General features: G+C 44.4%; 1 long non-coding RNA gene across 1 annotated transcript; it reads right to left on the reverse strand.

Moving 5' to 3' along the window:
• Positions 1-22039: 22039 nt before the first annotated feature.
• Positions 22040-45570, reverse strand: LOC128330705 (uncharacterized). Its single transcript, XR_008310218.1, has 3 exons — positions 45387-45570; positions 44195-44322; positions 22040-23706 (listed from the first exon to the last, which is right to left on the reverse strand). It is a non-coding gene; the product is annotated as an uncharacterized LOC128330705 (long non-coding RNA).
• Between the last annotated feature and the right edge of the window lie 26519 nt (positions 45571-72089).

Genomic DNA, 72089 nt, shown 5'->3' on the forward strand with positions numbered 1-72089 from the left:
GACATTTTAGTACACTCCACCTGTCCCTGATTTAATCAAGAATATTCCCTATCACCAGATCTGTTACACCATTCTATATTTTTCCCCTTTGAGGAGATTTTGGGGATACCTTGAAAAATATTGGCTGTTGTCTAGACTAACATGGGCATCAAAACATCTTCCGTGCACAGCAGGGGAGGGGTGATTTTCACCAGTCTCCCCTTCCCTCTGCAATGCACTGTGCCTTCTGAAAATGTGTCCCTGAGGGTCTCAAGAACATATTTTCAGGAAGCACAATGGGCTCCTGAGGGAAGGAGAGACTGATGAAAATCACCCCTCGCCTGCTGCACTCTACCCACATTGCAGGTGTGGAATGTTATTTGGCACAAGCAACATTAGTCTGGATGTCAGCCATTGACAGGATAACTATATAGCAGGGCACTGGAATGGAGCCGAGCCACCAGAGCTGTTAATCGGCATCTGTATGCCTTCCTCATTGTTTTGGGGTTAAATTATCCATGAGGCCAGTTTTAATTCTGACTTTCACATGGCTTGGTAGTACTAATGATTTCAGAGCAGATGCACAGCGGGGTTCTTTTCTGCTAAGCTGCACAAGACACTCCTATTTGAAGCAGCTGCTTTCTTCTGCTCTTCAGACCCAAGCAAGGCTTTACAGACCAAACTTGTTTCCCTCTACCTGAAAAACAGTCCAGTCTTTAGGGGGAGCTGGAATATGAACTTCCATTCTCAGAGCTAAATATAGCAGAGCAACTCATCAGTGTGCTCACCCAGCAGAGCAACTCATCAGTGTGCTCAGATGATGGATATTAATACTTTGTTACAGTAGTTCTGTTTATGTAATTTAATCCATATCATGCCACTTTATCCTGGGTGTGCAGAAAGCAAATACAAGGAGGCAGTGGTAACCACTATCCTCTATTCCAGGATAAAGAAAACTCTTTCACAACATGTACTGTATACCCCACAGCACCTTCCTTATTGGAAATATACCTAACGTTGCATCAATCAACTATAGCATTTTCCTGGACTTGCTCATATATTTCCTAACCTGTGATATGCAGATTATCCAAGCTTCTATTGTATTGCTGTTAATATTCGGAAGAGAACTGATCCTCCAGAGCATTCAGTTTTGTTTTAATAAATCCACTCATTTCTAATAATGTTTCTCTTCTGAAATTAAATATGACTGTGTTGGACTTTCTGAGCATCTTCCCACTTATATGCATGTTGAATATGATGGCACTGTGGTCCCTGTTCCAGATTGGTTCAACAAGAAATCTTGCTTCAGATCCTGAATTAATACAAGACTCTATTGTAATGGACTTTATGGCCAGCTGTTCCAAGGCACAATTATTAATACATCTGTAGACATCTTTGTATCCCTATTCTTCAAGTTATATTTTGTATAAATGCGATTTTTAGATATACTGTATTAGCCCAATTCTATGCCAAGTTAGACATACTGAAGCACATTGATTTCAGTGGACTTAAAGTAAAGTTAATTTGCGCCGTCGAGTCGGTGTCGACTCCTAGTGACCACAGAGCCCTGTGGTTGTCTTTGGTAGAATACAGGAGGAGTTTCCCATTGCCATCTCCCGTGCAGTATGAGATGATGCCTTTCAGCATCTTCCTATATCGCTGCTGCATGATATAGGCACTGGCAGAATTATTTATGGAGAGGCAGTAGAGGCAACTGCCTATGGCGGCAAAATCCCCCCAGTGGCATTTCTTTTTCATAATGCCGCCAGAGCTCCATTGCCCCCACCAGCCTGCTTCCCAAATTATGATGGTGGTGGGTCGGGGCAAGACAAACTTGTGGGTGTGCAGCACTGAGAGAGTGGCAATACCCCTCCTAACCCAAGCCCACCCACCTCCCAAATGCAACCACCCGACTTTGGAGCTCTCGTGCTCCTGCACAGCAGCAGTTTTAAACATTAAAAAATATGGATTTGAATTCCCCCCTCCTTCCTCGCTTGCTGCTGGGGAAGCAAATCTTTGGCCGCTTATGGGCAGCAAAGAACTTAATCCACCCCTGGATATAGGTGTTTCCCATAGTCTGGGGAAACATGCCAGCAGGGATTCGAACCAGGAACCTCTGGCTCGGTAGGCAAGTTGCTTCCCTGCTGCGCCATTAGGTGGCTCTTGCAGTGGACTTAAGTGTACATAATTCTGCACAGGATCAAATTGCATGAGTTTAGGAGAGGGAGGGAGATTTAATTAATTGCCAACTAACTTGAACATACTTTGGGGCTATGAATAAATTTAATCATATATAATTTCTTAGACACTTATAGATACTTGTACATAATAGTGGAGCATAGCTGTGATGTGACACTCTCTGTGTTATTAACCCTGCTCTTAATGTAAGGCTGCTGCTAAAATAACCTTGCCCTCCACTTGAGCAAATTACAAACACACTTTCACCACATGAAACGCTTTAATGAGGAAAGCACCCAATTTCTCAATGACAGCTCAGGTAGTCTGCCAGCACAGCTTCTCAGGTAGGCAATTAGCTAATTATGGTAAATGGAGCATAATTTCAGTCCCTTGCGCCCTAAGGTGTACAGTGTGTTTGTAACAGCATTGTGGTATTACATAGAGCAAGTAAGTTTGTGTGTGTGTAGGAATTGGTGATCACACATATGAAATCAAAGACACTCCATTGTTAAATCTCTCGCATGTGCAAGTGATAAAAGAATATCTAATCTAGTTTTTTAAAACCTGATAATATTAATAACAACCTCAAGTTAAATGTAGGTTTGCTTTAATCAAATATTAAACCCCTTACTGCTCCAACCAATGTTATTAGCAACATGCCCCTTTCTTTGCTATTTTTGATAATTTCACACAAGTATCTAATCACATAAATTTCTTGGAAGTGTATAGATAGTTGTACATAAAAGTACAACTGATGTGACATTCATACGGTTTCATCAAGGGAGTGAATGAAGGAAGTACAAATTATATTTATATTGTGTAATGGCTACTTTACTTGACAGACGCCTACAGAATTTGATATTCATCCCATGCCGCTGAAAATGATGGAGCTGCTGATGAAGCTTTTTCCTTGAAGAAAACTCTTACAGCCCAATTCTACAGATCTTTAGTAAGAAGTAAAACGTCCCATCGTAGTCAGTGTCCACCATTCAGACTTATATCAGTGTGGAAGAACATTCTGAATGTGCAGTGGGGGAGGGGGTAATTTTCATTCATTCCCCCTTTCCTCTGCAGCCATCTATGGCTCCAAAATTATGTCCAGGAGGGTCCCACAGAGAGATAAATTCTGGAGACATAGAGGGCTGCAGAGAGAACAAGTGATGGATGTGAAATGTGTCAGTCTAAATTGTGAAAGAAAATAGAGTTCTAACATCTGCATGCTAACTGTTTAGAAGGGAAACAAGAAGCAAGGGGCTAAACTATTCTATTCTAAGACAATCTGTGAGCAGCATCAAAAATGTGCCACACGTTATAAGCAGGAGAAACTTTTTGTGGCATGGAGATAAGTGGCAGTAGATAGTCTAAAGATAGAAAATTAAGACTCACACTACCTGTCAGAGTAGCAGATATTTTTTTTCCTGCCCTTTAAACAAGGTGAAGGTAAAGTGTGCTGTGTCGAGTGTTGTCGACTCCTGGCACTCATAGAGCCCTGTGGTTTTCTTTGGCAGAATACAGGAGGGGTTTACCATTGCCTCCTCCCGTGCAGTATGAGATGATGCCTTTCAAGGTAGAAGAGACAAATTGTGATCCCAGCTGGCCACTTGTGGCACCCCGACTCTGGAATGCCCTTCTCAGAGAAGTTCGCCTGGCTTCAATTATTATGTTGTTTTGGTGTTAGGTAAAGGTGTTTTTATTTGCCCAGGAACTTCAGCATGTGAATTAAGCTGTTTGTTAACTTCCACTGTGCTTCTTTTGAATTTGTAGTTATGATGGAATATATTTGCCATTTTGTTTTTAAGGTATGATTTTATTGTACATACTGTTTTTACTTTTATTGTACCACGTTGGTGGAACGGTGGCTTACAACACTTTTAAATAAATACTTTTAGATAAATAAATAAATACTAAATAAATACTAAAAGGCATGAAGAGCCAGCGTGGTGTAGTGGTTAGAGTGCTGGACTAGGACTGGGGAAACCCCAGTTCAAATCCCCATTCAGCCATGATACTTGCTGGGTGACTCTGGGCCAGTCACTTCTCCCTCAGCCTGGCCTACTTCACAGGGTTGTTGTGAGGAAAAACTTAAATATGTAGTACTATTCTGGGCTCCTTGGAGGAAGAGCAGGATATAAAATGGAATAAATAAATAAGCTTCCTTTAGGAAGCTTATTTACTATCTAAATGGATAGTTTTGCTCACACTTCCTAATCTGGCCAGTTTGCTGTATTTGGAACTGAGAAGGACTTGTCCTCCAGGCTGGATGGGCTAGACCAGGGCTACACAACTTTGGCTCCCTACACTGGTTGTTGAACTACAACTCCCATCATCCCTCAGCCACAGTGGCCAATAGTCAGGGATAATAGGAACTGTATCCAACAATCTGCAGGAGGGCAGATTGTGCAGCCTTGGGCTAGATCCTAGGGGTTGTTTGTGTGTGTGTTGGTTAGCTCATTGGAACATATAGGAAGCTGCTTTATGCTGATGGCCTTTATTACTTCATCTAGTTCAGTATTGGCTATGCTGAGTGGCAGTGGTTCTCCCAGAGTTCCAGACAGGGGTCTTTCATAGCCATAGCTGGAGATGCCATTGACTGAACTGGAGACCTTCTCTAAGCAAATCATGTGTTCTTCCATTCATCTATGGCCATTTTCCTTGGGTGTTCTGGAACTAACTCCTGCATGCATACTCAGCGATACACTTCCTTTCTGCTTGCTTCATACCGTGCTCTGGATTGTATGGGCTATGTTATGATTCCTTTTAGATGAATGATCCTCTATAATGGCAAGAAGCTGAACTGACTATGTTCTGTGAAAGTAATCTGGATCAGGATGATGCTTTTCTTAATGGTGGTATTATGCCTTATAACACACCTTGACATCTTGAACACCCTGTCTAACATCCTGCACAACTTTATGTTAATGCTGTAATCTTGTGTTTGCACTGTTGTGCAAGAGCACAAATTGTGCCATTGCAAAAACTGTGCAACCAGAGTTTTGCAATGATATGGCCATTATTTCCAGTGGCCATATCACTGTGCAACTCCAGTTGCACAATTTTGGCACTGTGCAATTTGCGCTCTTGTGCAATGGGACAAATGCAACATTACAATGTGAAGATAAAGTTGTGCAGTATGTCAGCCATTTTCTATGGGGTGCATTCCACTGAAGCCAAGGGGACTTGCTTCTGAAAAAGGATGCTCCGGATCCGACTGTAATTCAGTATTTAATATCAATAGTCACATGAATTGCTCTTTTATACAATCTATGACTGAAAACATTTGAAAAGAGAAAGCTGGACATGGGCATTCTAAACCAGGGCTGCACCACTTCAGCTATCTGGCACAATAAATCATCTTTATTACGGTCATAGACCAGCATAAAACCAAGGCAATAGGAGATAACTATCTGGCACAGAGGTGCACCTAGGCAATTCTGGAGCCTGAACCTAAAGGCCTTTGGAGCCCCATCCCGCTGCTGCAAGTTAAGCATCATCCCCCCACCGCCACCCCCCACCCCACCCCCCACACACTGTGTCACAAGCCATATTTTAACACACGGGTGCTTGAGGGCACAAACAACAACTGAACTCTCAAGGATGTAAGAATATAAAACAGGTATATTTATGCAAATATGCATTAGCAGAAACATTTCAACATGCAACTTAACATATTCCCATTCCACATATTTCTTTCTTCACTCCCCATTCTGTCACTAAAACAGAGATCAGTTACGCTCAGTGCAGTGTGGGCCAGCAGCGCAACACGGTGACCACACCACCCAGGACAGATTAAAGAGGATTTGAGGGCCCCCAGTGGGTATGGAGTGACTTCCACCCGGAAGTCCAGAGGTAAGAGCCTTTCTGATCTGGCAGTTTTTGGACCACACCTCCCATCATCTCCAGCCATAGTGGCCAATAGTCAGGTATGATGGGAGTTGTAGTCCAACATCTGCAGGAGGGCCAAAGTTGTACAGCCCTGATCTAAACCATAATCCACAAACATTTTGGCACATAGCCTTGTCAGGATAGATGGCATCTGAACATCTGTCTTTGGTTATTGGTCTGAGATCTTACATTATTATTGCTGTTGTTTGTTGTTATTTATTATCTATATAGATGGCACTTTACAAAGAATGCGGGGACAGGCCTCTGCTTTAAGTTTCCTCTCCATCACAAGAACCTCATTTGTATGTTGTAATAGTTGTGCTGGGAAATGCTGATCCCTCTAGTATTCTGAAAGTCTGTTTCTGTCTTTTGTTTAATACTGATGACTCCTTCCTTCGGGTAAAGGCATTTTAATAATACTCTTATAACCAGAAGGGGGGTTGGCACCTGCATCAGCACTGATAAGGGAGAGAGCGCCTGTGCTGTTTGTTGGGCGCATGCAGAGAGAGGCAGCTCGGTGCATCTCTACTGTTAAGTTATGACTATAATTTCTCCAAATTGCAGCCTAGTTTCATTTAATTTGTGCTCAAGGGCTCTTCAGATGCAATGATTTCTACTGGTTGAAAGATCTTGCCACAGCCGAAAGGGCAAAATGTAACTAATTCTATTGCTTCTGATGAATACCCGTAACTGTCTCATACAGGATGCACTCAGGAATTCATTTTGGTTATGAAGCAAAAGAGGGGAAATGGGTGGGTGGCAACATCTTGAAAAATGTATTTGCGGAAACTTGCCATCAGGCACAAGAAGTCTTTGAGCAGCTAGAATTTGCAGTGGCAAAGCCTTTCCTCGTTGCTTTTAAAGGCATTATGGAATTTAAAATTCTCTCCTAGATTTAGATTACATGTACAGTAGCTCTACCGTACCCCAAGAGGACAACCTTCCTATGGCACCTTTTGTTTTTTGTTTGGGTTTTTGGCTATTTGCCTACTATAAAATATGCAAAGTTTGAATTTACTGTAATTCTAAGTCTGGTCCTGAAGGTCCTCCTGGAAGAGAGCGTTTCTCAGATCTTATTAAAAATGCAGCTTTTTGGCAGAGGGACATGAAATTTTCAGTAATGCAAATAAGAGTTCTGCTTGCCTCTGAGCAAATGGTAGAGGACAAGAAAACGAGAAGAATGGAAATACTTCTCCATCCATTTCCCTGTGACCAACCAAGGACCAAACTAGTTTGAGGCTTGAAATACATCATTGTCTTCTGCTTATCCAGTTCCCCCTTTGAAATCATGGGGGTGAGGGAGGGCTGATCCAGATGCCATGAGAGAAGACAGACACTTTGAAGGGGCAATTTTTTGTGTGGTGAAATGACACGGGGCAAAGATCTGGATTGGGTCCCCACAGTTGTAATTTTAGAGGGGAAACTAAGTATGCAGGAGACAATAGACATGTTCACACAATTATATGAATCTAGGTTTAATATTGGTTACCAGCACTAGCATGATTGTGTGATCTATACCAAGGCGGAAATCTTGCACCATAAACCACCTTGGCATGGTTTCACATGATCACCTCAGTGTTGGTAACCCACATTAAACCTAGATTCAAACGACTGTGTGAACAAGCCTAATGATGTATTTAACATATGATGTAGACTGCCCTAAGGCTGGGTCCATGCATGCAGCAGACTGAGATGGCAATAAGATGGTAGAATGAATTGTACTTTGGAACAGTGATGTTTAATACTGCTTAGAAAGCCTTCCATGTGAAGTTGCCGGAGGACCCTCCCTGAAAACAGGAAACTAGGACATTAGAGAGACAGGTTCTAGCACAGCTCTTTACCTGCTGTGCTGGTTTTTTTATCAGTGTGCCTACCAGGGCTGCTCAACTTTGGCCCTCCTGCAGACGGCCTACAATTCCCATAATCCCTAGCTATTGGACATTGTGGTTGAGGATTATGGGAGTTGTAGTTTAAAAACAACTGGGGGGCCTAAGTTGAGCAGGCTTGGCATAAGCCCAGCCTACAGATGCAGCAGAAGGAGATGGCTGAGTTCTGAGATGATAGAATGTCTTGCTCCCTTTCAGTTTCCAAGTGCAGAGCCATATTTCTGAATACTTCTCTGTGTAAAAAAAAAAGCATCTGCAAGAAAACTAGAATAGCAAGAAGCAAACTGGGCAAGAAACTTTCTCCCTTAAAAAAGAAAAGCAGATAATTTTTCATATAGAGAACTATTCAATGGAATTCCCCACATGAAGTCTGAAATGGGCCGCTCTGCCATAATGGGATTCTACCACCTCATTCTGGTGCACATGTAGAAGGCCTAAGATACCTCTATGGAGGCAACATTAGATACCTCTTCCTACATTATGATTTAATGACACAGTAGTACCCTTGCAAGTCATTTCTACGTCTGACTCTGAAAATCAAAAGTGGGGAAGAGGAATGTCTGTCTAGATTTGTGTGTGTGTGTGGGGGGGGCTTTTTCTAGTACCATCATATACATTTTTGGGTAAAATTTGTCATTTTAGGCAATCCACTCCTCGTATGGATGCAATGCAACCCCTGCACAGTGAGATTATAATTGGTCACCACATGTGCTGAGTCATCTAAATCCACCCTTAGTAGAGCATTAATCCTCCTACATTTTCAGGGACAGAGTGACAGGAAAGTGCACTCATGGGTTGTTAAATTACAGCTTGGAAAGCATTGTCAAGACGCTATTTGATTTTATTCATTTTTCTTTTCTGTTTCCTTAAATGTCAGCCATTGTAGCAGTGTGTTAATTTAATTAGGGATATACCATGTGCATTCCTGTGAGAGCAGTGAACCTCACTGGGTTCGATAGAGAAGTTTTAAAAATATTATTTACTACATTTTCTATACCACCTTTCTGCCCAAACACTCAAAGTGGTTTACAGTTTAAACAGTGGTTTACAATCTAAGACACATGACACAAAATGAAAAAAGATTGGGAAGGGAAGAGAAAAACAAGAAAATCCAGGTTAGGGGTATGCATGGACTGGTTGCCATGGTTCGGTCCGACTTTGAATGAATTTGACCAAACCGGTTTGGTCAAACCCAAAAGCTGGGCTGGTCAGGTCGACGAACCAGCTTAAACCGGTTTGAAGGGGCTCATAATCGAACCACATGAACTGTACTGGTTCGCAATGGATCAGTTCGAACCGGACCAGTTCGCAATTGAGCAAGTTCTGCACATCTCTAATTCAGGTACCAACACTTACATTTAGTTACATAATGACCAGATGATTAGTCGTAACAGGAAACAGTTCTGAGAGGGGAGGAGTCGAGTGGGTGCTGGTGGCTCCTGCTGCTGCCTGCCTACTTCTGCTTCCCTACTGCCTGCTGCCTCTGGGTAACATCTGTGGGGAGAGTGTGTTCAGGATTGAGGCCAGGTGTGAGTGACTCAGCAGTTCCTGGGGTCAGCTGCCTAGTTCTGGGTCTTTATAGGAACAGTGCCTGTGGTGGCGGACCTGCCACTGGCAGGGTCACCACCAAAGGGAGTAAAATGGGAGTCGTTACCCATTCAGGGGGATAACAAGGGCAAGGGCCAGGTACTTGGCTCAGGAACCCTTGTGGTGTGTAAAGGTGGGTAGGTATTTTAATTTGGGTAGGTAGGTATTGGGTAGGTAGGTATTTGGGTGGGTAGGTATTTTAATTTGGCTTTTGTTTTAAAATCCTGGGTGAGTTGAGTTTTAATGTGTCTGGGTTTGTCTGGAGATGGGGAGGCAGAGGGTGTATCCACTTATTCTGGGGCAGCTATTCTAGTGGTGGTGGGGAATAGAAGAAGTAATGTTGACAGGTCAGCAGGCCATTTCAGGGGAAGGGAGATCAGAAACCTAACTGTTGTCTCCCCTTCTGGCTGTCCTGCCTGCTCTTTGACCTTGGAAAGCAATGCCAACCACCCACAGAGCCTTGTCTTGCTCCTTTGTAATGCCATGTTGGTCCAGAATAAATCTGAAATCATCCGTGACCTGATTCTGGGAGAAGGCATAACCTCCCTAAATGCCTGCCTGTAGGCAGTAATGGGCTGGATGGGGGATAACAAACTGAGGCTGAATCCAGATAAGACGGAGGTATTTATTGTGTGGGGTCGGAACTCGGGAGACAATATTGATCTGCCAGTTCTTGATGGGGTCACGCTCCCCCAGAAGGAACAGGTGCACAGTCTGGGGGTGCTTCTGGATCTGAACCTCTCCCTGGTGTTGCAGGTTGAGGTGGTGACCAGAGGTGCTTTTTATCAGCTTCGGCTGATATGCCAGCTGCGTCTGTTTCTTGAGATAAACAACCTCAAAACAGTGGTACATATGCTAGTAAACTCTAGGCTGGATTACTGCAATGCACCTGTGTGGGGCTGCCTTTGTACATAGTCTGGAAACTGCAGTTGGTCCAGAATGCGGTGGCCAGGTTGGTCTCTGGATCATCTTGGAGAGACCATATCACTCCTGTGTTGAAAGAATTACACTGGCTGCTGATAAATTTCTGGGCAAAATACAAGGTGCTGGTTATTACCTATAAAGCCCTAAACAGTTTAGGCCCTGGGTATTTAAGAGAATGTCTTCTTCACATGAGCCCCACCACCTGTTGAGATCATCTAGAGAGGTTCACCTGAAGTTGCTGCCAACTTGTTTGGGAACGGGCCTTCTCTGTTGCTGCCACTGGACTTTGGAATGCGCTCTCTATTTAAATAAAAGCCTCCCCATCTCTGGCAACTTTTTAAAAGGTGCTGAAGACACATTTATTCACCCAGGCTTTTAATTAGATTCATGGTTTAAATTTTTAATGCTGGTTTTAAAAGACTTTAATGTTATTGTTTTTAATGTTTTAATGATTTTAATTGTTTAATTGATTTAGTTTTTATTTTAACTGTTAAATTGATTTTCATTGTTTTTATTTGTTGTAAACCGCCCTGAGTCGTTTTGGAGGGGCGATATACAAATCACATCACATAACATAACATAAAACATAACATAACATAATATTTATATACTGCTTTTCGACAAAAGTTCCCAATGTGGTTTACAAAGAGAAAACAATAATAAAGTAATAAGAAGGATCCCTGTCCCTAAAGCGCTCACAATCTAACCCCCCCCCCAAGTAAACACCAGCAGCAGCCACTGGCGGGATGCTGTGCTGAGGCAGGATAGGGCCATAAAGAAATAAAATAATAAAATAACCTGAAATGAGGAGGGGGGCCTTATCTCATCTCTCCTACAGAAGCAACCAGTTAGGGTGGCTCTTAGTGGCACGGAATGCATTTATGAGTGATACCCTGCAATTTTCTCTTTTGCCTTCATTGTGAGCCATTTGGGCCCTAAAGGGTTTTCCCCCACATGGTTTTGGCTTTCTCCCTTCTCCTGTATATATCAAGTACAGGATGTTGTGAAGTGTCACATTGATTAGCATCCAACAACCAAATTTCTTTTGGCAGACAACAGAAATCCATTTTGGATTTGACAAGAAGTAAATATTGTGCCTGGGTGGGGCAGGTGAATAGGAAGCAAGTCCCCCCAGGAGCTGAGGGGCCAGGAAACACTTGGGCAAGAGCAAACTAATCCAGAGCTGATGAGGAGCAGGAGGAGGTCAAGAAGCAGTTAGTCAGACCAACAGGAGGAAGCTAAGCCAAAATCAAAACAAGCAGGAACCAGAGTATCAGTCCACAGGAGTGCACCAAGCCAAACAAGCAGGAGGTAAGAAATCTAGAGGTAAATCCAGTAGGTGCAAGCTAAGCCAGAGTCATTATAAGCAGGAAGTCAGAAGCCAGGAAATCATAGGAGCAGGGAACTAGGAACAACCAAAGCCTTTTCACAATGAAGTTGCTTCCACATTGCTTCCTTTTCCAGTGGGGGAGCTCCACCTGTGGTCCCCGGTCCCCTCCTGCATTGTAAATGGGTGCGCGCACCAGCATGGGCCCAAGCATGTGCCCATACAGCATGTGAACCAGCATGTGCCCATACTGGAGATGTGGCCAGTATTGGGAAGAGGGACAGCTCCATCCCTCTCCCCATCCTTGGCAGTCGGCGCTTTGTTCAACTCAGTGCATGAGTTTTGTTCACATTCAGATTTTGACTGATCACTGTGTTTGATATTGGGAAAGAAATTCCATCTCCTAGTCAGATTAGTTCTGAAGACTGAAAGTGTTTTGCCATTTTCTGTAACCGAAGACTTACCTATCCTGCAACAACAACAACAACAATACACATTCAACCCCACCCATAAAACACATCAAATCACAACACACACACACACAAAATACAATACAAAATCATGTAAGACTTGTTTTTTAAAAATCAATTCTAAAACCAATTCTAAATGAGTAATTTGAAATTCTATATTCCACTGGTTTGCTCTGCAATGCACCTGTTCTCTGCTTATGGCTGTGTGGGCTGTACTACAGTATGAGATGATAGTTAGTAGAGAGTCCCAGGGCTGGACTGGGGCACTGAGAGGGCAGTAGGATGTATGTGGGGAGGGCACCAGGTTTTGGATAGAATGGGTACTTAAGGGTGGGAGTATTCACTGCTGCTGAGTGGGGCAGGGTGCGGGGGGGGGGCACACTGGGAATATGCCCTGTTGCCCTATGGGCCAGTCCAAGCCTGGAGAGTCCTACATTTGCTCAGGGGATTAGATGAGGTACCCCTTTGCCCTCCACCTCTAAGATTCTATGCAAGCTAAAAAGATGTGTATTGTCAGCCTTTTGATATTATTAGAAATGTGACATGTGCTTTTCTAAACTAGCATCTGGCATGTATGCAAATACTTTTCATTTATGTATTTAATGTTTTCTAATCAGGAGTAGATATACTTCCACTTGATGCATTTATGGAGCTTTCATCACTTGTCAAGCAGATTTTCTTGTTCAATTGAATTCATATAGAAAAACTCACTTAGTATATTGCCATTTAAAATGTGGTTTCTATTATTATCTTGCATATGTACAGTTACGTGCAGAATGCATTCCCTGCATTGGGTAAATGGCTGACTGAAAGCACATATTACCTTTTGGTTGTCAATTCAAATTGACAACCCTCGACTAAAGCATTTTCATTTGAACAATGAGCTGTAGCTAAGGACTTGGGCATACATTACTTTTGCCATGTGGATGTGGATGCCACCCAAACATTCCCTATGGTGAGAAACTCCACTGTAATTACATTTCCACATGGATTGGAGGCATCACATTATCTCTCTTCACACCTTTACATACAGTTAAGGCAGTGCAGAGCAGAGACTCACAATGCAATGGCCACAATCCACGTGGCAAGGACTTGCAAATGTTGAGGCATGAGAGAGGCCTCACTGAGGAAGGTCGTCTGGAAAGATCCTCCACATGTCCAAAGTATCATGTTCCCTGCCCTCACTACATTCTCAAAAGCACCTGCACCTGGGATTTTTGTCCATTTAAACTTTGCTGGGTTTTAAACAAACTAAAAGAAGTTATGTTTCAACTCCCCCCCCCGAAAACAATTTTAAGCCATTGTGGATACCTTGGAAGACAAAGCTTTTATCCTAAGGTTTCCTTCCTTCAGAGGAAGCTGCTTCCTCCTGAACTCATTGTTCTGGAGCAAGGAATCCTAGAACATAAGACAGCCTTGCTGGATCAGGCCCAAGGCCCATCTAGTCCAGCATCCTGTTTCACACAGTGGCCCACCAGATGCAGCTGGAAGCCTACTGGCAGGAGCTGAGGGCATGCCATCTCTCCTGCTGTTACTCCCCTGCAACTGGTACTCAGAGGCATCCTGCCTCTGAGGCTGAAGGTGGCCTATAATCCTCAGCCACTGAAAGACCTCTTCTCCATGAAGTTATCCAAACCCCTCTTAATGCCGTCCAGGTTGTTGGCAGTCACCACATCTTGTGGCAGAGAGTTCCACAAGCTGATTATGTGTTGTGTGAAAAAGTACTTCTGTTGGTTGGTCCTACATTTCCTGGCAATCAATCATGGGATGACCCCTGGTTCTAGTGTTATGTGAGAGGGAGAAGAATTTCTCTCTATCCACTTTCTCCACACCATGCATGATTTTAAAGCTCTCTATCATGTCTCCTCTCAGTTGTCTTTTTTCTAAAGTAAGAAGCCCCACGTGTTGTAGCCTTGCCTCATAAGAAAGGTGCTCTAGGCCCCTGATCATCTTGGTTGCCCTCTTCTGCACCTTTTCCAGTTCTACAATGTTCTTTTTTATTTTATTTTATTTATCAAATTTGTACACGGCCCCAAACTTTCATCTCTGGGTGGTTAACAATCGCATAAAACCAGTTAAAAACATATACAAAAAACTTAAAACAATTTAACAGTTTAAAAATAAACAGATATTAAAACCCAAAAAATTTAGGAAGCTGAGAAAGCTTGGGCAAAAAGATGGGTTTTCAGGTGTTTTTTGAAAATTGCCAGAGATGAGGAGGATTGTATCTCAGCAGGGAGTGCATTCCACAATCTCGGGGCAGCGACCGAGAAGGCCTGTCTCTGTGTAACCACCAAACGAGTTGGCGGTAACTGGAGACGGACCTCCTCAGATGATCTCAATGAGCGGTGGGGCTCGTAGTGAAGAAGACGCTCTCTTTTTTAGATGTGGTGACCAGAATTGTACGCAGTAGTCCAAGTGTGGCCGTACCATTGTTTTGTATATTATCAGCAGTTTTATTTTCAATCCCCTTCCTAATGATCCCTAGCATGGAATTGGCCTTTTCCACAGCTGCTGCACATTGATTTGACACTTTCAACGAGCTGTCCACCATGACCCCAAGAACCCTCTCCTGGTCAGCCACCGACAGTTCAAATCCCATCAGTATATACATGGGTTTTTTTCGTCCCAATGTGAATCACTTTACACTTGCCAACACTGAACCACATTTGCCATTTTGTTGCCCACTCCCCCAGTTTGGAGAGATCCTTTAGGAGCTCCTCACAATCTGTTCTGGATTTCACTACCCTAAATAGTTTGGTGTCATCTGCAAATTTGTCTGCCTCACTGCTTATCCCAACTTCTAGATCATTTATGAATAAATTAAAAAGCACCAGTCTGAGTACAGATCCCTGGGGGACCCAACTTCTTACTTCCCTTCATTGTGAAAACTCTCAATTTATATCTACCCTCTGTTTCCTGTCCTTCAACCAGTTACTGATCCACACATGTATCTGTCCCCTTATCCCATGACTGCTGAGTTTTCCCCCAAGAGTCTTTGATGAGGAACTTTGTCAAAAGCTTTTTGCAAGTCCAGGTATACTATGTCAACTGGATCACCTTTATCCACACACTTATTGACACTTTCAAAGAACTCCAAAAGGTTTGAGAGGCAAGATTTACCTTGCAGAAGCCGTGCTGGTTCTCCCCCAGCAGAACCTGTTCTTCTATATGTAATTACAATTTTATCCTTGAGAATGTTTTCCATTAATTTGCCTGGAACGGTTGCTAAGCTAACCAACCTGTAATTTCCCAAATTGCCCCTAGGCCCCTTTTTGAAAATCGGTGTTACATTTGCTAATTTCCAGTCCTCTGGTACAGAGCCTGATTGCAGGGATAAGTTATATATTTTAGCAAGGAGGTCGGCAATTTCACATTTGAGTTCTTTAATGACTCTTGGATGGATGCCATCTGGCCCTGGCAATTTGCTAGTTTTTAATTTCTCCAGACAGTTTAGAACATCATCTCTTGTCACTGCTGACTCAGTTCTTTAGCCTCCATCCCCGAGAAGCCTGGTTCAGGAACAGGTATATGTTCAGTATCCTCTGCCATGGAGACAGATGCAAAGAACTTATTTAGCTTCTCTATATCCTCCATATCCTCAATAATCCCTTTCACTCCCTCATTGTCTAACAGTCCAACTGCCTGCCTGGCAGGTTTCCTGCTTCTGATGTAGTCAAAGAAATTTTTGTTATTCCCCTTGGTGCTTTTAGCTAAATATTCCTCAAACTTTCTTTTTGCCTCCCTTATTGTCACCTTGTATTTATTTTGCCAGAGCTTGTGTTCCTTTCTGTTCTCTTCATTTGGGCTGGCCTTCCAGTTTTGGAAGGAAGTCTTCTTCCTCTTTAGGCTTTCTTGACTTTACCTGTTAGCCATGCTGACAGCCCCCTGGTACCTTTCTTACTTTTTGGTATACAGTCTAACTGGGCTTCTAGTATTGTGGTTTGGAGTAAACTCCATGCATTCTGGAGCGAAGTGACTCTCCTGATATTCTCTTTCAGTTTTCTTTTTGCCATACTCCTCATTTTGGAGAAGTTTTCTCTTCTGAAATTCAAAGTGTCTGTGTTAGACTTCCTTGGTGAGTCTCTTCCCGCATGTATGTTGAATATTATCACACTTTGGTCACTGTTCCCTTAAGGGGTCCATGACACTGACATCACGCACCAGGTCCTGGGTGCCACTCAGGATTAAGTCCAAGGTCACCTTCTTTCTGGTTGGTTCCATGACCAACTGTTCGAGGGCACAGTCATTCTCCAGAGCAGAGTAAGGAGTCAGACACTGCCTCCATCTGGAGGCAGACACTTCCTCTAGAGCAGAAGTAGGCAATCTTTGGCACTCTAGCTGTTGAACTACAGCTCCCACCATAAATTGTAGCTGGGGACGATGTGAATTGTAGTTCATTAACATCTGGAATACTACTGGTTGGGAACCCCTGCTTTAGAGGAAGAAAATCTTAGGATACAACCCAAGGTTATTAATTAGGCATTGGATCATGAAATAACTAAAATTATTGTAAGAGGTAAGCCAGATATAATTGGTGAAATCTTCTGAGTGTTCATAAGGCCTTTATATGGTGTACCTTCATTGACTCAAAGAGGATTTGGGATGTTTTAACCAAGTCTGCAACTAATTAACAGCAATCTAATTAACTTTCTGTCCAAAGCATTAATTAGATTGTAATTAGGGAAGTGTAAGCAAGTTTTATGCAATTTGACTAAATGACTCTGTATGTTTTTGTTAGCCAGTCTGTCATGTCTAATTTTCAGTGTCAAATAAATAGTATATAGACTGGATTTGTTTAATCATATAGATTCATAAATCTTGGGTCACATATTCAGATGGTGTAGAATCTTTTGAGTATTTCAGATTTGCATTAAAACAATATGCCCAAATAAATACTATAATTCTCCTCCCTTATTTCTACAGCTTAAAGAATTGCTTTATTGTATGTGTCACATAATTTTAATTTCCATTTATTTATTTACAATATCTGTGCCCTGCCCCTCCTATACACTACTACTCAGGGCAACTAACAACTTCAATAAAAACAATACACTATACAACAAGATAAAACCATAAAACAGAAACAAAAGAAAAACAAATCTCAAATAAAATCAAAATTTAAAATTATAAGTTAAAATGTTAAAAGATAAGAGGATAAAAGTTTAAAAAAACAACAACCCACCAGATGTAGTTATAGCTAAAATGTTAAAACACCTTGCTGAAAAGATGGGTCTTCAACAATTTATTAAAGACCTTAAGGAAGGGAGCATGGCAGAGCACTTGCAGGAGGGTGTTCCAAAGTCAAGGGTCCACAACTGAAAAGGCCCTGTCTCTTTTCCCCACAGTGCCAATTGGATCTCTGTTAGTGGCTGGGCCATGAACAGGGCCTGGGATCCAAACAGAGTTTCATTTGGGCAAATGCACTGCAACACATACATCAGCCCCAAGCCATGTGGGGTTTTAAGAGTCAAGACCACCACTTTGACTCTAGCCTGGAAGCAGACTAGTAAATAGTGAAGCTGCCACAGAATGGGTATAACACTTGTGAAGTGACTTGCATCCATGAACATCCTTGTAGCAGCATCCAGACCAGCTGAAGCTTCTGACCCATCTTCAAGGGCAGCCCCAAGTAGAGCGCATTGCAGTAGTCAAATCTGGATGTTACCAAAGTATGAGTGGCTGAAGTCAGATCCAACTTCTCCAAATAGGGTAGCAGTTGGTGTACCAGCCATAGCTCATAGAAGGCACCCCTGCACACCATACATATAGATTCACCACCTGTGCCTCCAGGGACAGTGTCAGGTCCAGTGTTCCCTCTAATTTTTTTTTCATCTGGGCACAGAATAAATTTTGTCGTGGGTGGCAGTGTCAAGGCAGAGTGTGCATACGTGCATTCAGAGTGGGGCCTTTCTGATTCAACCTGAGCGGGACCTAAAATTAACTGAGTGGACACACGTACAAAACACTCTTGTATGCACATGCACATAAGCATGCCTTAGAGGGAACACTGGTCAGGTCCAGAAGCACCCCCAAGCTGAGAACTTTGTCTTTCAAGGGCAATGTGACCTTTTCCAAGACCAGATTTACCTTATCTCTTGGATGATCAGTTTTACCGACCCAGAGGACTTTTGTCTTATCTGGATAAAGTTTCAGCTTGTTTGCCCCCATCCAGCACAGCACAGCCTCCAAACACTGGTTAAGAACATCCACTGCCTCCCTGGTATCTGCTGATCTCTCTCTCTATTTCTCTAAGGCATACCTGTGGCTAATCCCATGTGTGGCAGCTCTCGCGAGAGTTCACGAGCAGCTGCCTGGATAGCGATGGGTATGGCAGGGGGAGAAAATGGTGGCAGCCAGCCGGCCAGTGGGCAATGAAAACGGCAGTGAATGGTGGTGGCTGGCTGGCCAAAGCAAACAGTGGTGGTGCAGGAAGCACGATGGCTGGGAGCCAGTGGGGAAGAAGACGGCCAGTGGGCGGGAGTGGGGTGGGGAAGATGGAAGAAGATCCCCCAGTGTGGGGGGCGGGGAAGAAGACGACCGGTGAGCGAGGGAGAAGTCGGCAGGCAGGTGGGCATAAAAGCTGTGGGGGGTGGGGGGTGGAGGGAGAAAGTGGTGATGAACGGCTGGCTGGTGGGCGGGAGGGAAGGAAGGAAGGAAGAAGACGGGAGTGGGCAGTTGGGAAGGTGGCAAATGGCTGGTTGGCTGGTGGATGGGGGCGAGTGGAAAACTAGAAGACGATGAAGGCGGTGGTGGGGGAGAAGATGATGGTGGTGAGAGGGGAGAGAAGACGATGATGGTGGTGGTGGCGGCTCCAAACTAGAGAGGCAGATGCTCTGCGCCTGGCCCAGATAGTTTAAATGATAGACAGAGCTGGATGTCATCCGCATATTGATGACAGCACAGAGCATAGCCACAGATGACCTCTGCCAGCAGGTTCATGTAGATGTTGAACAGCACGGGGGACAAAATGAATCCCTGTGGCAACCCATAGGCCAGAGGCCTATATTAATTAATAGTAATATCATGATATTAATATTACAAGGTTAGTATTATATGGATCATTTTAGGGATTGGTATGCAAACAAGGGAAGGTTCTAAACACAGGAGAAAACAAGTATAGAAAACTAGATAGAGAGAAGGGCTATATATATATATATAGAGAGAGAGAGAGAGAGAGAAAAGTGATACATAGGAAAAGAAAGGAGATTAAACTATAGAAGAAATATCTGCAGGGGAGACTAAAAGAGATATGGAATGTGACATTGAAGGCATTCTTTTAATATAGGACACAAGTGCATTGCTATCTGAAAAAAACAAAAAAACTGGCAGTTGGCATATAAGGCAGTGATTCTGGTTGCTGGCTATGCCACCCAACATGGTTGCTAATTTATGGGAGGGAGGGAAATGTAAAATCAACCTGGTAGACTTTCAGACTATATTGCTGCTAAGTTGGGCAGCTCACAAATGATTTCTAGGAAGTTCCTGGTTATTTACATATTATGGTCCTGAACACTTCTGAGTCAGCACCTTTGTAGGGACTCCACATTTTTGTAAGCGAGAATGAGTACTGGTGTTTTGCTCCTTCAAGATAGTGTTGCCAAGTAGCAAAGGCTGCTTTAATTGCCAGTAACTCCTTTCCCATAGTACCATACTTCTGTTCAGCCTGTGTAAGCTTACAGGAATAGTATATAGAGAGGTGGAATTCCTGATTTTCTCCTGTTTGTTAGGGTAGAATGGTCCCTAGTTCTAATCTGAGTATCATCTTCCACAAGGAAAGGGAACTTGGAATCTGGATTTGTCAGAATGAGGGTGGTGGACTAGGGGTGTGCACAAAACCAGCTAGACTGGGCCAATTCGGTCCAATATCCCCTCAAACCCTCCTGGTCTGGGGGGATTCATGTTCAAAAAAAAAATCATGACCCAGGCCACGCAGAGGCCCATTGGGCATGTGCAGTGCCTCCAAAAATGGCCGCTGTGATGGGGGTGAGGCCCAGAACAGGTCAAAGACTGCCCGAATAGAGTGATTAACAACATAATGGAGGTCGGTGGGGGGGAGGGAACCTCCAGAGACACCCCCTCATAGCCTTGGAGAAGCCCCCTGGAGGGGTAAGTACATTTTTTAAAAAGATCACTACCCCCACCCCCATGGCTGGGGGTGTGCGTCTGGTCCCGAACCCGGGGGGGGGGGGGGTAGGTTCAGTTTCGATACCAGACCATCGAACCAGGCAGGTCCAATGTTGAACCTGTTTGACATCGAACCTGTTTGCACATCGCTATGGTGGATATATGCTTGTTTTAGCTTGTCAAGGGCCATTTCTGGGGCATTACAGCATTCAGGCAAAGGAACCTGAGATTGCAAGGCTCCCCTGCAGGCATTACAGCTACGATTAACTACTGGTTTTCCACTTGCAGACATGCTCCATAATCTCGGAACTGTTCGCTTTCTTGCTTGCAAAGTGGCACCCATTTACTGCAGAGCCTGGGGATCCATCCATTGTGCTACTGATAACACAAACCTGGAAGAGACTGATAAAGTCTGAGCAAACTGGCAGGTTGGCCTGGCTTCAAGGCAGGCTGCTCCTGGGAGGGTCTGGTTGCAAATGAAGGTCAAAAGGTCCAGGGTACTTAAGAGAGCGCCTTCTTCATCATGAACCCTGTTGCCTATTAAGATCATCTGGAGAGGTCCGGTTGTAGTTGCCACTGGCTCATTTGGTGGCAACTCGGGACTGGGCCTTCTTTGTAGCTGCCCCAGGGCTCTGGAATACATCCCCTGTTGAAATAAGAGCATCTCTTTCTCTGCTTGTTTTTAGGAAGACCCTCAAGATGTTCCTGTTTCCCCAGGCTTTTAACTGAAGTTTAAATTTTAATGTTTTAACTTACTGAGATGGTTTTTATCTGTTTTATGAATTTTAACTCTTTTACATTGTTTTTATATTTGTTACATTTTTAACTTTGTTCACCACAAAGAGATCTCTATATCAGGCGGCACAGGAATATGATAAATAGATAATAAAACTAATATAGAATAATAAGAGAAAAAGGCAGTAGATGTAGTGAAGAGAGGTTGGGGTCAAGTGCTTGAGCAGGTGGGTGAAGAACAGAAGGGCTACAGGGCAGCAGATATGGTTGTGGATGGGTGGGGTGGGGAGTGGATGGAGTTGCTCACTAGAGTGACATTGCTCAGACTGAAGAGCCAACTCAGGAGCAACTTTTAGACAGGGCCAACTAATATAAGCCCCTATTGCTTCCTTAAGTCACCTAGGTAAAAAGCTGCAGTACCAGTTCCAGCCATCACATGGGTGGCGCTGCATTGCAGCAGACTGCTGGTTGATAATAGCCCCTGCTTGTTGGGAGTTGTGGGGGTGGTGCAGGGAGTAAGACACCTGAGCGCTGCTGTCAATCCTTGGCTTGAGTTTGTAGTGCCTTTCGTTGTGATTTATGATACTAACCATTACAGGGAAAGGGGAAGAGATGTTGGGGGCTGCTACAATACTTTCAGCGGCAACTATGCATTCATTATTGCATCTAGTTCTGGATGCCACATAACCCGATGTGACACAATCTTAACATAACCCTAAACAAACTCATTTGGAAGCAAAACCCATGGAAATCACAGGACCAACTTATTCATACATGCAATGGGAGTAAGAGCATTTAGCATCCATTAGAAGAGATATTCTGCACACATATTAAATAACCGCTTAAAATGGGATGTTCAGAATTAAGTAGGTGATAAAGAAGCACAGGTTCCATTACAAATAACTCACAATAGTGCAAGTGAACTGATGATCACCCCAGTGCCTTTGATTTTAATGGAACTGCTTAAGAACGTTGAAGACAAAAATGAGAATCTCAGTGTGAGCTCTGTTTCTCCCAAGGCTGATTTTGCATGAATGGCATGTACAGATTCTTTATGGCAGAATGCCAAACGGTGTAATTTCATTTAATTTAACTGGTGTCTAATAGTTTCTCAACTTTATTTTCTTCAGACAGACAGCCATTAAAAATAATCTATGGAAGAAGTGTAGTTTTCCCTTTAAAAGTATTTTGCTCTGACGCTGTATTCCTTTCCAGAAGAGATTTATTTAAAACATCAAATGCCTCATTTTCAGCCCATTACAGCTGCAATCCAGAAATGACTTACTCCAAAATGATATCATTAGGCCTAGCTGAAATAGACGGAACTGATCTAGCACAGCTTGAGAATAGCTTTCAGTCCTGTCTCCACAATCCTAAATATTTGTGTGGAGCTGCCTCCAATGTCAGAGCAAGGTCACAGTGATGTGATGCCATTATTGTGCATCATAAAGGCCCAGGGTTATATAGGTCTAGCCATTCTGGTATGCCCCTGTCTAAGCGGCCTATCATTTTATCTTAATTTATCTAAGCAGCCTATCATTTTATCTTAATTCTGAAACCTGAAATACTATTTTGCAGATCCTCAGTTCCTGAGCAGTAGGTAGTTCTGATGGCACGGTTATCCTCGTTGTGGAGAGAGTGTGCTGGAAATAGTATTAGTAATTAGTAGTAATTTTTCTAGTACTTACTTATTTAGAAATATATCACTTAAACATAAGGGTATTAAGTCTAGCTCCTGTTAAGTTGAGGGAAGGGTGAAGTAAGGCAAAGATAGAAGCCCTATTCAGATAATTTTATACATACTTATGTAAACCTCATATTTCTCCCACACTTCAGAGAAAACACAGAAATGAGTTCAAGGTAGAGATGTGAAGGCCTAGAACCCCCCCCCTGAAATGGGGGGACACCCCCAAACAGGGGTTTCTTCCCCATTTCTCCCAGTTTCTTGCCATGCCCTCACAACCCCTGTTCAGAACAGTGCTCCCTGTTACAGGGATTCCCAAATATTGTTGACTACAACTCCCATCAGCAGCAGCTGAGGATGGTGGGAATTGTCCTCTGTGAATCTGTTAAATCCTCAGCAAATCTGTTACAGGGAACACTGGTTTGGAGGGAGTGAAATAATATAAACATGTAAACACTAATATTTCTAAATCAATTTGAACACATTATGTACATTTGTTCCTCTCTCTCTCTCTCTCTCTCTCACACACACACACACCCCTAAACACAAACACACTGAACCACAATTTCCTCGGGAAGTTGTTGTTCATGAGTCAAGTCAAACCAGAAGAAGCAGCCTCACAAGATTTTGTAATGCAAAAAATGGGTAAAGAAGCAGACCCTCAGGCTTGTCTGCAGTTTTCAGGCCTCAGTCTCCTGGTGCTGGCCGTATTGCTAGATGAATGTTGCTTGGCGGCAGGCAGCTGTTGCTCTCTCTTACCCTTTCAGTCTCTCAGTCTTTGCCCTCTTTCAGATCTCCTTGTCTCCATCACCTCATAAACTCTTCTTCCCCAGAATCTAGATTCTTAAGCACTCCTGCTTGTATTCTTCCTTCCTTCTCTCACAATTTCTTTTCAGAATTCTCCCTCTGCAAATGGATAATATGTATCTGGGGAGAGAGAGAGTGAGAGGGGGAGGGCGGAGAGAGAGAATATCCAGACATATATTATGTCTGGATATATATATCTTTGGATAATATATGTCTGAATATTATCTGAACGTAATATTACATTGTACAGTACCTGCATTCAGATGTCTGTAAAACTCATACATGGTTTTGTGTGAAAAACTGTATCCACATTCATTTTAAAAGCGAACCTGGGTATAGGCCTCTCAAATGCACGGTACTGATAGGAAGTGTATTGTTGTGCCTGCATTCAACATAGCATGTGAATAACTGTACCTGTGTACAGATCTGTACCTATGTATGATGTGCACAGAATGTACAGGTATTGACAAAATGTGTGAATAGGGCTAAAGTCTCTTTGCTATGGCACTTTTTGGGGCAAACAAAACAAAACAAAACAAAACAAAACAAAAAACCAACTCACTCCCAATCCCTCAGAGGGTTGCACATACAGGTCTCTGTAACATGCACATGTTTTAATGTGAAAATGACTTTACATCCATTCATTTTAAATGTGAGCCTGAATACAGGCCCCTACAAATGCAGGGTACAGATAGTAAGTATCCTGTAAGTGCATTGAACATAATGTGTGAATAACTGTAAGTGCAGATATATATGTGAATACACTGGCTGCCATGATGAGGAAAATTACTCAAAGTGGTCCCATGGAAATTAAAAGGACAGGTTAAGCATTGCCTGACATCCTTTTAATTTCAATGGGTCTACTTTGAATAATTTTCTCATAGATTTTATGTGCTTTGAACATAATGTGTTAATAGAGAAGGAACAAAATGGAAAGGCTTGTTCTGGAAGCTTTGTAGAGGTGAGGGAATACCCGCTCACCCACTCTGGTCTACTGGTATGAAGAGTCTTCCGTGCCAGTGGGATTTGTCTCTCTGCTATTTTCTCCTTTGGCCAGAGCTGGATGGTGGCATTCAGTATGAAATCCATTGCAGGCTTAAATTCTGACATGAAGAGCCAGGAGCTCCCTCCTTCCTTTTAGCCAGATCCAAAACTAAAACCTTTTCTGGGGTGTTGCCAATGGCTATCAGCCACCAGCCACCCAGAGCCATTAATGATCATTTAAACAAACAGCTTCTAATAATAAATGCCACTGAAGAAACATGCTTAGCTATTTCTGATGCAAAACACTAGCAACCGTTATGTATTCCCTCGACACAATACAATGTAATTTCTGTTAAAACTAAGGTTGTCTCCACAATTCATATTTATCTGGTTTGGAAAACAAATGTCTCCATCTCGTAATATTGTTCACACATCACGCCCTCTCAAGAAGGTCTTCTCTGGCATGGAAAGCAACTGAACTTCTGGATATGTGCAGATTAGCAAAGAACTCTAAGACACAGTGGTGCACCTAGTCGATTTTGGAGCCCGCACCTGAAGGCCGTTGGAGCCCCACCCCACTTTAGGGAAAGCTGGAAACTTTCGGGGGGGGGGGAATTCTGAAGAAATACTTCCTACAGACCTGCACTAGCATTGAGAGTCCTGGCAATTAAATCCTAGCTGGGGCCATGCCAGCGCCACTGTGCTGCTAGTCCGAGGGTGGCTGGGCAATGCGACTCGTGAGCATCGCAAACAAATTATGTCATGTGTTTGTGATGCTTGCAAGTCACACTGCACAGGTACACAGAAGCAGCTCGCCTGCACCAGCCTCCAGGTCCAGCCCATTCTGGGCCCAGTGCCTAACTGCTGCCACAGAGGCCCGCTTGGTGCTCAGCTCCTACCCCCTGGCTGCGTACAAGCAACAGGAGATTGGTGTGGAGGGCGGGCATGGTGGTAGACTGCAGGCTGTCCAGCCACCCAAATTGGAGGCCCCATGGGCCATTTGGAGGCCTCATACCGGTTCTGAGGACTGGACTTCCACCTGGAAGTCTGGTCCAAGGAGCTCCTCTGCTAGGACATGGAGACTTCTCAGCCAGCCAAGTGGTCAGCAGGGGTATTAGGCACCCTGGAAATGACATGTCCCAGGGCTCCTTGGAGCTGGGATGCTGCTGGCATGCGCCTGACAGCATCTCAGGCTCAAGAAGCCTGAGAATTGTAGTTACCAGAGTACCATTTAACTGTTCCAGGTACCAGGGAGGAATGGAGGTTTCACGAAGAAGTCTTCCAGCTGCTGTTGCCACCAGGCAGTGACGGTGAGGCAGATAATAGATTAGGCCTTGTGGAAATAGCTCTTGAGAGGGGCTCATTCTCATTCAGGTTATGTTATGTTCTAGATGATATTATCAGAAGCATGATGAGGTTCCAAGTTTCAGAACTGAACATGGATTTAAAAATGAACCCGGTATGCTAAGTCCAACATTGAATCAAGGGACAGAGGGAATTCCACCTCTCAGCTTAAAAGCACACCTTTTAAAAACAAAACTGTTCCGGAGATTTGTAAGAAGCAACTGTATGTCCAGTAGATCTCAGGACAGTCACAATCACACCAAAATTCACAATACAGTGTGTATTGGCTTTGTTTCTGAGAGCTAATACCAGTTTTTCCAGGGTACAGCTTGAGGAATTATGCAAATCTGCGAAACCAGATTAACCAGAGATTGTATGTGATTAGGGATGTACAAACAGGTTCAATGTCAAATAGGTTCAACATCGAACCTGTCTGGTTTGACAGTCAGATATTCGGTTTGGTATTGGACTGAACCTCTGCAGCTGTTCAGTGTGTGTGTTAAGTGATTCAAAATTTTTTTTAAAAAAACTACTTTTAAAAAAAACCTCCCTCCCTCCAGGGGGCTTCTCCGAGGCCACCGGGGGTTGTCTCTGGAGTTCCCCTTCCCCCTGCCGGCCTCCATTATGGTAAAAATTGCGTGTTCCGGGCAGTTTTGAAAGCCGTCACACATGCCCAATGAGGATCTGCACAACTCCAACTCATGACTCCAAAATGGCAGCTGCCACACAAGGCAGGCCCAGAATGGGCCGACGACTGCCTGGATCTGGCAATTTTTACCATAACAGAGGCCAGCGGGGAAAGGAGGAATTCCGGAGACCCCGCTGCAGCATCAGAGAAGCCCCTCCAGAAGGGGTGAGTAAAAAAAAAAGTAATCAAAATAATCATGACTCCCCCAAAACCAAACCGGGTGGAGAGGTTTGAATGGGGTGTAGAACCTAACTGGCCCGGTCTGGTTCGGGTCCAGTTTGGACTTGAACTGAACTGGGCCAGCCGATTTTGTGCACACCCCTATATATGACAGGACATAATCCTGAAGCAATAATGCTCCTACAATACCATATCCAGATGCCTGAAAAACTATTACCTATACACAGTTCAAGAAAGGTCTGTGCTAAAGCTACTACTAAAGGAAAAGTTGTGCCGTCGAGTTGGTGTCGACTCCTGGTGACCACAGAGCCCTGTGGTTTTATTTGGAGGGGTTTACCTATGCCTTTCAGCATCTTCCTATATTGCTGCTGCCCAATATAGGTGTTTTCCATAGTCTGGGAAACATACCAGTGGGGATTCAAACCAGCAACTTCTTGCTCCCTAGGTTACTTCCCCACTGCACCATTAGGTGGCTTAAAGCTACTACTACTATAACAAGAAATATTTATATACTGCTTTTCAACAAAAGTTCTCAAAGTGGTTTACACAGAAACAAACAAAAACACATTAGCCTCCAAAGAGTCTCATTCACAAATTTCAGTTTCAGATATTCCCCAAATATTCGCTGAAAATGCAGATATTTGAGGAAAGTGTGATAGTCCAAGATAAGTATATAGAGTAACATCCAGTGGCATTTGATTTCACTATATGATATTCAACAATGACAGCTACTGTTGGTAGCTAACAATGGTGTCTATTATTAATGTATCTCATAAGCACAAAAATTCCTGCATACAAAAAACATGAGTAGTGGCCACATATTTCATATGCAGGATAGGGGCTGAGAGAATTTTGAAGGAAGGGTTGGGTTTGATAAATACAACCAAAACCATAGGCCCATTCAGACATTATATTCAACACTTGTAGAATGAGTGTACAGGGTACAGTCATTCGCATGTTATGTTGAATGCCAGTACAGAAGGACACTTCCTATCTGTACCATGCATTTGAAGGGTCTGTTTCCAGAGTCACTTTTAAAATGAACACAGGTACAGTCATTCGCACAAACACATGTATGAATGTTCAGACATCTGTGCACTCGTATAGCATAATGTCTGAATTCAGCTCATGTTATGTTGTATTTTGGAATCTTGTATTTTGTTTTCACATCTCCTGAGAAGTATCCCTTATGTTTCTCCTTATTTCTTGACCTTTGGTCAAAATGATGTGATCATGAGGGTTGCAGGGGCGGAGGGGGGGGATATATTCCACCCCAGTAATAACCTGTCTTACATATAAATATACAAGTAGACAGGTGAAATAGTAAGAGACATTAAATAATGTTGTAAAGCTGGGCTCTACAAGTTGGGAATATTTTATTTTGATGTCTGCAAGTTTTGAAAATTTGGGATTGATGAGAAATGCTCTTGGACCTCAAGATGTTCCTTTTATAGAAACAATTCTGTATTTTCAGTCTGCTTCCTGTTTCGTGTTACACACAGATAATAATTTAACAAGGATGCTGTGTTTGCAGTGTTAGTTAAAGAGAGCTGACTTCCACCACCACTACTATTTCACGTATGCATCCATGAAAGTGACTGTACATAATCCTAAACACACTTATTAGGAAGTAAATCCCACTGAACAGAGTGGAGCTTACTTCTGAGTAAACATGCATAGGATTGTGCTGTATAAATAAGAAGTTATTGCAGTTTAATTATAGACATGCAGTAGCAATCATTAGGTGCCTGTACTGACTGTGATATTCCCCCTCTGCTGTCTGTGATTTATAGAAATATCCCAGAAGGAAGGCGTGGGAGATAAGGTGGGGAAAAGTCTTAAAGCATATGTAAATGTGCCTTTTACATGAATACTATTAAAATAAATATATAAATTATTTTGAACTGGGGCATAGTTGGGTAAATTTATTTTCAGCAAGCATCAAAATAAGCAGATCTACAGGAAGATAACAAGGGTTAAGCAACAAACAGAATGCTTATCATATTTTGGAGGAAATGTGTACAAAAGTTTTGCAAGACGGCTCTGTTTTTTCTGATGCTTACTTTTACGTAGCCTAGGCAAGCCAAGAGTCACCTTAAGTGGCGCAGCGGGGAAATGCTTGACTAACAAGCAGAAGGTTGCTGGCTCAAATCCCGGCTGGTATGTTTCCCAGACTATGGGAAACACTTACATCAGGCAGCAGCGATATAGGAAGAAGCTGAAAGGCATCATCTCATACTGTGCAGGAGGAAGCATTGGTTAACCCCCTCCTGTATTCTACCAAAGAAAACCACAGGGCTCTGTGGGTCCTAGGAGTCGAAATTGATTTGACAACACACTTTACTTTAGGCAAGTCAAGCAGAAAGGAACACGAGTTAAGCAACTCACTTCCAAAGGCTGTTCGTTCAAGAATTAAGTCCAGAGTTCCCACAGCCCTCTGCCACATCCCTAGTTTATTGGGGAGCCCCTGACTTGGCTCTGGAGGAGTGTGGAGACTGAGTGCCTGAAAAGGCATCTGGGGCGTATCTAGTGTGGGGCAGGCAGGGCACGTGCCCCGGGCGCCACTTGAAGGGGGTCGCCATTTTGTATTTTTTTTAAAAAAAATTAAAAATGGCTGCCGAAAACAAAATGGCCACCGTGCAAGCTCAAATGGCCTCTGTGAGGCCCTAGGTCATGCCAGGCCTTGCAGAGGCCATTTGAGCATGCACGGTGGCCATTTTGTTTTCAGTGGCTTAAAAAAAAAGATTATTTTTAAAATTGGCCACTGCACATGCTCAAATGGTACCTGTGAGGCCCTAAAGGCCAGCGGGGTGAGGGGGAACCTTTGCAACACCCCCCACAGACTTTATGAAGCCCCCCAATGGGGCTACAGGTTAATTTTTTTTAAAAAAAATTAGTATAATATAAGACACTACACATATTCAGATTGGCACTATGTACAGAGAATCAGGGCTTGTGAATACTGAGCTGACGCTTATGAGCTAGGATTGTATTCATTTGCTCTTACTTTGCTTCTTGTGATAAGTGAGTTAAATGTGATGTCTTGCTAATATGTCTATTAATGGTGAGTTTGTCTTTGAATCAGTGTGAAATCCTTAATATTAAGGCCCACTGGGAGTTTCTTGCTCTCTTTCTCTCATTTTAACTGTCTTTCTGAAGGATTAGAATATATTCCAAGCAGTGACACAGTTTACTGTGCATATCCTTTAATTATTTTCAGAGTATCTGGGAAAAGTCAAATTCTCCATTGATTTTTAAAACTTATGTAATCGTGATGCTACAATGCATAGCAGAGAATCAGACAGGCACTTCTAGTTTTCCAAGTGCCCCTCCACATAGTATTTGGGTATTTCATGAGCCCCAGCATACTGAAATTTGTAGTTTTCCAGCATTTTTTGATCTGGTTAAGTCCACTGCTAAATAGTTTCTGAAATATTAAAAGATTAATGAGCCTGACTTGTATTTTTCAGCTGATATTATGGTAAAGTTATCTGAAAGATGGGTGTCAGATGCTTGGACAGGGGGCGCAATTTCAGTGCTTGCCCTAGGCGCTATTTTCCCTACATACGCCTCTGAAGGCATCATCCTGAGCCACAGGGCTGACTTCTTCTTTCTTCCCCCAGCCGTCTCCTCCTCGCCAGAGAAGCTGTTGTGGCTGAAAGGCAGCAGCCAGTAGTTTGCTGGGTGAACAACAGGTCAGAGGCTGTGCCAGGTTCTTCTCACCCTTCAGCCAGTCTGAACTATGACTCCTAAGTTTTCAGGAAGACCCTCAAGACTCACCTGTTCTCACAGGCTTTTAATTAGAATTAATTTTAATAATTTGTTTTAATAATTGTCTTATGCTACTGTTTTTATTTCTGTTTTATGCTACTGTTTTGTTTCATGTATTTTAATCTGTGCTGATTTTAAAATATTATTGTAAATTCTGTACACTCCCTAGAGAAGTACATATCAGGCAGTATAAAAATATGACAGATAAATAAATAAGCTTAGGGTACCCGTTCAAGGTGGGGTGTTCACAGCTGAATACAACACAAGATTCAACCTAAGCTGCAACTTTGAGTTTAGTTGGCCACACAACCCCCTCTTTGCTCTCATCTTATCTATTATTTATTTTTCTATGTAAACTGTTTTGAGAACTTGCATTGATAAGAGGTTCCCATAACAAGAGAGGGGCATCCATAAGGGCATTATGTCCAGAGTAAGGAACTACTGAAATTAGTTGCACCCCTGCCCTCCTCATCTCAGAAGGAAATATTGCTACAACCCACCCACCTACGCACAGACAAAACCCATTTTAACATCCCTAAAGTCGCAGAGGGGAAATGCTTGACTAACAAGCAGAAGGTTGCCAGTTCAGATTCCCGCTGGTACTATATTGGGCAGCAGCGATATTGGAAAATACTGAAAGCCATCATCTCATACTGTGCGGGAGGAGGCAATGGTAACCCCCTCCTGTATTGTACCAAAGACAACCACAGGGCTCTGTGGGCGCCAGGAGTCAAAATCAACTATATGGCACACTTTACCTTTAAAGTAGTTTAAACTGGGGAGCCAGTTTTATATGCTCAAAGCGTAAAGCCCCTTTTACATTTAGAACCATTTCCAACTCTCCCCACCCCCCTTAAATCTTCTACAGAGAAGAAGGACTTTCCAGCCCCCCTTCTCCTTTCTTCTCCATACAGAAACTTGAACTGGGGCATCAGTGAGTAAATTTGTATTTTAAACAAGCAACATGACAAGAAGGTCTACAGGATGATCACAAGTGTCGCATCTAAGCCACAAACAGAACACTTATCCCAATGCTAGAATACTAAGCCAGTGATTAATATAATTCTTCCTAGTTTAGGGATTAGCATTTTGGATTCTGTTAAGTCTTAATGACCTCATTAGAAACTTGTAATCTTTTGTTTACCAGAATAAGGTCTAAACTGAAAGTCCTGCCTCAGGGATTATCACTTTTTGTCCTTGTTGGGCCGGTTGGGGCACATTTTAAGACTTGTGAAAGAGAAATGCATGCCTTACCTTTCTAATAGAGGGAAACCTGAAATGCTCCAAAGTGAAAAACATCATTAACTGCAGATAGTGGCTGATAGCAGTGGTGGAGCGAGGACGCTGGCGGCCCCTGTCCAGCTTGCCACCCCTGGCCCCCCTCACCAGCCACGGCCCCTGCATCGGATGTCAGAAGCACCCGCTTGCGCCTCTCCCTGATTGTAGCTCCCTTTTGGAAAGGCTTCAGCCAGCGCTGGGTTACCAGCCTGGCCGGGAACATGTCTCTCTGCTTTTGCAAGCGGGGAGAGGTGCTCCCGGCTGCTCTGCGAATGTGGTGATGGCTGAAGTTTACTTGCCAATGGGGCGCGTGGCTAACGTGGCCATGCCCCCCGTGTCCCACGTCAGACACAGGGTATAGCTGGGGCGCCAGGTGCAGCCCCTGAACATAGTGGCCTGGGTTCTGTAAATCCCCCTCCCTGCCCTGCCACACACAATGGTGGCTCTGCCTCTGGCTGATAGCCCAGGAACCCCGCAGTGGTGCTATGGGGAGGGGGTGATTTTTGCTGTTTCCCCCTTCGCTTGGAAGCCCATTGTGCCTCCCAAAAATACTCCCTGTGGGTTGTGCAGGGAATAGTTTGGGGAGACAAAGTAGGCTTCAGCGAGAAGGAGAGATTGGCAAAAATCATTCCTCTCCCATAGTACCAGCACAGTCCAGATGTCAACAGTTCAGTCTTAGTAGCAAGGAGCTGTTCTGCAGAAGTTGCACGGGCTGACTCTGGGGCAGTCACTTACCTCTCAGCCCAACTCACCTCACAGGGTTGTTGCGAGGATAAACATAACCATGTACACTGCTCTGGGCTCCTTGGAGGGAGAGCAGGATATAAATGTAAAAATAAACAAACCAACCCGCTTCTCAGTACAGAAATCTGCTATGAGCATCCCTAACAGATAGCTGTCCAGTCTCTGTTTACAAGTGTCCAGTGAAGGAGAGCCCATTGCTGTGTGAGGCAGACTGTTCTAATGTCAAACAGCTTATAAGGCTCTGTAAAACACCATGCACACTCCAGGTGCTATATAAGTGTGTAGTTTTGGCCAGCCCTACTGTGAGACAGTTCATCTCAAGCAGCAGATTTTGGAACCCCATTAAAGGGTAGCATGCTGTCAATTATTTAGTGCCTTATTATATTTTTACAACCACAGGAGGGGGTGCCATTTGAATTCTTTGCTTTAGGCACCCAAAAGTCTTTGGTTGTTTCTGATTTAGACAGCATTTTCTCTTTGCAACAGCTTTTCGACAGTATTGCAAATACCTTTCAGTTCTTGCCTAAAATATAATCCCTTGTAAAGCCACCCTGCTTTTTGTATATATCCATTTAGATTTCTAACTCACCCTATCCCAAAGTCTATGGGTGATTAATAACATCATAGGAATAAGCATGGTAAATGGATCCCTCTTGTCAAGGATTATAGAGGCACAGGGCAACAAAAGAAAGTTTCAGACAAAGCGGGGGGGGGGAACAACATTAAACACCTTGAACTGGGCAGATAGAACCATGGCATGTATGATAGTATTGTTATAGATGAAGTTAGGATAAGGAAGGGAAGGGAAGGGGGCTGGGAAGTTAAGGAAGTTTGCATCTGCCTAAAACCCATGGTAGAAGAGAGCAAAGCATTACTGTGGCAAACTTGGACAAAATTAATGGTAACTGGAAGGGCTTCAGGACAATTAAGCTGGTCAGTCGTGTGCAATTACAAAGATGGAGTCCCCCTAACTTTTTGATGAAGCTTTGAAATGTTCCAGATGATTCTCCAGGTGGCAGGGGGACAACATTTTACTAGAGGATTGTTAGTCCCACAAAAAGGAAGGCGCGGTGAATCTAAACTTGGGACACAACATATACCAAGGCAGAATGTTAGTCCATTTATCCCAATATTGTCTCCAGGGATTAGAGGTGTGCATGAATCAGATTCTTGAAAATGTATCCATAAATTTAGAGCAAGCCTGCTCAATTTAGGCCCCCCAGCTGTTTTTGGACTATAACTCCCATAATTTCCAGCCACAGTGGCCAACAGCCAAGGATTATGGGAGTTGTAGGCCAACATCTGCAGAAGGGCCAAATCTGAGCAGCCCTGATGTAGAGGAATAGCTCTCTGAAAAAATAATACCAGGGAGGTGGCATTTATCCTGAATTAATTAGTCCAGAATATGTTCTTGTAAATCCCCCCTTCTCACTGTGGTGGTGTTGATAGGGTTTGGAAGTGTACACCTGCAATTTGCATCAGCCTTTACAAACCAGCTGCACTTCTGGCAACCATGGTGCAGCTGCCTTAACTGGTTTCTGACTGTGAGAGGAGGAATATTGTGTCATGGAAACAGCAAACTTAATAATGATCATCATAAAGACTCTAATGCCACTTTAACAAAGATTTATGAGGTGATTTATTCCATGTGTTAAGGTGAAGAATGGAGCAGAGGAAATGCTTCAGACGAAAACTTGCTTGAGTATATGAGCAAGGAGTTATGAGTTGGGCAAATAAATTGCTTTCTTGCTCAGGAGTAAATTGGAAATGAAACACATCTGTAAGTGCTTATGGGATGCTTTTACCTTTCTTACACTACCAAGGCTTCTACCAACCCATTTCTCTTGCAGAGCCAGTTTTCCCATGAGGCAAATGTCTCAGGTGATGCATGTGCCCAGGACGGTGAGTACGGACCCCCTGGCCCCTTGCCATGGACATCATCCTGCCTGCCTTCTGCTGGTCCCTGGCACCACTACACCTTTCTCCTCTCTGAGCTATAGGATGGGGCTGTAGCTCAGCAGTTCATCTGCTTTGCATGCAGAAGGTCCCAGGTTCAATACCTGGCAACTCCAGGGATAAGGAAGACAGACTCCTGCCTGAAATCTTGGAGAAGCTACTGCCAGTCAGTTAGACAATATTGAGCTGGATCAGGGGTAGGCAATGTGCAGCTCTCCAGATGATGCTGAACTATAATTCCCATCACCCCCAGTCACAATTTATTATAGCTGAGGATGGTGGGAGTTGTAGTTCAACAACATCTGGGGAGCTGCAGGCTGCCTACCCCTGAGTTAGATGGACTTGGTATATTCCCACATTCCTATTCCACTGCCACTCTCTGCTCTTTTGCTTTCTTAGGTGGGAGCCCACTAACGCTGCCCATCGTCTTTCTTGCCATTCCAAGAGTATGCTCTGCTTACCTTGCCTCCTGGTGCCACTCCTCTTCCCTCTTCTTTCCCCTCACTGGCATCTCCCTCCCAGGACACGTTCTGCCTGCCTGCAGCTGTTGCAGTTGCAACGGCAGCAGTGAGCGTCCAGCTTTACCTGCCCATCCTTCTGTCACTGTCACCACTGCTACCTTTGGTGCATGGCACCAAAATGATGCAAGTCATTTTGGCCTTATGAAGTCCACACACCTGCTGGTGGAGGGAGATGCTGCTGGCTGGTGGTGGTGTTTACCTTATGTTTCTTTTTTAGATTGTGTGCTCGAGTTGTATTTTATATATTCCACTAGGGTTGTATTTTATAATTGATTAATTTTATGTAGCAGATTTTAAATACTGACCATTATCCATTTTAGTTAGCTGCTTTACTATTTTAATTAGATGTTTAATGCTATATTTTAGCTATTTTACATTTTAACTACCGCGCTTGTATTCCATAGTATCTTTAATACTTGTACTCCATAGTATATTTAATTCTCTGAGACATACTAAGATGTAGTAATAAGACGTAGTACTAAGACGTAATCCCATGCATGGCAGCTCTCGTGAGAATTCGGAGAGCTGCCAGATAACCACGGGTACAAGTGGGAGGGGGAAAATGGTGGTGGTGGCGGCAGCTGGCCAAAAAGCGGCAGAGGGCAGCAGAAGAAGCTGGCGGGAGAGAGAAGGCGCCGGCGCCCATCCACCCAGCCAGAAAGGGGAGAGGGTGTGCAGGCGAGAAGCCAGCCGGCCAGCCAGAAAGCAGTGGCAGCAGTGGGGTATGGGATGGAGAAGAAGCCGGTGCCTGGCTGGCCAGAAAGCACCAGGCGGGTGAGCGAGAAGCTGGCTGGCTGACAGGCCAGGAACAGGCGGGGGTGGGGAGGGGAAAGAAGCCCACCAGCCCACCAGAAAGGGGGTGACAGACAGGAGAAGAAGCCGGGCCTGGCCGGTCAGAAAGCAGCAGGAAGGCGAGAAGCTGGCCAATCAGAAATTGGAGGGGGTGGGTGGGAGAAGAAGCCGGCACCCAGCCGGCCAGAAAGCGGCGGGGCGGGGGGGAGGAAAAGGCGGTGTATGGGCCAGTGGGGGAAGAAGGCGGTGGTGGATGGGTGGGCTGGAGGCGCAGATGCTCTGTGCCCAGCCCAGCTAGTATTTTAAATATCTTGTATTTTTTAGACTCTTATTCCATTAGTCTTCCCACTAAAGCTGTAATACAAATCTCAATCTTATAGTTTATAGTAGTAATACATGTAACATTTATTTTCATAATAATCTGATTGCCTTATCCACTTTACTGTATTATAACCTGTGCTGGTCTTTGACCATAATAAAGATGATTGATTGATTGATTGTGAGCCCTGTTGGGGGTTGTTAATTTTACCCCCAGTAGGTACACAGCAGAGCACTAAGGAAGAGCACACACACTCCAGTTACCGAGTAGGTAGCAGAGGATGGTTTAGATCAGGGATTCTCAACCTTGGGCCCCCAGATGTTGTCAGACTACAACTCCCAGAAACCCCAGACATGGCCATCTGGAGGCCCAAGGTTGAGAAACCCTGGTTTAGATGTTGCAGCTATTTAGAGAAAACACATGGAGATTCTTGTAGAACTAAATACTAAGTATCTAATGGTTAAGTACACTTTGATAGGAAAAACCTAATCCTAATCTAAAGGATTACATAGTGAATAGGTAAGGTGAGAGAGAGAGAGATGTTTCCATCTGCTCTCTAAGAGGAAAAGAAGGATTGTGACTCAGCACAGGAAGTGCTAAAGAGTCAGATCAGGGGTCATAGAGTAGGGACAGACAAGGAGGCCCTTACTCACTGTCACTACTCCCAATGCCCCTAGTGGTCGTTAGGATAGTTGGTGCAAAAGGTCAATGCACTGGAACTCCATCTCCAACAAGCTCTTTTGGGACAGGGAATCATCTTATTTATTCATTCTTTATTTTTCTATGTAAACTGCTTTGGAAACTATGTTGAAAAGTGGTATATAAATAGTAGTAGTAGTAATAGTAGATGTACGAGAGCTCTATTCGAGTGAAACAACCTTTTATTCATCGTACAGATCTATATCTCACCTTTCCTAAAAAAGATAGCACAAGGCGGCTAACGGAGAATAAGAATGCACTACAATAAAAACAAACAACAAAACAATAGAACTGCAACAATTAAATCACCCTAAAACCAAGACACAAATGCAGTAGTTAAAACTTCCTGAAAGCCTGACATTAGTTAGCTGATACAGCATTAAAAAGGTAAAACAGAGGTATATTTGTGCCTTCTATCCATGAGAGAGAGAGAGAGAGAGAGAGAGTACACATAGCAGCCCACTGAAGATGACAGCTCGTGCATCTGGAGAAGTGGAGTGCTGTCCACAGTGGCTTATGCTACAATAATGTGGTTAGTTTTCAAGGTGTCATAAGATGCTCTCTTGTTTTTGCTGCTGTGGACTAACATGGCTGCCCCTCTGGAAGTGGTGTCAATGTACAGTACATACACAAAGGATGTGTGCATAGGAATGCAAGTTCAGGCCACAGTTCTACAGATGCTTATCTTACTGAGCAAATATAATTCAACTCTGTGAGATTTACTTCCAAGTAAACATGAACAACTTTGGACAGTCAGGGGTTTCTTTTCTTTCCCCCTCCTAACAGCATGTATCATCATGACCCAGAGTCCAGTGGTAATATTCCCTCCAGCTGATCTGAAAATAATCAGGATCATTTCAAATAAAAGCAGGGAAGTCACTGCTATGCTGCAGTCCAGGTCAGCCTAGCCCATACTGCAATGGGAGAAAGCACCCTTAAAGTTAATAACCAGATGGCATAAATCAGAAGTAGAACTTGGCACCAATGAAAATCTATAGAGCAATTTCCAATTTTTTTTTCCTGGGGATTGGCTTGGCACCAGAATGAGCTCAGCTGGGTTTGCAGAAGCTAAAAAGATGTTTTAAATCACTTTTTCTGCTTTGCTCTCTTGCTTTTCTGATGTGCCGAGTTTCCATTTGGTTAATAATTGGTCCATCTTCCTATTTGAAGAAAAAACACTTTGATGTTCTTCCTTATGCTTTGCTGCATAAAATTAGTTTTGACCTTTCAGAGAGTAACAAAACATGTTTCCCCCCTCTCTCCCTTCAAAATAGATAAAAGTAGCAAGCTTAAACACAAAACATGTCTGTCTGACATATCATTAATACACAAATTTGATGTACATGTAGAAAGCCATTTGTAAAATAACACTAATCCCTCCCCATTCATTATGCACTATATATGTAACTGCAAATCATCCTGATTGCCCCCCCACATACACACACAACACACACACACACACAATGAAGTAAAGACAGGTTACTGTAGCCTAAGGAAAATTATTACAGGATGAATTTCTTCAAGGAGTGAGAGGAGAGGGGCGAGAGTCTTAGTTGTGAAACATAAATAGTAAATCTTTAGAGCTACTTGGAAACTGAATTGGATCTGGTTTATTGAACTCAACATTCTGACTTCAAAACCAAGTATTTTATCAGCTAACTCTTTTTGTATTGCAGACCCCAGGAATCATACTGATCATGCCACTGGCTGATCTGAATGTGCATGCAGATATTTTTTTAAGGATCTGAAGGTTTCAAGCTCACAAGCCACTGTGGTTCTGATTACTGTGCCTGAAAAAATAAGCTAAAATAAAAGATGATGTGGCAGGTGGGCAGGAAGGCAAAATGTGTCAGTGGCATAAAGTGCCATCTATTTTTGGACCTTTTAACACTATGAACTCTTTTAATAGTATTTCAAGTGTATTGATACAATTCTCATGGCAAATAGGGCAATGAGCTTTTAGGGCCAGCACTCACTGTAATGTACAGTTGAAGGGAGGAACAATTTCTGGTGTTTCCAGTTTGAGCCAGTTGCTCAGTTTGCCGAGACTGTGCTAGAATGAAGTAAACAAAGCTGTATGGCCATCACTGATTATTAAAGTTAACAGAAGTTCAGAATCTTTATTTCCTCTTTCATAAAAACAATACACTTATAACCCCAAATCACTGCCAGTGCCTGTCAAATCTAATGTGCATCCTAACTGGTTGCAGGGTGAAGTGGTTATCTGATTGTTACAGTATATCTTGTGGCCGGATGAATTTGGAGTGCAAATTTATCCCCTGCTAACTAAGCAAAGAGGCACCTTTTTAAAGTGGTGATTCTCATTATTGAGCAGACAGGGAGAGAACTGGCCCTATCCATCCCCAGCATAGCATCCCTCCAGTGGCTGTCACTGGTGTCTCTTTTATATTTCTTTTTTAGTCTGTGAGCCTTTGGGGACAGGGAGCCATCTTATTCAATTATTTATTATTTCCCTATGTAAACCGCTTTAGGAATTTTTGTTGAAAAGTGGTATATAAATATTTGTCATATAAGTATTTGTAGGAATTTGGAGCATGCAGTGGGTGGAAGAAATGGGGTCACAGACTGAAAATGCATCTTACTATACTCTGCATAGCACTTTCAAGGGTTCAAAGTGCTTCATATATATTGCCTTATAATCCTTACAGCCACCTTGCAAAGTAGGTTAGTATTATTATCCCCATATTTCAGATGTGGGGCTCAAAGTCTTGCCTAAGACCACACGTGAGGGCATGGGGGAGCTGTGATTTGAACCAGGAACTTCTAGATCTTAGCTCAGTCTCTTAGTCCCTATGCTACACTAGCTCTTGTGAAACACAGTATCAGATGGTAGCTTTGTCACAGCATCAGCTGTAACATTAGGTCAGTTCCATTCATGGCCAGGTGGCTACAACTGATCTTCTGTGATACAAGTTGACCTCTGGATGTCAAATGAATGTACACCCCCACGCCTGAGAAAAGGCACACTGTCTGGAAGCTGTTCTCAACGTTCCTGGAAGCACACAGAGGACCTGCTTTAAATGTGTACTGTGTCAGCCAACACAGTACACAGTACACAGTAGACTCCTAGTTCTCCTGGAGGTACTGTACTTGCCTTTGGCAAAATGCCTTTGGGAGGTCTCTCAGAAGGTCTTGTGGAAGCAAGCATGACTTGTCCTCTTAGCTAAGCAGGGTCTGCCCTGATTGCATATGAATGGGAGACTAGAAGTGTGAGCACTGTAAGATATTCCCCTCAGGGGATGGAGCTGCTCTGGGAAGAGCAGAAGGTTTCAAGTTCCCTCCCTGGCTTCTCCAAGATAGGACAAGATTTTTATTTTTTTTAATAGGACAAGATTTTTTTTAATTGAACCAACAAACTACCAAAGCATACAGTACGTTGAGATTCCTGCCTGCAGCCTTGGAGAATCTGCTGCTTGTCTGTGTAGACAATACTGAGCTAGATAGACCAATGGCCTGGCTCAATGAGCTCATTCACACAATCAAAAGCTGTGCTTTACCCAGGTTTTGGAGCTGTTTGTGCTCCCAATTTTTGGTTGTGTGGAAGCAAGGTAAAAAGAAAACCTGGGCAGAAGTGACTGTGTGGAAGCAAGGTAGGAGGAAAAGCTACCCAGGTTTTCCTCCTACCTTGCTTCCACACAATCATTTCCACCCAGGTTTTCCTATTACCTTACTTCCACACAACCAAACACTGGGAGCACACACACCTCCCAAACCCGGGTAGAGCACAGTTTTTGATTGTGTGAATGACCTCAGCATATGGCAGCTTCCTAATTGTCAAGGCCTTGTCTCACTTCCCAGTGGCAAGTTCTGCCTTACAAGCAACAAAATATTCAGAGAAAGATTCTTACTTTCTATCTGGCAAGTTCTCTAGAAAACAGAACAAAACCCTGCAGTTTTTAACAGTTTAGCTAGCTCAGTAAAACTTTACTGAGCAATGGGGATTGCTATATAAAAGTCCACAATTATTTCAAGAAATACCTGTTGTTAAAATGTCAGTCTTCACTGAAAGGGGCTGTCGATCTTTGCAGGGGCTGCCATTTTGCTCATACTTCACAGGCGGCAGCCCCTGCTGGGAATTAAATGGAGAATAAGGAAATGCAGCTCATCGCTGGAAAATGGGAGCTTTTTTGTTTATCTATAGTACTAAGCCTGACATGCATGCAGAAAATCAAAATCTTTCTGTCAATAATGGTTTGCATGACCTGCTGAACAGTCACTGTTCTTCTCTATGGTGCAGTGAATCTTAGGCTGCATAGAGATCTATGAGTCCACTGTGCTTCCAGACTCACCCGTTTGGTCAGATATAAAAGCTTCCTTCAGCGTGAGCTTTAAGAAAGAAGAGAGCAGGTCTTTAGCTGCTCTCCTTCGCCCCATGCAGCTGCCTGCTGAGGTGGTGCTCAGATCAATTCCCCCGTGCAGAGCCTACACACACAGCAGCCATGCACGCAGACGGATGCCCTGTGTGTGCCAGCACCACACGGGGGTACTTGGGCCAAGCGCAGCACCAGCAAGAAGTGGCATGGGGTGGCAGAGAGCAGGTAAAGGCCTGCTCTTCTCATTCTTAAAGCTGCTGCACCCTGCTCCCCTCCCCGCAACACTGAACTGTGGTTCGTGCACACCCCTATCCTCAAGGTCAAAATAGACAATACGCCTATTGTGAGATGGCAGCCTGTGTGTGTATATATATTTTAAAGTAATTAGCAGTTGAGTGATGCCATTATCTGGATTAGGCCTGCAGTGGGAGGAGGAGACCTTTAAGCCTTTGCTCACATCATAGTGTTGATCCAGATTGTGCCTACCATGGTGCTAGTTGCCCGGGAAAGAAAGTTCCTATTGGTACCAACCAAGTAATAAGCAGTGATTACCAACCTTTTTTTATCCCAAGGCACACTTGTAATAAAAAGATACACCTTTTTTTGCAGCAGTAGCAAAGCTGCCACACAGTATTTTATTTTTGCTTTATCTCTCCTCCAGCCCAGGAGCATGTGTTGCCACTGGGCACAAGGAACACTAAGGAGCAAATCAGCTCCAAAGCACTTAAGCTCCCTGCTTTTGGAATTGACTCACTCCCCAAGAGGGACACATTCTTCCTAGTGCATTATGAGGTGAATCAGCTCCCTCAAGTGGTGAGTATAAACTGCCTGGGTTTGGTGCTGACTCAGAGCAAGTCAGCATGGCAAACTAGCCAGTGTCCTGCGGTACACTAATGTGCTGTGGCACACACCAGTTAGAAAACGCTGCAGTAGGTGTGTTGTCTCATTAGAACATGACGCTCAGCAGAAAGTGGTTCTTCCAGTCTCCAGCAGATGCCAGCTCTCCTGAGTGCTGGCTGTGCAATCAGACTAAGCATTACCTGACAATCACAATGCCACCTTTTGCCTCCTCTCCCTAGCCTACTATGCTGAATGACAGGCTGTTCTGGCAATCATGTGCCCTCTTTCTGCCCAAGGCAGTGTTTCAAGTCCCCCCCTCCACCCCAGGCTTTGATTTTTTTTTTTTTAAGGCTTTGGGCTTAAAAACACAAACCAAAAAAACAGGTTCCTGGCAGATAAACATGCCAGGGGCTGGTGTGTGTGTGTGTGTGTGTGTGTGTGCGCGCGCACACGCACGTTTTTAAAAGCCCAAAGTCTGCCTGAAGCATGGGGCAGAAAAGGGGTTAAAACTCTAGATTTGAAGCTAGGTACATGTGTCCTTACAGAAGCGAAGGCAGAGGGAAAGCAATGCTCGCCCCAGAGCAGAAATGGCTGCCCTGGCCTCTCTATGAAGATACATCTGTAGGCACCCATGAATTCTACCTATTTCCAGGAATGGCAGGATTTCTAGATATTTCTTTGTTAAGAAGTATAGCATAGTAGGCAGAGAGTTGATGTTTGTGGCACTGGAACTGGATGTTGCCAATGAACCTGCCAGGACCCTCCGTTCATTGTCTCAGGCCCTGCTCATGGCACTACCACTAACAGAGATCCAGTTGGTGGGGACTTGAGACAGGGCTTTTTGGGTTGTGGCCCCTCGGCTTTGGAACACTGAGGGGGTCACTGCTGAAGAGCTTCACCATGCTCCTTAAAAAACAACTAAAACACATCTTTTAAAATAGGCTTTTCTGTGGTTATATCTGGTAGGTTCTTTAGTTCTTAGTTTTTATAATTCTCAGTTTTTAGCTTTTAAAATTTTTAACCTGCAATTTTATACTGATTGTGGTTTTTAACCTGATTTTTAGCTTGTTCACTTAATTTGGTTAACTTTATTGCTTTTATTGTTTGTGGTATCTATTTTATTGTTGCGAGCCACCCTGAACATTAGTGTACTGGAGGGTCGGGGTATAAATATTTTAAACAAACAAACAAACAAACAAACAAATAAAATTGAGCCTGGACCTGTAGGATTGGCATCAAGGACTGCTGAAGACTGAGGACTCTGAGAAAGGCTCACTGCTATCCTTGAGACCACCAATGTGCTCGGAACCTTGGTCTGGTGGTATCAGAGCTTCTTTGTCAGGGCCCACCCAGGTAGGAAGAGGCCCCTGGGCAGCATTTTGCTGATGGCTTCTTGAAATATGACACTGATGCTGCAGACATGAGTGACTCTGCTATGACACTTGCTGGGTGGATTTGTGTAAGTCTCTCTCCCCCCCACCCATAGGGTTGTTGGGAGGATTATTCTGGACACTTTTCAGAAAGTATGTGGAAAGAAGAAAGGAAGGAAGAATGTGGAAGTGTAGGAAATACACAGCTATACATATTATCATCTTATTATTATTTTATATTATCATCTTATTATTGTTATTATCATTACTATTTTAATATTGTTGTATTGCTGGTCTACGACCGAAATAAAGTTTTACAGTTACACAGCTATACCATAAGAAAAATTATTTATTATTTATTATTTATTAGATTTCTATACCACCTTTCCAAAAATGGCTCAGGGCGGTTTACAGAGAGAAATAATAAATAAATAAGATGGATCCCTGACCCCAAGGGCTCAGAGTACTCCCATTTCAAAATGACTGTCAGCCAGTCATTTTACAGGGACATATTCTAGACAGAATAGTCTTCTTCCTGTGCAATCCTCTGCATGTTTACTCAGAATTAATTTCCATTCTGACCAATGAGGCTTGCTCCCTGGTATATTTAGAACTCTTTAGACTCTTTAGAATTTGGTGCAGCATGAACCAGAGAATCCTGTGCAGGGGGATTCTAGAACAACTAGTTTGGAGGAGCCAAGATGGCAAAAAACATTACTGAGGGAGTGAGGATATTGCTCTACATTAAATATTTATAAAAGTAAGGAAATTAATGTTAGTTTATTTACCTGATTAACAAAGCTTACTTGACATTTTCAGACTTCCTCAGAAAATGGGCCAGATGCCTCTTAGAAAATACTGCCTTTTTGGATTACGCCAAACCTTCCAGTCTGTTTTCCAGGCTAGTTTCCTCTTCCTGTCCAAAACCATGTGACAGCAAAGAGCCACATGGGGGGAAGAGGTCAGTACTAAGCCAGCTGAAATCTGCAGTGGAAGTTACCCTGCACCCCCCTGTATGCATGGTCTCACCCAGTCCAGTTTCTGACCAGGAAGGAAGTTAAGGGGTTGGCCTGGCTCCTGGGAGCCTGGAGAAGTCTCTTACCTACCTGCTGACACTGGGTTCTGCTGCTTGTTTTGGGACAGAGGAGTAAGTGAAGGAAACTTCTTTAAATAATGTGGGCATTGTCAGACTCCCAGGGGACGAGGTGGGCTCCTAGCCTTTCTTGAACTCCAGAATGACTAGAGCACCCCCAGAAAGGTCAGCCTCAGGAACAGCCAGAGGAGAGGTTAGCTTGTCACCTGAGTCATCGTCCTCCTGGCTTGCTGCACTCAGCCAGTTTCCTCTCCTGGAGAACTCCTGGCTCCTATACTCAGAAGCAGCCCCTCCTCATCAGCTCCCTTGCCTTTAAATACCCCACTGCAGAGCTGACAGGGCTTAAAGCCTATGTCCAGCCCCGCCCCCTTCCTGACCCTGCTTCCGGTTTCCTGCCACACACAACCTAGCTGTCTCCCTGGAGCTGTTCCCTGCAGCTCTCCCTGCCTTGCATGCTCAACCCTACTGGGATCCAACCAGCCTGGGTCCATCTCATCCCCTCTGCCCCCCAAGGGGGGGGGTATGCCACACCTCTTCTCCAGACTCCACAGGATCACCCAAACAACCAGGTAACGTGGCATCCACGTTAGAGAGCCAGTGTGGTGTGGTAGTTAGAGTGCTGGACTAGGACCGGGGAGAGCCGAGTTCAAATCCCCATTCAGCCATAAAACTAGCTGGGTGACTCTGGGCCAGTCACTTCTTTCTCAGCCTAACCTACTTCACAGGGTTGTTGTGAGGAGAAACTTAAGTATGTAGTACACCACTCTGGGCTCCTTGGAGGAAGAGCGGGATATAAATGTAATAATAATAATAATAATAATAATAATAATAATAATCCTGACAGGCATTAAAAAAATAATAATTCAAGCTATTGGACCATAACATACTGTGACTGCATTGTCTGACACTTTGCTGTAAAGTTCCAGTCTGATGGGTGAGCGTGGAATCTTTTGCAGGAGTGCCCACTAGGTCTTGCTGCCCCTTGGAGTTCTTCCTGGTCCTGTGGTAGCTTTATTGTAGCTTGAGCTTTCTTAGCCTATAGCCTAGTTCATCAGGTGCCTGCTGCTCGTGTCTCAATGAAGCGCTGACTTGTCTTTTGAGTAGCTCATTTTGAAATCTTTTGATTATCAATAGCTTTTGAGTAGCTTGGGAAGTGGCTCGTTTTGCTACTCTTCACTTGGTGATGCAACACACCTGTCCATTTTTTCCATTGTTCAGCTGCTGGGAGGTTTGAAAAAGGGAGGCCTCTGCTGGGAAGCAGGGTGGAAATTTAAAAAGCAGGGGCAGGTTGCTGCTAGGGATGTGTACGAACCTGTTCGGAGGCCCTTTTATGGTCCTCTGAACAGGTTCGAACACTGGCTGGTTCGGACGTTTGATGGGGGGGTTGGACTCTAAGGGTGGGGGAAGGTGCACTTACTCCCTCACCCTGCTTCCCTCCCGCTGGCACTTGGTTCCTCTAAAATCCTTTGGGGCGGCAGCGTACCTTCCTGCCACCTCTTCGGTCTCAAGTGGCCGGAAGTACCTGGCACATTGAAGTACCAGGTGAGCTTGTGTGCATGCACCCCAGGTACTTCCGGCCACTTCCAGCCAAAGAGGGGAAGTGGTGGTAGGGAGGTACGCTGCCACCTTGAAGGATTTTACAGGAACCGAGTGCTGGCAGGGGGAAAGCATGGGGAGGGATAAGTGCACCCTCCCCCGCCCTTAAAGTCTGACCCCCCCACTTCTTCGGACCCCCCCCACCTGGTTCTGTGCACACCCCTAGTTGTTGCTTAGCATAAGCTTCACCCTATGTGTAATTTTGGCATAAGCTTCTGCTGTGGCTGGGGATGATGGGAGTTGTAGTCCAACAGCAGCTGCAGGGCTAAGGTTGTGCAGCCCTGCTGTACATGGATTATACATGCTTTGAACATAACATGTGAACAGGATTGTTGTTGTTGTTGTTGTTACATTTTTTATCCCGCTCTTCCTCCAAGGAGCCCAGAGCGGTGTACTACATACTTAAGTTTCTCCTCACAACAACCCTGTGAAGTAGGTTAGGCTGAGAGAGAAGTGACTGGCCCAGAGTCACCCAGCTAGTATCATGGCTGAATGGGGATTTGAACTCGGGTCTCTCCGGTCCTAGTCCAGCACTCTAACCACTACACCACGCTGGCCTCAGTTACTGTCAGAGGCACATGGACAGAGTGATTTGCTGGACGTGATACACATGCATAGGATGGCCTGATCCAAACTCACTCCCAATTGCCTCTCCTGGCATCTTCTTGTGTCTATGGCTGGCTGTGAGCAGCATGGGACAGGAAAGCTGTATCTAGAGCTGCAAAAGAATAAGCTTAGAACAGCTGTCAAAGCTGGTGCTCTGAATCCCCTTATTCCTCAAAATGAAGGAAATTGAGGAAAGCCTCAAAAATAAAGAGTTAGCTTGAGGTTTAAAAAGACAACTTGATGGATTTTAGCTTTTTGCTATCCAAATGAGTTAACGGGATGAAACAAGTAGCATTGGTGCTGAAAGATGCATTTAAATTTATCAATTTTTTTCTTTATAATAATCAGAGGTGGTTTGCAGTATGGCCAGGAAGGTAGAGTGTTAATGACTGCATCCCTCCAGAATCATTACTCTGAAGCCTTCTTGCAGAATGGACATTTCTATGACTCCAAGTTGAACGATGGGCTACAGCAAGTGCCTGGAGGCTTTCTAGCAATCAGGCTAGATTTAGCTATTATAGAGGGATTGCTAACCATATATTGAATGAGCTCAGTCATCCATTGTCTGTATCTCATCCATCCATTTTTCTACAGTGGTCATAGGAAGGTTAGGGCAATAAAACATCCAGATCTGTTGATCTTACTTTGGCAAGTCAAGCATATCTAGTTGAAAGAAACTAACATTTGTTAGATGTGGATGAGCAAGGTTCAGACCCAGAGCTGTTGGCCAAGGCAAGTCGGAGGAAATGAGTTAAAACCATGTTTAACTAGAAGCTAAAATTCCTTTCATAATCCAGGGCCTCAGAAACAGCGGCAAGGTCAGAACTTTAGGAGTTAAGACAAGCATAAGTATATGGGCAGAACAGATTAAGCATTTGGAGAGAGAGGGGTGTGTGTGTGTGTAGCTCTGTGAGTCTTGTTTGTGAGCCTTGTTTGTTTGTACGTCTTGCTTGTTATGGTGAGGAGAGCTGGTCTTGCAAGCATGAATTACCCCCTTTGTTAAGTAGAGTCCACCCTGGTTTGCATTTGAATGGGACATGTGAGCACTCCACTGCCAGTCTGTGTAGACAATACTGAGCTAGATGGACCAATGGTCTGACTCAGTATAAGGCAGTTTCCTGTGTGTCTGCATGAAAGACAGAAAAGGCTGTTTGTGTTGTCACTTCTCTCTCTTATGCTATTGTGCGTGTAGTTTGTGGCTTGGCTCACTTTCTTGAGGGGTCTTGCTCTGCACACAGGTTATTTCCTTGTGGCACGGTTGTAGCCTGAATCAGACTCTCTGGGCTCTGATATCATGTGTGGATGGTATGGTGACCGAAGAATTATAAGCATGTGCAATAGCTGTACACATTAGATGAAAGCAGAGAGTCTTCTGTACCTCTTGACTTCTCAGGTGCTGCCTCTTGACCATTGACTTGCCAAGCCCATTGACCCTTGAGCCCAAGGCTTTGCTAGTAGGAGGGACTTGACAGGATGAACATATAAAGCTGCCATTTACTGAGTCAGACCATTCATCTAGGTCAGTATTTTCTGTCTGACTGGCAGAGACTTCCCAGGATTTCAGAGAGGAGTCCTTCCCAGCCCTACCTGAAGATGCCAGGGATTGAACCTGGGAGCTTTTGCATGGAAGACAGATGTGCTACCACTGAGTTTGCAAAGCATTTGCTGGTACCATTGAACAATGTCCCTTTGCCAAGGATGACAGAACATACATAGTGTTGGAAGTTAAAGGACTTTGTGCTGTCTCTTTGCCTCAGACAGTGGAGGACAGACTAGTAAGTCAGAGGGCTAGAGGGTCAAGACATTTGTCATCCCTTCTCCACTGCTCTGATGCTATCCCTTTGAAATGTAGATTGCTAATCTTAGGGGATTCAACTTCCTTCCTTCTCTCTCTCTTTTTACCTGGCCCGCCTACCTTTCTCTCCCTGCACCATATGTGCAGAGAGGATGCAGAATCCATCTGCATCCAGATAGATAGATAGATTAGAGATCCTAAATCCTCACTTTCCTATCTAGAATGGAGTTCCTTAATAAATGCCTTTTATATTGATTTGAAACTATGAATTGGCTCCAAGTTACTTTACTCTCAGGATACACGCATGCTTAACTAAACTAAACCGCTGTGTCGTGCCTCTGTGCACTCTGCTATAATGAGAAAGGAATTCTCTCACCACAGAGAATTTCCAACACATAGGAACAGAGGAAGCTGTCATATACCGAGCCAGACCATAGGTCCATCTAGCTCAGTATTGTCTACACACACTGGCAGCGGCTTCTCCAAGGTTGCAGGCAGGAATCTCTCTCAGCCCTATCTTGGAGATGCCAGGGAGGGAACTTGGAACCAAATGCTCTTCCCAGAGTGGCTCCATCCCCTGAGGGGAATCTCTTGCAGTGCTCACACATCAAGTCTCCCATTCAGATGCAACCAGGGTAGACCCTGCTTAGCTATGGGGACAAGTCATGCTTGTTACCACTATGTAATAGCACCCCTGCTTCTTGAAGGCACAGAGACATATAAGTCATTCACACTACTGCTTTGGGTGAGGCTGGGGAGGGTGGAGGCAGGGAGGGAGGCAGGATCATTCCTGTGTTCCTCCACATGACCTCTGGTTTCCTTGAAGCTGTTCTGCTTGTACACCCACACAGTTGCCACTGCGGCAAGTGGTAATCTGGAGGCTGGGAGAACAAAGCCTGCCCCCCCACAATGCGCTGTGCGAGCAGCATGGTGCATTATGGAAATCCCCGAGGCCAGGTTGCTCCTTTCCCTGGCCTCTGTGGTTGCAATGGCTGCTGGCAGCCTGAATGGAGCTGTGTACACCTGACCTCATATCTCACGTTTAGCCCTGGTACAGAACCCGGACTACCCAGTTGAGGAGCACCAGGATCAGGACTGATCCCAGCAGTTCTCACAGCCAGCTCTACACAGGTAGAGTTTTGTTAGAGCTGGTTGTGAGAATGACCTCATACACTTTTTCCTTAGTCCCAGCTTTAGTTATATATTTTTTACATTTATGTCTCTCTCTTCTTCCAAGCAGCCCAGAGCAGTATATGTGTATATGTTTATAACACAACAACCCTATGTGGTATGTTAGACTGAGAGATAAGTGACTGGCCCAAAATCACCCTGTGAGCTTCATGGCTGAACAGGGATTTGAACTCTGGTCTCCCCAGTCCTAGTCCAACACTCGAAGCACTGCACTACACTGCCTGCTCCTGGCTGTTGGAGTAAACAGGACTTGTCTATTTTCCAATGAAAGAAACCACTGCTGCATCCTCTCCTGTAGTTGTGATCTGTCAGTCAAAGTATACTGTTCAAACAACTTATAAGATCTGTCAAAGATACAAGAGGGTCTTGGGGTTACTACCTGGTATTCTTAGGCACAAGACTGTTTGAATCAAGGTGGCAGAGGCGGCGTGGAAGGGAGAGAGGATGAGAATGTAGCTACTAATATTTATCAACTCAGCATGGGCAACAATGATGGTAATGAAATTTTGAAACATGTTTGGCATTGTTGTGAACTTTCACAACAGAGCGGAGTGGCAGCCAATTCTTTCAAGAAACTGACTCAGCCTTAGATTTTAACACCTTTTGTACTGCTCTCTTGCTGGAGTATCTTCAGCTTACAAATGTGCCACGTTGCAAAACTATGAAATGTGCAAAAATAATACATTTGGGTTTTTTATTCTCCTTCTAGTTTTGAGAATTGAGGATTCTTTCTCCTGCAGTCATAAAAACAATAATCATCGCTCTGTTTGCACCAGCATTTAACAGCTGATTTAGCACAGTATTTACCAATAAAAGACACCTACCACAGCTGGATTTCTGCCTGCTTGCCAGTGATAAATACCTTGTTAAAATTGATTTACTTAATACAAACGACATTAATTTTTCTGTTCCTGTTTTAAATCATTGCAAATTGACTGTGGATACTGCTCTGCTAGGGTGTAGCTGCTTCTTTCTACCTGTCCTAGAGTTTGTTAAAGTGGCAGGAATACAAACACCCTTGATTGTCTGAACACAGGGAATTCTTGTTAGACTGCATTTCTGAGAGTGGAGGGCAGTCAGAGCAAAAACAGACTGAAAAGGGAATGTGGGTGCATGCCACTGAGTGATGTTAATGGAACTGTCCCGGGGTGATTGGAGAACACTCCAAAATTACATTCAGACTTTGTGTGGAGAAATTAGCTCAGAGTGGAGCAGTTACACATCAGACTTATTTCTTTGCAAAGCTTTGGTGGCAGGAAAAAGGACTGAGAGATGGATTGCTGAAGTTCAAAAACAAAGAAGGTTTGGCACAGTGGGGAAGCAACCTGCCTAGGGAGCAAGATGGTTTGAATCCCCAGCCCACTGGTGTGTTTCCCAGAATATGGGGAACTCCTATATCGGGCATTAGTGATATAGGAAAGTGCTGAAAGGCATAATCTCATACTCTGCAGGAGAAGGCAATGGTAAACCACTCCTGTATTCTACCAAGAAAACCACATGGCTCTGTGATCGCCAGGAGTTGACACTGACTGGACACAGTCTTTCCTAAGGGGGTACAATGGAGTAAAATAGACACTTAAAGCAATATTATTAGTAAAAAAATACGTTACAAGATTAACCATAGAATTGCTAAGAGGAAATTTAGCTTAGTATCCAAATTAAAGTCGCTTCTAGTAGGCATGTGCACAGAACCACCTAGCCCAGTTTGGTTCACGTTCAAACCAAACCCGAACCGCACCAGGCCAGTTTGGTTTTGGCCCCCTTCAAACCACACCCCCCCAGTCCAGTCCAGGGGGGTTCGATGAGCCTTTAAAATAAACACATTTTTAAAAATTCTTAACCCCACGGGGGGGGCTTCTTCTCTGGAGGGCTTCTTACCCCCTCTGGGGGGCTTCTTGGGTGTCTTTGGCCCTTTCCAGGCCTATACCCTGGCACCACACCTGCACAGTGTGACCCTGGGTGGCCTAGACCTGGAAAGGGCTGAAGACGCAAGAACCAGCTGAATTTTCAAGGAAGGAAGGCCAGCGGGGGAAGGGGGAACCTCCAAAGATCACCACCCCGTCACCCTGGAGAAGCCCCCTGGAGGGCTTCTCCAATTTTTAAATTTAAAAATTTTAATTTTTTTTAAAGGCTTGTCAAACCCCCAAACTGGGTGGGTGGGGGCGTTAGTTTGGGGTTGAGCTGAACCAGGGGCAGGGTGGGGGTGATAGACCCCAAACCTTTGAACTGAACTGGTTCAGTTTCAAACCTGTTTGCACACCCCTAGCTTCTAGGCTGACCAGAGAAATGAGGCTCAGAGAGACAGGTACTTGGATTTAAGAGAGAAGGAACAGGGATAGAGGGAGCCCAGATTGGGGTGCAGCAGTTATCATACAACCTCATTCCTCCCTCTATTGGCAGGTGGATCCTTGTAGCTCGGGAGCAACCAAAGGACCTCTTTCCTCAGGGATGGACCAGGAAGCAGCAAATAGCAGCGAAGAATCAAGCGGGTTAGATGGCAGAGATAGATCCAATGGGCATCTGTCCTTGTCAAGTCAGCTTCAGGTGGTAGCGAGGAAGGCTGTACAGATTGGATCTGGCAAAAGACGGGCCTGGGTGGCCTGCAGAGAAAAACACAGCCAAGTGGTATGGCAAGTATCAGCTGCAGCGTCCAAGTAACAGGTAACTCTAAAGTATGAAAACCAAGTGAGGGATACTGGAGTCTAAGTGGAAAACACTGGTTCAAGGACCCAGGGGCAATTAAAGCCCAAATTGTGTCCTGAGGGAACATTCCAGTTCTTCCTTCTTGAATAGGGTGGTTCTGGGGAATCTCAAAAGATCCCATTGTTTGTGTTTGTTTGAATGGGTCAATGCAAATGGAGTGATTGGATGTGCAAACACAGTATCTCTTTAGGTCAGAAGCACTGAATAAACTAATCAATGTTCTAATGGGTGCATCTCTGAGTTTCTATTGTCCACTTTAGCCTTCTTTTGATAAGGAAGGAGTGGGATCTCAGAGCCTTATCTCACCTCCTTGCTGAAGTAATTGGCTTTTAGCTCATTTGAGGCATCTATGGAGGGGAGGTAAACCAAAGGAGGGTCAATCGTGCAGAGATATCTTGAACTGAGAGTTAACTTTTGCGAGTTAACTGGGAGTCTGCTTAGGTATCCCAGCATGGGGAAGGTGCGAGGCTAGTTCCCTTTCAATTTGGCTTTGGCAGCTGCTAAATGTAGGGGTAAAAGTCCCACTGCCTACTAAGTAACTGATCTCCAATATGCCAACAGATGGCTCACGATGCTGTGAGGCTCCTGAGCATGTCAAAAGTGAGACCCATATGCCTGCAGTCTCAAACATAAGCAGAGAGGCTTCTGGGAGCTTGTCAAAAAGCAGTGGATACTTCTGCAAGGAGCCCTTGTCAGCATTCATAGGAATGAATGCCTCATACCAAGTCAGACCATTGATCCATCTAGCTTAGTATTGTCTACACTGACTGGCAGCAGCTCTCCAAGGTTTCAGGCAGGAATCTTCCCAAGCCCTGCCCACCTTGGAAAGCGGTCTTTCCAAGCCCTACCAACCACTGGACCTTCCGCATGCATGCAAATCCTCTACTACTGAGCTACAGCCCAATCCCCTAAGGGGAATACCTTACAGCAGATTGTGCTCTAGGAGTGTGAAGAACCAGTTCTATTCTGTCCAGACAATTTGGAGAAACTGCCATCATGCCACATACAGGTGCCCTCTCACTGCCCCATTAGTGGGGTTTTTCTTTTTTGTTAGGCAGGGTTCCCCCCTTTGCTTGTAAAGGGGAATCCTCACCAGATTCCCTACAAGCATACCTCCTCAAACCGACTTGAAGCAGCTTGTGGGCCTTTGGGCTATTTCGAAGTTGGCTCAAACCGATCTGCCAGAATCGGTTCGTGCACACCCCAACTGTGCTCACATATAGGCAACCATCCAAATGCAATCCAGGGCAGACCCTGTTCATCAAAGGGAACTATTAATGCTCCCTAAAGACCAGCTCTCCTCAGTGCTTCTACTAGCAGAATGATCCTATCCTTTAGCTATGTATGCCCAGTGGGATGGGGTTGCTTTTAACCCAATGCTATGCAGCCAGAAAAAAAATCACACTGGTGTGGCGATCCACTTGTGCCCAAAGAAGAATACTGCTGATGTAATCCTTACACCAGTGAGACCTCCCCACTGCATGGGGAAATAATAGGTCACAATGTGGTGGTGGGTGAAGTTAGCTGGAAATTCTGTGTTCACTCAAGTTGTTCTGCCTGTAGGATTTTATGTCACACCTGCAAAAGAGCTGATCTAAGTGAAAACACTCCCATTGGAGGATCATGATGATTGGCAGGTAAAGAGCCAATGCCTCCCTCCGCCCCTCCACGCCGCAGCTGCCTCACTCACCACAGAGGGTGGGAGGGGGTGTGAGGCTGGGGGAAAGGGAGCCGCTGATGCCTCACCCACAGCTATAGCCCAGACTCCTTGTGGAGTTGGTCTGGGGACAATTGTTCCCTCTTGTCCAATGGACGCTACACCCCTGGTTAAGAGAGTGTCCTAGAACACATGCAGAGAGTCTTTATTTGATCCCCAAGTAATCCAGTCCAGATTACAGATGCGGGATTCCGTGACAGAGGAGATTAAACTGCAGCTTAATTTGTGCTAGGAACCACCCCTCAAATCTCTTTCAACAACAGCCAGGACTGTGTGAAATAATAAAATGGACCCAGAACATGTGTGGTGGAATCTCTTTATCAGTTCTTGCATATCAAACCAGGGAAAGGCAAACTTCCTGGCAGAGGGTGGGACTTCAGGGAGGCTAGAGTGCTGGAGCCTTTCCTTTTCAAAAATAAGGCACTGCATTATAGAAGTCTGACAAGCTGAAGTAAGACTAAACTAGACAGGACAGGTAATGTGGGTGTGATATGATTTCTCTAGAAATAAAGGCAAAGTGCCACCTTCTGTCTGCCATTAAGAATGCTGCTATCTCCTGCAGCTATCCCAGCATGCAGGCTTTACCGTGTGTTTTCTAAGAGGCTTTACTGCAAGTTCGAAGTTGCCCCCCAAAACCGACACACAAAGTGGGTTTTTTTAACCCCGGATATAAAATGGACTACACTCTAATGTGTAATGAAAAACCCGAATTGTGTGTGAAGTGCTCCCTGATAGCTTGCAGGGATTTTGGGGTAAATTTGGCCCTTATGTGAATGCACACCTCCTGACCTCCATTCAGGAGGAGATGCAAACTAAAAGCCGGGTGTTCCAGGAGTGACGACAGCTGTAGCCTGCCCTTTCTCCAAGCCAAGAACTTTGACTCAGAGGAGAAGGATAAAAGGCGGGATTCTCAGCAAAACAGATGAGGGCTTCACCTTTCCAGAGCTTCACCTTCGCAGATGCATTTAGTAGCCTACCTTGAGGGCTGGCATCAGCCATATGTGCTGCAGTGGGATGAACATATAGATGGCAAAGAAGAGGTCTTACACTGGCCAGCATGCTTGCGATGGTGTGTGTGCATGTGTGCACACGTGTGTAAACACACACTTCAGTCTTTTATTTGGCTGGTTGATACATTTCCTGTAATATGTATTAACTCTTCCTCATGCACACACACATAAACAAGAATAGGAGGAAGTTTTATTGTATTGGTTCAACTCCTTATGTTTCAGTCGTATAGTGAGGAATTCAGGTTGTAAGTGCCTTACTAGTACACTGGGGAAAGGGAAAAGAAGAAAAAGGTGTTCCTCTATTGACCATCAGATAACTCACGGCCAGACAGAAAAGAGAATGAAAGGCAGGATTTCTTTGAGGAGGTGGGGGGTGGATTCAGGATGGTTGGCGGGTATGAGCTTATGATTATGAAAGGCCTAAAAAGCATCCTCTGTAGATTGTTTTCTTCCTTTCTTTCTCTCTCTCTCTCTCTCCCTGCTCCGCCCTCTTTCTTGAGACGAGGAAGAAAGCATTTGTTATACCTACACAGTCTAAGATTCAAAATCTTTGAATTTGTACTGCTCATTAGGGCACTGCAAACATTCAGTCATTTCTGACACATTGGATATCTGCAACAATATTAATGTGGCACAAATTAAGTCATCCAACTAACCTTGGAGAGGTAAGTCCTCCTGGCCTTCTGGTTTTTAAATAAAGACAAAACAAAACAGAAAAAGGTTCTCTCCTGTGTAGCCAGTTACATTGACCCAAAGATGATAGAAAGTTGCTTCTGTTCTTTTGCCTCCCCATTTTAATGAATTGAAGGAACCAAATACTTGTTTTGTCCATAGGTCTGCTTATTGTGATGACTGGATTAATTTCGCTTCCTCATATACCTGCTGTGCATCCTACATGTTTAGTAATGGCAAGCTGCCGCTGTCAATAATGTGATGAGCTAATGATCAAATGGTGGTGTGAAACTGTAGTGTATTCTGCCTCCCCCCTCCCCGCCGCTCCCTGCATCTTTTGTAAGGTTACTATAGGAACAATTGTGACCTACTAGCTCCACTTCTTGTGCACCTGGCTATTTTCTTTTGCTACTTGAGAAATGCTTGCTGAGATTATGCAGTTAGATTTCATCCTCCTCTTGAAGCTCAGTGCCCTAAACCTCCTGCTGGTGGGTTCGATTAGCTGAGCATAGATGCTGACAGCTATTTGATAAAATAGATGCTGCCGTGATTTGACATAAATGAATATTTCATGGAGGATGTTTTCGATGTGATGGCTGGCCTAAGTTCACACGAAAAGCACATGCTTGGCAAAAACTGCCATAACCCCGAGAAACAGTTATTGTATGGCAGGAAAAAGTGACATGTCATGAATAATAAACTGCTTAAGGAGAAGGGGTGGCTTGCATGGAATATGGTGAGAGTGCACGTCTCCTCTTCTCAGCAGCGGCAGTCTCTATGAGACATGCCCAGATTGCTTTAGCATCCAGCTGTTTTGAAAATGAGACCTCGCTCTGTGTGTGTGTGCAGGTGTACAATGCTGCACAGCATCTATCTGGCCAAAATGTTCCAAATGAAACCCACTGGTGCCCAAGTAACAGCTGCTTCCCCTCCCTCCTGCTTTATTTTGTCTAGAGTTGACAATTTAAGGATGCCAGCAGATTCATCACTAAACGGGATATGGAGAACCAGAGGCATTTATCATGACTGGAAATGAAGTTAAGGACTAGCTGAATGCATGTTCTCCAAGTGAGAAGGGTCATGTTGCATCTGTTTCATTTGTGTGAGAATCATTAGGATGTGGTTATCTCCTTGACACCCATGGGAATTTTTTTCTGAGGAAAATAGTTGAATTGACCCCCTGTGGATTGGGACCATGGCAGGGGGTAGGATTTTTGCCTCCTACCCCTGCCCCATGGTCCCAATATGCAGGGAGGGCCTATTTGCAGAGGCAGATTAAGCCTTTTGCCATCTGTAGGTGGCTAAGGATTTGCCGCCCCCATCACCGCAGTGGGGTTAGAGGTGGCAAGGGGAAAGTCCCCCCTTTTTTCTTCTAAAAAAAATGCTGCTGCATGGCAGAATGGAGGCAGCAAAGGCGGCTGCAGGGAGGAGGTGACAGTGGCGGCTGCAGGGAGGGAGGTGAGGGGGAAATTCTCCCTTTTACTTTAAAACGTTGCTGTGTGGTGGGATGGGGCAGCAGCGGCTGCAGTGGGGAGGTTGGTGGTGGGGTGAGGGGAAGGTTCACCTTTTTACCTTTAAAGCAACACCGCTGCACTTCCAGCTCCCTCCCTCCCCAATGACTGCAGCACACCCCCATCTGCAACCTGTTTTGGGCCTTTCTCCACACATGCGGAGAAAGGCCCATAATGGACTGCAGACGGGGGCATGCAGTCATTTGGGATGGAGGAGGGGAGCTGGAAGGAGCTTTCCCTTGCTGCCCCGCTGCGCAGAGGATGTTGCTTTAAAAGTAAAAGGGGGGACTTTCCCCTCTCCCCACCACCCCCTCCCTGCTGCAGCTGCCGCCGCCCCATCACACCATGCAGCAGCGTTCTAAAGTAAAAGGGGGAACTTTCCCCTCACTGCCTTGCAGCTGCCACTGTGCAACCTTCCCTGCCCCATCGCACCTTATAGCAGCAGTTTTTAGAAGAAATAAAGGGGGGGCTATTCCCTCGCCCCCAGAGATGGGTGGCAAAATTTGAGGAGAGGCAAATATTGCTGCCATAGGCAGGTTCCTACTTTGCCTCTCCTTTTATCCACCACTGCCTGTTTGTCTACTGTTGACTAAAGGAGAACTATGTCCTTCTGGACTAGTAATGTTTAAAATGTCACATGTTGTTTAGTTCCAATCGTACGAATGAGGCTGATGAGATGAGGAAAATTACTCAGAGTAGTCCCATTGAAATTATAAGGACAAGCTGGGCATTGCCTAACGTATCCTTTTAATTTCAATGGGACTGTTTTGAGTAATTTTCTTCTTGTCAGCTACTAATAATATGACGATGGATATTTATATACCACTTTTCAGAAAAAGTTCCCAAAGTGGTTTACATAGATATAAATAAAATGGCTCCCTGTCCCCAAAGGGCTCACAGTCTTAAAAAAAACACAGCATAGGATAGACCTCAGCATCAGCTAATGGATGTTGTACTGGGTGAGGAATTGACATTTTTGAAACTGTTTTTTTCCATGTCTGTTGAGGTCGGGTGTCAATTACCCAACTGCAGATATGCGAAACCATGGAAAGCAAGGTTTCCCTGTAAAGAAAACAAACTAAGAGTACACTAAGTTTGAGATATGAATTGCAGCAATAGAACAAACTCCACACTTTTCAGTTAAGGCTGCAATTCTATACACACTTATCTGAGAGAAAATCTGATTGAAACCAATGGTATTTACTTCTAAGTAGACATGCATAGAATGGATTGCACTATAAAGCCAAAAACCTTAAACATTACAATACACAGGTAGGCAGTGATATACTTTAAAATCAAGCTATCCTCTCAACTGCCATATAGAGACCCCGTGCTCACAAAAAACAAAGGCAACATTCCTCAAGGAGATTACTTATTGTAAACCTCTCCTGTCAGCCTCCTGTGCTTTACTTGCCTTTTTCTAAGTCCAGTGGCTGAACAGAATAGTGACTGACCATCTGTTTTGCTCCTTAATGCCACTTCTACAAGGAAGAGCTTTGCAAAGAAAGAAAGAAAGAAAGCTAGCTGGAAATCCGGGCAAGTTAATGGGCTAGCTGGATGCTGGGGAACATGCTTAAAATCCAGTAAATACCCAGAAATCAAGGAGAGATGACAACCTTAAGCCCATTCACACATTATGTTCAACACTCATACAATGAGTGTACAGTGTACACAAGTATATATCTGTACATAGGTATAGTCATTCACATGTTATGTTGAAAACTGGTGCAGAAGTATACTTCCTATCTGTACCATGCATTTGAAGGGCATATATCTAGGTTCACTTTTAAAATGAACACAGGTACAGTCATTCATACAAACATGTGTATGAGTGTACAGACAACTGTACACTTGTACAGCATAATACCTGAATTGGGCTATGAACTCAATACCCTTAGGTAAGCTGCTCTCTTTTGGCTTTGGCTGCAATATGAGGATATTATCCTCATATTTGTATGCTGATTTTCAGGCTACGACTTCTCAAAGCAGTTTACATACAATTAAAAATACACACAAATTATCAGGTGTCTAGCTGTGGCTACAGTAGAGCCAATGTAAACAATCCCCAGAAAAACGGTCTGCAGATGTATGAGCGCCCCCTGGTTGCCATCTTTTCTCTGCAGCAGCCAAATAGCAGCAAGAGCTAGAGGGAGACAATGAGGAAAGTCCTCACCCCAGCCCAGGCATTTTGGTTGTTACTGTGGTGGGATGCCCATTGTAAGGAGCCTCCAGAGATGACGATAACCTTACAAGATTGCATCAAGATAATACATATGAAGTGCTTTCCCCACTCAAAATGTACTATAAAATATACTATTAAAATGCTGTGTCATTTTCTCTTGTGCCATGTTCCCAATGAAAACAGCCACCCCAAAATTGCTCTTAGCTTCAGGAGGAAAATTCCCATTTATGTCCCTCCTTGGGCATGTACTGTGGTATCCTTCCAACATTGCATTCCCAGGCAGGCATCAAAAGCAAGAAATTTAATCAACCCTTTGGTTGTCCATTGTATATGGATGATGGGTTGCATTTGGTTTGCTGGACCACAAGTTCTGTGGACTTGCATGCATTCCTTATTTTAGTGGGTCCTCTTCTGTTCTGGAACATTTATGGAACACCATAGTGCATAAGGGGACTCTGAGAATGCTGTTACTACATTGACACCCAAAGTTCAGATATCATAGATAATCAGCACCTCTTACTTTTGAACTTTTGATCTGGTAACCTTATTCTTCCCTGATATGAATTCTGTGCAGTGCTAGAAAATGTGTCTCTAACCAAAATGTGGTCAATGAAACAGGCTTTGGGACAGAACAGACTGGAATATTTGAACTGTAACAAATTAGAAGAATATTTTAGAAGTTCATCCCAAGGAGAAAATCCAGATAATTGTCTCAGATGGATTTCCCACAACACTAGTTGTCTTCATGCATGGAGTAGTGTATGCATACATTTCTATTAGCCCCCTGAACAGGTGTAGAGGTAAGGGAAGGACTGCCATCTGTTCAATCACAAATTTTGGTCCCATTCAGACATCATGCCAAATCAGAGTTAAACGTGGCCAAGGCTGGAACTCTGAATGCGTGAAACCACAGTTATGGGCTGAAAACGACATCTGAACCTTTAGTTAAATTTAAGGTTCACTGCCGAGTCTGCCAAAGCATTGCATTTGACTCCTGGCACAGCTATAACTGTGGTTTTGCACCAATTTTCAAACCACAGTCATAGAGGTGGCGGTGCAGACCCACCTGGGGACATTGCTGCTCCAAGCCTTTGGCACGTCTCGCTGGCAGCCTCTTGGAGAACCAGTCCTTCCCTTCCTGTCAGCTATCCAGCTATGGAGTTGCCAGGCCACAGGGATGCTGCAACTCCCCATCCAGGACTTGTCATCCTATCAAGTGGCACAGTCACTAGGGAGCATCCCTGCTTCCCACTCTATCCCTTGCTTGCCCCACCTGGCAAGCAGTTGGGAAAGGGAAAGGGATGACAGGATGGGCACTAAGTGCTTGACTCCCCAAGAAGGGAGCAACAGTGATGTGTGTTCACAGGCACAAACACTACAAGTGGCAATACAACAGGTCACCCCATCACAGTGCCAGGCGGGGATCAAATGCCTGTGGGGGAGGGGGCGACCAGAGCCGGTATAAAAGGCAGACCAAAGCAGGGGACATGTCGCAGCAAATTCTGTTTTTTCTATTATTCCCACAGAAAGTTTGGGGAAGGGGAGCCCAGCCCCTTCCTCTTGGGGGTTATCCGTCCCTAGGCTTACTCGTGAGAAGAGCCTTTTGGGAGGACTAATTGCAAATTTATAAGGTGGTACTGTAGTTGTATTAGGTGGTACCCCCTTTGCATGCTGAAAAGTTAGCCCATTATCCCACGGACCACTCTCTCATGAAATTGCAGCCTATGGGGACTCGATACTGAGCCAGGATGCTCCATGCAGCAAAGCCATGGGGGCTGGTATTTGGGTGAGTGGTGTCCAGTGACTGCCACCAATCCCTATGCCCTGCCAGCCCACCCACCCATGTGGAGACATGTACCCTTGCCCATGGCCCTGAGCCCACTGTCCTAGGGCAGCTGGAAACCAGGGCTCTTGTCTCCTGGGAATCCCCACGCCTGCACATCTGCATACGGGCTGCACATCATACTCCGGACTGAGCCCAGGAACTTTGAATGGGTTTAAAGGTCCATGACTGACCCCTGAGTTGAGACAATCCACGCAAGTGGGTATGCCCCAACAAATGACCCTTCATGGCAGGGCATCTCCTCTCCAGGTGGAGAGCAGATATTTAGGGGTGGGGACACTCGAATTCTGGTTTAAGAGGCTGCCACAAGCAGGAATTGTGGAGCTGACACAAGTTATACTTTTTTCAGAGAAAGGTTGTGGGGGGCAGCCCCTTCCCCAGGGGGGATGTTCGCTCTTTAAGTTTACTCAGGAGCAAGGCCAGGCAGCTGGTTCAGCATTGCTCCAACAAAAGGAGATATTCTTCCTTTGTAATAATGATGACTACAGACCCAGGGCGGATAGTGCCCTCTCAACAGAGTGCCAGACCATTGGGGCTCTACATAGAACCAGGTTGCTGAGTGGAAGGAAGACGTGGGGAGGGTACCCTGGAGATTGCTTTCCTTGTCTTGGGGACCATGGCCAGTTTTCTGCAAAACCGTTCCCCCTGCCACCTCACCCAGCCATGTGGAGATGTGCACCCCTGCCTGTGCCCCTCTTGGAATCCCTCTGCCCGCAGATCTGCATGTTGCATTACACTGTACCAGACCCGGGAATTTTTAACAGGTTTAAAGGTCTGTGCCTGAATCCACTGTCTCCCTTGTCCATGTAAATGGCTAGGTTTTGGGCGGGGTGGGGGGTTGCCCTGGGAATGTTATAAAAGGTAGCCCCCAGCAGGGATTCTTGAGCATCCAAGTTCTATTCTTCTTGTACAAAGATTGGGGAAGAGGGGCCCAGCCCCTTCCCCTATTGGGTTTTTTTGCTCCCCAGGCTTACTCAATGCCAGTCACTGGGTAAGCCAAAATCCTCCTTCAAAGATATGGCCACCTGACCTGGGGCACACTGCCCAGGCATGAGAGTGCCAGACCATGGGGATCCCCACATACAACTCAGGAGAAGGATCATCAGAGGGGAAGAGAGGGAATTGCTGAGTAAATTAAGACATGATATCTGATGGCAAAACATCCCCTTCTCCCACGGACATCTCCCTCATGAGAGTGACAGGCCATTGGGTTAAATGGGGTTAAATGCCCTTCCCATGCTGAGGGTGGGCGAAGCACTCTGAAAATACATGATCACACTCTGCACACCCCCTTCGAGATCATGGCCAATGGTGGCTGTCCCGCTGACATGGTGATGCTTTGCCAAGAGTCTGATTGAGGAGCTTGCTGGGATCTGCCTCGGAGGCCAAGCAGAAGGGAGGGGCTCCCCTCTCCTGCAACTGGAATTTGGTGGGCTACGGTTTGGCAAAAGTCTGCGGCACAATTTGGAGTTACAAATTGAAACCTCGGTCACGTATAACTCTGGTTTGCCGTTACATGTGAATGTGGCCTTTGTTTTCTGTAATACTATGACTGAGAGCAGACAATTGCTTTTCCTTTGCATTTTAAGTGCTTATTAAAGTCTGTGAAAATAGCTATAGCATGTGAGTTCTGCTAATGAAACAATTTCATCTTCTTTCCCTCCACAACAAGCTACTCTGCTAAAACTTTGTGTGAGTTTGTATCATCTGGAAAAATATATAAATCATTTGACAGCAGACACAAAACCAGCTGTCACTGGGGAGAACTGCCGGGTGGAATTGTCTATCAACTGTACTGACAGCTTTGAAGGTGTTTTTCTACCGATCCTCTCCCCTCCTTTGGAGAAGTTAAATAAATGTAAGTCTAGAAGGATAAGGCTTTATTTGGCAAAATGTCATTAATCATTGATTTCTCTCCCTATCCCAAACCAGTCACGGAGGCAGAGAGAACTACATGGGGAAAGCTCACATATATCACATGCAATGCTGTAGGTTGCCTTAATGCTATCCTTGGCTGCCTCTTCTATCTTGTGCTCAGATGAAAAAATTATGGTTAATAAATAAGGCTTTATTTTTCAATCTGTCAGAGATCTTGACTTTGATGGCTATTAAATTTTGAATAAGCAGAGTGTGAGCTTTTTGTTTTGGTTCTTTGCTGTCTGGCCATTGGAAAAATAATGGGCCAGTTTTAAAATCAATAAAAATGAATTAAACAAAGATAGTCAGGAGAGAGGGAGAGACATGGGTGCTGTCCATCAACATTCTTTTCAAAATAATTCAAGTCAAAATTAATACATGCTTCAGCTTGCTTTGGCTATTCTCTGAGTTTAGTTACCATAAATTATGCTGAGAAATGTTTGTAGAGGCCTGAGAAAGAAGGCCAATCCCTCCCCACCCCCAATGGAGACATTTGCCATATTGATGCCTCTTTCTGAGACGAAACACATCGATTAGAACTCTGACAGCCAATTGACATATATAGTTCTGCATGTTGTTCAGCCATATCATAGGACTATACCACATCAGATTGTACATGGATTGTTTATGTGAATAGGCTCCCACATTAGAATCACTCTGCATATAGAAAGTTAACATGGCATCTGTAAAGAAGCACCTGGCAGGGCCTTCTTTTTGATGCTGCCGGCTTCCCACATGCAAGGAGATTCTGGTGTAGATGCTCCTTCAAACAAATGATCCACCACATACATTTTGAAGTGTTAGGCAGCCCCATGAGAGGACAGTAGTGTGCCAGAAACAGTATGTTTGAATCAACACTTAAATCAATTTATTTTTATTTATTTTATTTTAACATTTACATTCCACTCTACCTTCAAGGATCCCAGAGTGGTGTACATGGTTATGTTTATCCTCACAACAACTCTGTAAGGTAAGTTAGGCTGAGAGCTTCCTGGCTGAATGGAGATTTGAACTCGGCTGTACCAGGTCTTAATCCAACACCCTAACTGCTACGCCTTGAATGACCTGATGTTCTGAAAATGTGTGTACACATTTCCATACATATTTTGTACCCCCTGTCACTTGTAACATACTTTGTACTCTCTATCAGTTGTAATCATCCACAGTACTTACAGGGATTTAGTGAAATTACTATCCTTATTAAAAACCTCTGCAATTATTTACCTCCTAAATTATTATTTCTTTAATTAGTTCTTTTGCTGCATACGTTTATTAATTTATGCAGACTAAGCAGGAGATGTCTAGATTAGAGTTTATTAACTAATAATCTTTAGTCTTAAATCTTGGTGCTAGGCTAAAGCAGGATATTGTCGATTATTTTTCGGGTTATTGAAGGGTAAGGTGAAAATGGATTTAAATGTGGCTTTATCTGTCACCATATTTATTTCTGAAAGCTGACAAATGACCATTATTTAAGGGAGTAAGTTTTTTAGACCTCTTTAATGTATAAAATAGAATAAAATAAACAATAGATCTTCCAAAATCAAGCAAATGCGTTTCAGTGTCCAAACACCATTAGCAATACTCTATTTCAAGCAGCTGGCAACACTTAAGATTAAATACAGTAACTACAGCTAAAATAACCAATTGCAGGACAGGAGAAAAGGAAGGAGGGAGAAATGGGAAAGAGGGGGAATTTAAGGAAGGCCAAAGATGCAAAGGTCTGGAAGATGGCTCAATCATTGGGAGCAGACTTATTATTATTATTATTATTATTATTATTATTATTAATAATTCGATTTCTATACTGCCCTTCCAAAAATGGCTCAGGGTGGTTTACACAGAGAAATAATACATTAAAAAGATGGATTTCTATATCCTGTCCCCAAAGGGCTCACAATCTAAAAGGAAACATAAGACAAACACCAGCAACAGTCACTGGAGGTACTGTACTGGCGGTGGATAGGGCCAGTTACTCTCCCCCTGCTAAATAAAGAGAATCACCACGTTAAAAGGTGCCTTTTTGCCAAGTTAGCAGGGGTTGGCATGTTGGCAAAGGTGCTCCCAGTGTTGGCAACTGGCTTATATTAACTTGGTTGTCCTGGATAGGGATATGCACGAACCTGTTCAGAGGCCCTTTTATGGGCCTCCGAACAGGTTCGAACACTGGGTGAGTTCAAGGTTCGAAGGTGGGTGTGTGTGTCTCGAAGGTGTGTGTGTGTGGTGGGGTTGGGCGCACTTACCCCTCCCCCTGCTTTCCTCCCGCCAGCGCTCGGTTTTGGTAAAAGCCTTCGGGGCACCAGTGTCCCTCCCTTCCGCCCCTTTTTCCTCTGACGTGTGCGCGTGCAATCGCAACATGTGTGCATGCCCGATACTTCCAGCCACTTCCAGCCGAAGAGGAGGAAGGAGTGGCAGGGAGGTACACTGCTGCCATGAAGGCTTTTACCAAAACAGACCGCCGGCAGGGGGAAAGCGGGGGAGGGTAAGTGCACCCTCCCCCACCCTTAAAGCGAGACCCACCCCCCCTCAAGCTGCCCCCACCTGGTTCCATGTACTTCCCTAATCCTGTAACATGCAGTTGCATTACAAATCAAGGATCATTTCCCCCCAAATATCTTCTGCAGCTCAGAATGTAAAGTAAGATGTTGTGCATGCACACTTGGTGTTTAGCTGGCCAGGTACCCAAATACAACTGTTCTGTTGGCACACACACAACTTTTTTTTTTTTTTTGCAATCCCCGCCCTTGCACTCAGAAACAGTTGTCCCCCCCACCCACCCCCGCAAACTAACCAAATGGGCCTGCAGTTTGCAAGACAATGCCATACTGCATGATAAAATACATTGATCAGTTTGGGCTGCTGTTCTAAGATTGTGATGCATGCACAAACTAGCCCAGTAAGGCACACCTAACTTCACTATGAACATGTAGCTGACAGTTCACATCGGCTAATCAATTGATGTGCTTGCCATCCCAAGCCTGAACATTACATGTATTGTTGTGTTTTGTTGTTTTACTGTGTATATGTTATTAACTGGTCTTGTGGTAGCAAGCATGAATTGCCCCTTTGCTAAGCAGGGTCCACCCTGGTTTGCATTTGAATGGGAGACTACATGTGTGAACACTGTGAGAGATTCCCTTTAGGGGATGGGGCTGCTCTGGGAAGTGCGTGCATGCAGAAGGTTCCAACTTCCCTCCCTGGCATCTCCAAGATAGGTCTGAGAGAGACTCCTGCCTGCAACCTTGGAAAAGCCGCAGCCGGTCTGTGCAGACAATATTGAGCTAGATGGACCAATTCTTTGGAGCCTGGATTTCTGCCTTTGCTTGGCCAACAGAATGTCTCTGACTGCTGCAATCTAGTCTCCAGCCAAGATACTTTGGGAAAGATAGCACACAAACTGGGTCTAAACTTGGTCATGGTCAGCAATGGCCCTTATACAGGTACACTCCTAGAGTCTTTCAGAAATCACAAACATGCTAAGCTGTTTATTGTAGAGGAAGCCAAAATCTTCCATGATAATTTGCTGATATGATCTGGGTGGGGGGAATTCCTACTGAACTCCAAATATGGCCTTTGACCATTGGAGCTGGGGATGGTGGGAGTTGTAGTCTGACAACATCTGTGGACCCAAGTTTGAGAACCCCCTTATTCAAACAGGGACAGAGCTTCTGAACCACTCTCACCACACAAGTTTATGACTTTAAATTAGTAAGGATGAAGGATGGTGTGTCAGGTGGCTACCTCCAGGCTCAGAGGCAGGATGCTTCACGATACCTGATGCAGGGAAGCACCAACAGCAGAGGAGGCATGCCTTCCATCTCCTGATTTTGGGCTTCCCAGAGGCATCTAGTGGCTACTGTGGGAAACAGAATGCTGGATTAGATAGGACTTGCGCCTGATCCAGCAAGACTGTTCTTATGTGAGGGGAAACATGCATGCACATGCTCCTCCCCCTGTGTTTCAGCAGTGATTCAGCAGGCTGGCCAGGCCATATCGCCGAACCAGTCCAATAAATCCAGAGAATGGTGGTTTTGTTAATAACGTGAGAATTCTCTGTTAGAGATCCCTAACCCCAGCTCCCATGGTTCACTCGGAAGGAAATGACTGTTAAACCAGTTTAGCTCTGTAGCATAGATATGACTGGATCATTCATTCATTCATTCATCAAACTTATATACCGCCCAAACTTTCATCTCTGGGCGGTTAACATAAAACAATTAAAACACATATAAATGTGTGTTTTATGGTTAAATAAAAAAAAACACAAAGCCAGTTCATGTGACATTTCTTTATGCAGAAATGTGCCTGGGGGAGTATTGTTGGTTGTCTGTTTTACATGAGAGTTTTGGCGGGCGTGTCTACGTCTTGCTAGAATTCCCTCCCTTTAAATAGGAGCGGCAATACATTCCCCTCTCCCTCTTCATCTGTGGATTCATTGAGGCAAATAGACCTTTCTGGAGAACCTGGAGTGTTCTGAAGCTTTTGTGCTAGAATCAGGACAAATTTGCAATGGAACATGACAGATTCAACATTGTTTTGCTCAGAGAATTGGGATGTAACTGAATGTGACACTCAAGCTGAGCTCCTGTGGGGATTAAAGCACTACCAATTCTGCGTGCATGAGCACCTGCGATGAATTTCCTACCGCCTCAATATTGCTGCTCATAATTACATGTTTTAATACTATCACTAACTTCCTGGGGCTCAGGCTTACTTTCTGTTCAGCCTTTTCTCTTTTGGTATATTGGCAACCTTAGAGTTTGGAAGCATCAGGGCTTTAATCTTGAGAACAAATGCATGAGGGAGAGGGGAGGGGGGAGCAAGGTAAAGCTGCTGAGTTCTTCCTGTTTGGGGATCAAACATCCTTTAATGTTTTTCCTGATCCTCTTGATGCAATTGGATTCCCAGCTGTTTCAGGTTAGTGGGCGAGTTCTCTTTTAGGCCTGCTGTGTGCTGAGTGACTGGGAAAGTTGTGGAGCTTTGCTCCTCTGTGCTGCAAGCCTTTGAGCAGGTGGCTTATGTGGTGAAAGTGCCCAGCTGGAAGGAGCATAGGATGTGTGTCAGGCGTAAAGATTTATTGGTAAATGGGTTGGGCCCTTTATTGCATGCCCCATCATTGTACCAAATGATTCTTTTCCTCCTTCTTGTGACTGATCTGAATAAAAGATTATTTCCTGGACTCTTCAAGGCACAGAAAGTGCCCATGGCTCTGAAGATGATGATGATGAACATTTATAGGGTGGGCTATATGATGCTCAGCCCTATGTAGCATCTAAGAGCGCACCAGGGCTGCAGTGCAACTTTAAAGGCAGCCCCAGTGTTGTAGCTTTAAAGTGGCTTTAGAGTGCATAGCAGCACAATGCTCCTTTCCATTGTTTCCATAAGAACATAAGAATTGCCCTGCTGAATCAGGCCCAACACCCATCTAGTCCAGCATCCTACTTTGCACAGCGGCCCACCAGACGCCTCTGGGAAGCCCACAGGCAGGAGTTGAGGGCATGCCCTCCCTCCTGCTGTTACTCCCCTGCAACTGGTACTCAGAGGCATCCTGCCTTTGTGGCTGGAGGTGGCCTATAGCCCTCCGACTAGTAGCCGTTGATAGACTTCTCCTCCATGAAGTTATCCAAACCCTTCTTAAAGCCATCCAGGTTGTTGACTGTCACCACATTTTGTGGCAGAGAATTCCACAAGTTGATGATGTGTTGTGTGCAAATGTGTTGTCTGTTGGTCCTAGATTTCCTGGCAATCAATTTCATGGGATGACCCCTGGTTCTAGTGTTATGTGAGAGGGAGAAGAATCTCTCTGTATCCACTTTCTCCACACCATGCATGATTTTATAGACCTCTATCATGTCTCCCCGTAATCGTCTTTTTTCTAAAGTAAAAAGTCCCAGGTGTTGTAGCCTTGCCTCAAAAGAAAGGTGCTCTAGGCCCCTGATCATCTTAGTTGCCTTCTTCTGCATCTTTTCCAGTTCTACAATGTCCTTTTTTAGATGTGGTGACCATAATTGTATGCAGTACTCCAAGTGTGGTTGCACCATAGTTTTGTATGAGGGCATTATAATATTAGCTGTTTTACTTTCAATCCCCTTCCTAATGATCCCTCACATGAAATTGGCCTTTTTCACAGCTGCTGCACATTGAATCGACACTTTCAACGAGCTGCCCACCACAACCCCAAGATCCCTCTCCTGGTCAGTCACTGACGGCTCTGATCCCATCAGCATATACTTGAAGTTGGGGGTTTTCGTCCCAATGTGAATCACTTTACACTTGCCAACATTGAAGTGCATTTGCCATTTTGTCGCCCACTCACCCAGTTTGGAGAGATCCTTCTGGAGCACCTCACAATCAGTTCTGGATTTCACTACCCAAAAGAGTTTGGTATCATCTGCAAATTTGGCCACCTCGCTGCTTACCCCTGCTTCTAGATCATTTATGAATAAATTAAAAAGCACTGGTCCCAGTACAGATCCCTGGGGAACCCCACTTCTTACTTACTTCCATTGTGAAACCTCTCCATTTATCCCTACCCTCTTTTTCCTGTCTTTCAACCAGTTAGCAATCCATACATGTACTTGTCCCCTTATCCCATGACTGCTAAGTTTCTTCAGGAGTCTTTGATGAGGAAGTGCTCTAAAGTCTGCTGCAATACCATCTTGGCTGCCTTTGCACAGCAACCCTAGTGTGCCCTTAACAGGGGCGCAGGCACAATGGAGCAAGGGGGACAGGCACCCCTAGGTTGCTGGGGTCTGGGGGGGGGCACCATAGTACCCCTTCATCTCTCCCCCAGGGCACTTCCTTGCCCCCTCCTCCACCCAGCTGGCAAACAAAGCACTCACTCGATGAGAGCATGAGGTGCACCCTTTTCCTGTCCAGCCAGGGCTTCGTTCTGGTGCTGGTTGGCTGGAGGCTTATTTCCCAAACTAGCCGATGGGGCAGAGAAAGAAAGCCCCAGCCAACAAGCACTGGAACAAAGCTAACTGGGGAGCATTGGGAGAAGGGTTGGCCAGAACTGGAAACAGGGCCACTCAGCCTCATTCCCCATTCTCCCCAGTCAGGACTTTGTTCCAGCCTGGCTGGGAGCTCCTTCCTTTGCCTCAGTTTCCAATGGCGTGGGGGCTGCCGGCTGGACTGTGTCCCCTGGCTGCCAGCGAGCTTCCCACACCCCTGGTCCTTAGCCTCAATGGAGGGCTGCACACCATGTAGCCCACTGCTCTTCAACAAAGAAGTTCTCAAAGCGGTTTACATAGTGAAATAAAATAATCATGCCCTATCCACAAACCACTGGAAAATATATTATGCTGCGATGAATAGGGACAACTGTTACTCCCCTACTAAATATAAGGGCAGTTTCTGTTTAGAGAACCCTTTTGCCTAGAACGGGGTGAGATACTGTCCATTTCACTGTGGGAAAATAGGTTGGCGTTTCTGGCAAAATGAGACTATGCCTCTTGTGATTATTAATATTTCTATGCTAGTTTGACGATACTAAAGGTATCGAAGGTTTTAAAAACCCTTTTAGATTCAGAAATACCTGCTTGCCTATGCCGAGATAAGTAACCAATGAGTTGGTTCACACATGCCCAGATATTACTGGCCTGAAGGTTTCAACAGGTTCCATTGAAAAGCATTGGGCTTGAGTTGACAATCCATTAATATGAAAGTCCTGTCTGTGGTGATGGTAAAAAGTTGCAATTTGCCTGTGGCTGCTTCTACGCTAGAGTCTTTTTGTGCTGCTAAAGTAGAATTAGCTAAGGTTCCAGATATCATTTAAATGTAGCATTATTTTGTCCACGAATGCCCTTCCCATTTTGGACAATGCTCTCCCTCACATCATAAAGGAATATGCAGGGACAATGTCACAACATCTGCAAAAGATGCCAGGATGGGTGTGCTTTCAGTGTATCCCCCTTTTAATTGTGTGGTCCTGACAAATATTGTTCAAAATGGCCATACTATCCTCAGAGCTTCCCCATTAACAAAAGAGATCACATCATTCCTCTCTCTCTAAAACTGAAATGACTTTGTGGCTGTAATACAGAGATAGAGGCATGGCCAGCTATACAGCCCATATCAGGGTTCCTAGCTGTAGAATTGAACCAAATCAGGGCACTTCATGAAAACCAAATTTTCAGCTATAGCATATGCTTGTAATTCGCTGTGTTGGCTAATGGATAGTGGCAACAGTCCACCCAACTGGAAATGCCTAAAGTGGGTTTTAAATAATACATAGTACTATGACATTAATGGTGCCAGCAGCACCATTTCATCTTATTTGGGATATTATCTTCTACTCATAGCTAAAACAAAAATGGGTGAAAAGGTATATTAGATCACTTCCTTTTTACTTTTTAAAAAAAGCTCCAAGACTAAAGACACACTTTGCCAGAACAGCTCTCTAAAAACAAAATTCTGCGTTTTCTTGTTATGCTGGATAGGTAATCTTGCCTTAATCTCATCTGCAAGACTTTGATAAAAAGAGAACAATTCATCATCCACATTGCAAGGATAAAGGGCTATTGTGACACAGGCCACATGGTCCATATTGCTGAACAGTCACTTTGTAAGCTTTGAGGATTAAAACCAGATTTAATCAGACCTATGCTTGTGTGTGTGTGTTTTAATTTGGCTGACCCGTTTCTAGGTCTTACACAGAAATACCAAAGAACAAAACAAAAGACTCTTGTTCTCCAAGGCTTATATATTTCTTATACTGGCTTCTCGAATCAAAAGACTGGAACAATATGGCAGAGAGAGACAGATATTGTGACACTTGTCTACATCCCCCCATCCCAAGAGGGAAAAAACACCTGAGAGAGAATGCCTAGGGTAACACAATACCCT

This window comes from Hemicordylus capensis, chromosome 6 (genome assembly GCF_027244095.1).
Source record: "Hemicordylus capensis ecotype Gifberg chromosome 6, rHemCap1.1.pri, whole genome shotgun sequence".
NCBI classification, from domain to species: domain Eukaryota; kingdom Metazoa; phylum Chordata; class Lepidosauria; order Squamata; family Cordylidae; genus Hemicordylus; species Hemicordylus capensis.